Source organism: Carcharodon carcharias, chromosome 1 (assembly GCF_017639515.1).
Source record: "Carcharodon carcharias isolate sCarCar2 chromosome 1, sCarCar2.pri, whole genome shotgun sequence".
Classification (NCBI taxonomy): Eukaryota; Metazoa; Chordata; class Chondrichthyes; order Lamniformes; family Lamnidae; genus Carcharodon; species Carcharodon carcharias.
Window position 1 is genome coordinate 183,255,867 of NC_054467.1, and position 72,089 is coordinate 183,327,955.

The window sequence follows — 72,089 nt, forward strand, 5'->3', positions numbered from 1 at the left end:
AAGAATCAGCTAAATGAAGTCAAAGAGGCTTTGAAAACAAAAATCAGAGAGCTTTCCAAGATAATGAAGTTTTGAGAGAGTCAGCTACTGCACTAAGACAATTTGAGATTTTACCTGAGAGAAATCTGGCTGACACTGAAGTCAAACTGAAGGACGAGACTAAACTCTATGGTAGAAATAAGAAGACAAAAAGAACCAAGGTTCTGAAAAGACAATAAAATAGTGGCTAATAGCGCCTATAAACACTTGAAGGAGGCAATAAACACATTATCAAACTGTGCCTACTTTATTATTCCAGTCCCTCACAATGGTTTGCTGGATGATGATGCTGTAGATAGAATCAAAGAGGTATAAATTACTTCCAAGGCCTTATCTGGAAAGAATTCGAGATACTGTGGACAAATATGAAGAAGTTAACAGGTGATTTGTTGGCGGCCAAGTTTGCACGCTTTCTTTTCCACTACAGGACGATCCCCCACAGGATGACAGGAGCAACACCTGCAGAATTGTTGATGAGACACTGTCATAGGACAAGGCTAAGCCTAATGTTTCCAAATTTGGAGGGAAGTTGGAGAAGTGTCAAGGAAACCAAAAAGCTAGACATGGCTTGCATAGTCGTGAGAGACAATTTACTGTTGGAGAAGCAGTATATGTAAAGACTTTTGGTGGGAGACCAAAGTGGTTATTGGGTAAATTCAGTGACTGGACCATTGTCGTACCCCATGGAAGTGGAAAGCTGGATCACCCATAAGCATGTGAACCATTTAAGAAAAAGAGACATACCACAACAAGATATGGTTTCACCTGTAACCATTACTGAACCAGCGTTTCCTGTTGAAGATGCTCAATCAAGTATTGACATGTCTGATGTCTCTATCAGAGTGGAAGACACTGATCTGCAAGTGCCCACCGAGGAATCTGCAGTTCCAGAGAATGTGGTTCCTGGAAAAGAATCGGAAGTCATGGAGCTGCGACATTCCACAGGAATCAGAAAACCACCTAAAAGACTGAACTTGTAAATTTCATGACCTGTGTAAATACTATAATGTCATGAGATAAATACACTTGTAAATACAATACGTACAGCAAAGATAAAGGGGCAGGAATGTAGTAATTATGGTTTTATTAAATGTTGGACTGTACCTTTAGGGATAGTCCTGTGATGTAAGCTCACATGATCTGTGTAAACCAATGTGTTAGCAGCATGGGCTACCTTCAGAGGCAGTGTAGAGATAGGAATGGAGTTGAAAGCACATGTGTATTTGCTGCTGGCTGTATTATAAATAAACCTAATGTTTCCACTTAGAAAGTTGTTTCCAGATCAATTCTATTACAAATAGACCACAAGACCACACTACAACAATCAGGTTGCAATGTTGCTGCAGGTAGAGTGGACAAATCCATGCTCCTCTGTCCTTTCAAGAGAAGATGACTCATAACAACATTGAAAGGAAGTGGACAGCCCACCAAACCTTCTAATCCAATCCAGCTTCGAGCAGGACATCTTAGAGCTGGAGAGGCGCTATGCACCTGGGTCAGTTGGTCATGGAAAGGATGGGGTGTCAGATGAAGGTAAGAGTGCAGTGCACAGAGGTGAGAGTTTCAGATGGTGCAAACATTCCTGTGTAGCTTCATCATTGATGAGAGCCTCAAAACTGGAGTCCCCATTGATCATTGAAAGATAATGGCACCATAATGCAGATCTCCAATGTCTCACCAGGGTTCCTGGCATACACATTGACAGTGTGATGACTTAAACTAATGACATGTTGTTGTTCTCCCTTAGATTCACCAGCACACACTCAATTGCAGGACCCTGAAGAGCCACCCTGATATCAGAGGACTGCCAGGCTTCAGATGCACCTGAGTCACACCTGCTCTCCGAATCGGGCACTAGTGCAGGTACCAGCACCTCGGTGGGCGGTTCCGGTTAGAATGTTGGAGCACGGCAGTGAGGGCACTTCACATGCGCTTAAGGAGCAGTTGGAGGCAGAGAGTGCCCAAGGCGCCGGCATTCGGAGGACTGCTGGAAACCAGGACTACGTTCAGTCGAAGGCAGATGATGAGCTTCAGGAGCCACCCATTAGGTGGCAAATGCTGGATGTCCAGTGGGGTTTGCGGGAGAATTTGGCGGAGATCCATGCCATTGTCTCTATTGTCAAGGCGCCCATGAGGAGCATGAGCACTGCTTTGACCCTCATGGCCGAGCACACTGCCTCCTTTATTGAGGGAATTGTGACTCTCTTGGAGAGGCAGCTCTCGGAACAGAATCAGAGGTTCCTGTGGTTGCACTCGGACCTGCAAGCTCTCATGCAAGCAATGACCTCAGGCGGTCAATGCCAGTGTGGGAAATGGATGAGGCACCCAGTATCCCAGCTAGGTGTCCGTCCATTAATGGCGAGCAGGGAGGTCCTGAGTGACTTCGTGTTGGTGCACGAGCTGATTGTCATCTCTTGGGCTACTCTCAAGATGCTCTGGATGATGGCCACAGCTCTTCCCCCCCTCCGCCAGTGACCGTGGCATCTGATGAGGCTGCGATAACTGGGGAGATGCCAGCCATGGCACTGGCTGCTCCCTTCCAGCACAGGCTCCACTGACCAGAGGACAACGGCAATGGTCATCAAGGCCAACAAGACAGCACAGTCAGCAGGCTGTCTCCATTGCCGGTGCCAGTGATGGAGGGGGGGGGGGTGGTGGATTCGGAGGGTGATGTCGGTGGGGGCACCAAGATGTAGCACTTGTAAACATAAGTTTAAGGCACCATGAGTAGAAGAGTCATGGGTGTTTTGTTTATGTTTTCTGGTCTTGGAATTAAGACCAGAGAAGGTGATGTTAATTTTTTTGGATTGTCAAAATGAGATAAATTTTGCTTTTGTCCTGATGCCTGAGTAAGCTTCACCTTTGTATTTTTTGGTGCAGGGTACGCCAGTATGCAATGCTGGACGTGAGTGGCTCTAAACTTTATTGCACAGGCATTGAGTGGACTTTGGGTTCAAATGAAAGAGTCATTTCAGACTTCTGGGATGGAGGTGGCAGCCCTGGCATGAGATGGAAGCTCATCTTTGGCAGCCTAGCTGAAGGAGCGTTGGGTCAAGGCATCACTGGTGTCCCTGCCTCCCTGAAGGATACAGAGGTCTACCTCCACACCCTCAGCATTCTCCTCACCGTGTTTCTCTCCTGAATCACTACTGGAGTCATCATCTGTTGCCTGTGGAGCTGTGTTAACATCCTCTTCCTCCAGTGGGTCCCCCTTGCCAGTGCCAGATTGTGGAGAGCGCAGCATGCAACCACTATCAGTGGCACCCACTCTGAGGGGTATTGTTGTGCTGCCCCTGACCGGTCCAGGGATCATAGTAGGCCATTCAGCCCTTCGAGCCTGCTCCGCCATTCATTATGATCATGGCTGGTCATCCAACTCAATAGTCTGCTCCCGCTTTCTCCACATACCCTTTGATCCCTTTCGCCCCAAGAGCTATATCTAACTCCTTCTTGAAAGCATACAATGTTTTGGTCTCAACTACTTTCTGCGGTGACAAATTCCACAGGCTCACCACTCTCTGGGTGATGAAATTTCTCCTCATCTCAGCCCTAAATGGTCTACCCCATATCCTCAGACTGTGACCCCTGGTTCTGGACTCCCCCACCAACAGGAACATCCTTCCTGCATCTACCCTGTCTAGTCCTGTTAGAATTTTATAGGCTTCTATGAGATCTCCCCTCATTCTTCTGAACTCCAGCGAATATAATCCTAATCGACTCAATCTCTCCTCATATGTCAATCCCGCCATCCCAGGAATCAGTCAGGTAAACTTTCGCTGTACTCCCTCTATCATAAGTACATCCTTCCTCAGATAAGGAGACCGAAACTGCACACAATATTCCAGGTGTGGTCTCACAAAGGCCCTGTACAATTGCAGCAAGACATCCCTGTTCCTGTACTCAAATCCTCTGGCTATGAAGTCCAACATACCATTTGCCTTCTTTACCGCCTGCTGTATCTACATGCTTAGCTTCAGCGACTGGTGTACAAGGACACCCAGGTCTCGTTGCACATTCCCCTCTCTCAATTTATAGCGTATCTTCAGAAGACCTATGATCCTCCCTATCACCGCCCTTGTGGAGGCATGACTCCTATTATAACACTGTTCTGTCTCTTTTCTTGGGTGGTGGAGAGGCATCATAAGCCATCTTTTCAATGGATAGCCCTTGTCGCCCAGCAGCCATCCATCCAGTCAGGCTAGAGCACTGAAGAGTGTCTGAGGATGTAGGCATCATGGGAGCTGCCTGGTACCTTGCACAGACTTGTAGAATCTGCATCCTGTGATCACACACTATCTGCATGTTCATGGAGTGGAAGCCCTTCCTGTTGTTGAAGGCACCGGGCTCACCTGCTGGCAACTTGATGGCCACATGTGTACAGTCCATTGCACCCTGGAAGCAGGGGAAGCCAGCAATGGCCACGAAGCCTCTGGCTCGCTGTGTCTGCTTGGCCTCATCCATACGGAAATGAATAAATGTCATTATCCGCCTGAATAGAGCATCCGTCACCAGCTTGACACAACTGTGGACAGCTTATTGGTGTCTCCACACAGATCCCCCATTGATCCAAGGAAAGAGCTGGAGGCATCAGAGTTGAGGCCACTGTGCCTTTCAGACCCACTGGCATGGGGTTTTCACCTGCACAATTGGAGCAGATCTCAGGCCCAATCATCTGACAAATGGAGGTCACGGTATCCCTTAAGAGACACAGCCTCCTTCAGCATTGCATCTCGGACATATTGAGGTAGCTGCATCAACGCCTGTAAACCCTGGCAGCAGGATAGTGGCGCCTTCTGCAGCCCCTTCTGTCTTAGAGTACCTGCTGGCCCTGCGCCCCTTGTGCCTGCGCATCTCCTCTCACATGTCCATCCCTGGCCTCCTCTCCCTTCTGCCCGTCTCTTCCTCCTTAGAGGAGATGCCACCAGCGGAGACCACAATCCCCATTACCAGGGTTATGGAAGGCTGTCTGATCCCTGGGAGGGTCCACATGGTCTGAATCCTCCGGGGGCCTTGAGACACCAATGAGTCCTGAAATGAAGCCTGGAAAATGCTAAGAATGAAATTCAGAATGGGGATGAAGATGTTAAGTTCAAATAAGCAACCAGCAGCAAGCTACCTCCTAAACTCTTCACTGGCAATAATGCTGAACATTTTAATCTCGCCCTTGGTTTTGCAAAATGTGGGCTGTCCGCCTACCCATTTTGCCCATGCGACATGAGCGAAATCACACAGTCAACATAAAATCGGGGTTCAGTTGGGTTTTTAATGGCCTTAAGTGGCCTCTTAATTGATGGTGGGTGGGTTTCCAAGTCCCGTGCACACCCACCGACCTGAAGATTGCACATGTGTGGAATGACACCGGGATGCTTGCCCAACGTCTTCTTGCACTATTTTATGCCCAATCTGGTCAGGTATGCGCCCGCTTCTGAGGTGTAAAATTCTGCCCATGGAGTCAATGGTCAACCCAACTGGGTGATATATTTAAGAATGATAAAATGAATGAATAATTGTGAACCCTCTGCATATACAGGTTTCTGTGTTTCTTTTTTACTGATTACAAGTGATTTCTGTTTCTGGGTGGTATTTTTGGTTTTATTACACACTGCAAGTTCCAATGAAACTTCAAGATATGTAACATGTAGTGCAGTTTTAATTACTAACCTTTTTGACGTATAAAATGTAACACAAACTTTTCAGTACATATATAATGTCACTGGGGCTGCGTTTCATCCCATTTGTACCCTGCTTACACCAAAAAGTAGGTGATAACAGTTGGCATACTCAGTGAGCATTTGCCCTCAACCGCATAGTGCTAGTATCTGGGCTTCCCAATATTTGGGGGCAGCAGGATTTATGATGCACAGAGCTCTGTCTGAAACAGTGCAAATGCAAAAGGAGTCAGAGAAGGGGTGCGTGGGGCACACCATTTCCTGGCCTAAGGACATTCTGAACATTGAGTCCCTGGCACATCCATGAAAAGCTGCAGACTTGAGACCATTTAAAAGACCTATCATTTTTTTTATTTATTAGACAATCTGGAAGCATTTCTATTTATCTACAGCTTTTGACTTAGTGCTGGTACAAATTTTCCATAAACCTTTATGCTGGTTGTCAACATTTGGTTGTCTTTGTTTTCAGCTTTGTTTATTGGAGCTGGTGGGTTCTCCAATGGGAATCCTCCATGATGATATGGTCTGAGGGTTGCCAAGTAGCTGAGTCTGCCCTTCTGCCAGCATCCAAGCTGCATCTACAGGGAGAGGTGAAATATTCTTGCTTTGGCAGGTATTTCCTTCAAATACAGGTGATTAAGGGACAAAATAATTAATATGTTCAAGATGAGTGAAGAGAGAGAAAGAGAAAGAATTAAAGAGAGAGAGAATGAAAGAGGGAGAGAAATAAAGAAAGAGAGGGAAAGAGAAAAACAGATAGAGAGAAAGATAGAAAGAGAGAGAAAGAGAGAGAGAGAAAGAGACAGAGAGAGAGAAAGAGACAGGGAGAGAGAAAAAAAGAAAGCAAGAAAGAAAGAAAGACTTCTGGTGGCACGATTTTCAGATGTGAGTACCTGACTAACTGGTATGCTGGAAGGTTTTTCAAAAGCATCCGAATCAAATCATGTCATAGTTGACAAGGCACTGCATGAAAGCACATCTTTACTGGATAATAATGCACCATTTCTGCAGGTCCTAAGAAACCTTTCTCAAAATGATCATGGGAACATATATTCACAGTGTCTCAGTGCAGCTGTAAAGACCTCCATGGCAAACATAACATGGGAATTAAAACAAAAAACTGCGGATGCTGGAAATCCAAAACAAAAACAGAATTACCTGGAAAAACTCAGCAGGTCTGGCAGCATCAGCGGAGAAGAAAAGAGTTGACGTTTCGAGTCCTCATGACCCTTCAGCAGAACTGGATGAATCCAAGGAGAGGGGTGAAATATAAGTTGGTTTAAGGTTGGGAGGAGCGGGGGTGTTGGGTGAGAGAAGTGGAGGGGAGTGGTGTGGTTGTAGGGACAAGCAAGCAGTGATAGGAGCAGATAATCAAAAGATGTCACAGACAACAGAACAAAAGAACACAGAGATGTTGAAGTTGGTGATATTATCTAAACGAATGTGCTAATTAAAAATGGATGGTAGGGCACTCAAGGTATAGCTCTAGTGGGGGTGGGGGGGGCATAAAAGACTTAAAGATAATGGAAATAGGTGAGAAAAGAAAAAATTATATAAATTATTGGAAAAAACAAAAGGAAGGGGGAAGAAACAGAAAGGAGGTGGGGATGGAGGAGGGTGTTCAAGACCTAAAGTTGTTGAATTCAATATTCAGTCTGGAAGGCTGTAAAGTGCCTAGTCAGAGGATGAGGTGCTGTTCCTCCAGTTTGCGTTGGGCTTCACTGGAACAATGCAGCAAGCCAAGGACAGACATGTGGGCAAGAGAGCAGGGTGGAGTGTTAAAATGGCAAGCGACAGGGAGGTTTGGGTCATTCTTGCGGACAGATCGCAGGTGTTCCGCAAAGCAGTCGCCCAGTTTATGTTTGGTCTCTCCAATGTAGAGGAGACCGCATTGGGAGCAATGAATGCAGTAGACTAAGTTGGGGGAAATGCAAGTGAAATGCTGCTTCACTTGAAAGGAGTGTTTGGGCCCTTGGACGGTGAGGAGAGAGGAAGTGAAGGGGCAGGTGTTGCATCTTTTGCGTGGGCATGGGGAGGTGCCATAGGTGGGGGTTGAGGAGTAGGGGGTGAGGGAGGAGTGGACCAAGGTGTCCCAGAGGGAACGATCCCTATGGAATTCCGTCGGGGCGGGGGGTGAAGGGAAGATGTGTTTGGTGGTGGCATCATGCTGGAGTTGGCGGAAATGGCGGAGGATGATCCTTTGAATGCGGAGGCTGGTGGGGTGATAAGTGAGGACAAGGAGGACCCTATCATGTTTCTGGGAGGGAGGAGAAGGCGTGAGGGCGGATGCGCGGGAGATGGGCCGGACACGGTTGAGGGCCCTGTCAATGACCGTGGGTGGAAAACCTCGGTTAAGGAAGAAGGAGGACATGTCAGAGGAATTGTTTTTGAATGTAGCATCATCGGAACAGATGTGACAGAGGCGAAGGAACTGAGAGAATGGGATGGAGTCCTTACAGGAAGCGGGGTGTGAGGAGCTGTAGTCGAGGTAGCTGTGGGAGTTAGTAGGCTTGTAATGGATATTGGTGGACAGTCTATCACCAGAGATTGAGACAGAGAGGTCAAGGAAGGGAAGGGAAGTGTCAGAGATGGACCATGTGAAAATGATGGAGGGATGGAGATTGGAAGCAAAATTAATAAATTTTTCCAAGTCCCGACGAGAGCATGAAGCAGCACCGAAGTAATCATCAATGTACTGGAGAAAGAGTTGTGGAAGGGGGCTGGAGTAGGACTGGAACAAGGAATGTTCCACATACCCCATAAAGAGACAGGCATAGCTGGGGCCCATGTGGGTACCCATAGCCACACCTTTTATTTGGAGGAAGTGAGAGGAGTTGAAGGAGAAATTGTTCAGTGTGAGAACAAGTTCAGCCAGACGGAGGAGAGTAGTGGTGGATGGGGATTGTTCGGGCCTCTGTTCGAGGAGGAAGCTAAGGGCCCTCAGACCATCCTGGTGGGGGATGGAGGTGTAGAGGGATTGGACGTCCATGGTGAAGAGGAAGCGGTTGGGGCCAGGGAACTGGAAATTGTTGATGTGACGTATGGTGTCAGAGGAATCACGGATGTAGGTGGGAAGGGACTGGACAAGGGGAGAGAGAAGGGAGTCAAGATAATGAGAAATTAGTTCCATGGGGCAGGAGCAAGCTGACACGATCGGTCTACCGGGACAGTTCTGTTTCTGGATTTTGGGTAGGAGGTAAAAGCAGGCAACTAACAGGTTGGAAACTGTGGGAGGAAGATCTCCAGAGGAGAAAAGGTCAGTGACAGTCCTGGAAACAATGGCTTAATGTTCAGTGGTGGGGTCATGGTCCAGGATGAGTTAGGAGGAAGTGTCTGCGAGTTGACATGGGAATATTACACGCAAGGGTGATGAATGATCAGCAGGGGCCTAAAACTTAGCTGAGCACCTTGCAGGCATTTAACAACACTGGCCTTTGGAATGTAACATGGGGTGGCAGAGAGGGCCACCCTTATTATGAAAAGCTCATTAAGTACTATCCCCAAATCAGAAACCAGCAAAATTAGCAGATTGGAGATTGGAGAGAGAGCTTCCCTGGTATCCGAAGATTCTACACCGAGGATTCCCCTTTCCTTCATCTTAGTCTGTATTTTGTTAATCCCCTGCGTCATCAACCTTGACAAAAGCTGAGATAGTTTGAGATGCCTTTTAGGACTCTTCAGAAATGTTTTGAATATGTGTCCCCTTAACAGCTAATGTGACTGTTGCACTTAATTATCTCCAGCTCTTTAAACTTGATTTACGCAGTTTGCTTTTCTTACTGCTAAGGTCATTCCTAGATCTAGCTGATTTGGCATCTGGGGTTGCAAATATTTATGTAACTGAGTTTAGACCAGAGAATTGCACTTGAGATTCGGGGGCTATTGAGGAAAGGGATTTAGTTGCCTCTCCTATTTATCAAAACTTGTCTTTTTAAACAAGCTTACAGTTTCTCTTATCATTGCCCAGTGTATGTTCTTATACTCTACCTTTTGTTGTCATCTATTTAGCAGCTCTATATAAATGCAGGCTATTGCTGTGTAGTTCCTGGATTTCCTTTTCATGTTTGTAAGTTCCAACATTTGTAGAATTTCTTTTTATCTATGCATTACAGCTTATATTGTTATGGTGATTATAAAGAGAAAGGCAAATAAAACAGAAATGAATAAGTTGCTAGTTTTAAATTTGCATGTGGCCTTGGCCTTTGTCCTTTATTAACAAGCTGGTCTAAGTTACATGTACTCCACCAAAAATGCAGAACTTTTTCAGTATTAGAAACCAACAATCCTGAAAGTTATGGAATATCAGTTAATAGGTTAGCCAAGTGAAACTTGCAAATTGAGCAAAGGTTTTCAATCTTTTGGAGGAATACGAAATGTAAACTCAGGGGCTGGTTAAAGGACAAGGAGAGGGAGGAATTCCTGAAATTTGTGCAGGAGAACTTCTTGACCAGCGTGATTCCCACAAGGAAGGGAACAGTGTTAAATCCAGTTCTGGGGAGTGAAACCAGGCAATTCGAATATGTTTCATTAGGAGAGCATTTGGGAAATGGTGATTACAATATTAGGTTTAGTATAGGTAAGGAAAAGAGGAAGAACAATCAACGATGAAGGCACTCAACTGGAAGAGGGCTATTTTCAGAGAGTTGTAAAAGGAGCCCAGGTAGAATGAAAATAAAGGTTATCTGGTAAAGCAGTAAATACATCTTCAAGGGAGCGATAGTTCTGATACAGATGTTCCCATAAGGGGGAAAGGAAGGACGTTCAATCTTAGAGTTCCCTAGATAAAGAAATTGTGATTAAAATGCAACAGAAGAGCACATCTTTTGCTAAAAGTCAGGTTCATAATACAGTGGAGAATCAAACAGGATACAGAAAATAAAAAAAATCTCTTAGAAAAAGGAAAAAAGGAGTAAGGAGGATGCATGAGAAAAGATTAATAGCATAATTAAAGGCAACAGTAAAGTATATCAAAAACACAAAGAGCAAAAGGTTGGTCAGAACAAGGATTGTGTTAGGTATTAGGGATCAAAATTGAAATCTGCTTGCTGAGGCAGAGGCTATGGCTGAAGCATTAGATGAATACATTGCATCTGTCTTCACTGAGGAGGAGGATATTGCCAATGTCACAGTAAAGGAGGATGCAGAGGTGGAAGAATTGAATATGATAGAAATAGATAAAGAGGAGGTACTTGTGATATTGTTTTGTAATGCACGTAGTTGAACATACTGATTAACATGCTGCTGAATATGTTAATATTTTGGTAAACATCATCACAGAAAGTGATGCAAAACAACGTGACAGTTGCTGGAACAGTATTGATCAGCAACTAACACTCTTAGAATCCTGTTATTCTTCAATAAGGAATCCTTATTTTAGATTAATAATTATTGTCATAGTGTTTGGTACATTTATGCTAATAACACAACATGATGGCAGTGATACTTGACATAGTGGCAGCGATGCGCACTTAGTGGCAGTGATCACAAAGCAGTGACATTGTTGGACAGCAGAAGAAGCTATAAAGCCTGGAATAAAACTGGCAAACAGATGAAAGAAGTAGCAGCAACAAATTTGGGACTGGGTATTGGAATGGTAGTGGTCTTGTGGAATCAGGCTGGAAAAATCAATCCACACTGGGGCTGCAAGACTGCAGAGCCTTTGCGCATTATGAGTTATTCTCAACAAAAAGAACTTTGTGCGTGGAGTCTCCCCATGCAGAGACTGAAACACTGTGCTGCAGACACAGAACCTAGGGTGTGGCATAGGTTCAGTGCTGCAAGTGCAGTAGGCTTTATTTTTCCATCAAGGAAAAGTCATTAAGGGGAAAGTCTTGGGCAAGAGAATTCTTGAGAAGCAAAGAATTTTGATGCCATGATAATGAAATATCCAGAAGCAGACCAGAAAGATCCATCTAAACTCTGGACAATGCTGAGGGATCAGTTAAGAGTGAAGATCATCTTCAAAATCCATTGACTTAAGCTGATGGCCTGTGGACAACAGCCCAAAGAAACTATTGACCATGTTGTTAGTAGGTGCCATGACAAAACAAAGAGATTGTAATTTTTCAGATGAAGAACTCTCTGAGGGAATAGTGGTGCTGGCAAACATATTGACTCCAATAGAGGCGTCCCAAAAGGATCTGGTTGATAAAAAATAGGGACACAACATCAGGAGCCTACTTAAAGATGGCAGAAAGTATGAGGCTATCGCTGCTGGGCAGGCAATGTCTGCTAGCACTTGGAGTAGCAGCAACAATAGGTGAAGCAGCCAAAGCACCTAGACAGAGCAAGGTGTGTGGCAAGTGTGTTCTAATGCATTAGCCACCTAACTACAAACATCGGAGTTAAGAGCAGGAGTAGGTCACTTGGCCCCACAAGCCTGCTCTGCCACTCAATAAGATCATGACTGATCTGAATGTGACCTCAACCCCACATTCCTGCCTATCCCTGATAGCCTTTCACCTCCTTGTTAATCTAGAATCTATCTAGTTCTGCCTTAAAAATATTCAAAGACTCTGGTTTTTGAGGGGGAGAGTCCCAAAGACTCAAAACCTCCTGAGAGAAAAAATTCTCCTCTCACGTTTGGTATTTAAATTGTCCTTCACATGGATATTGCACTTCCATGATGGATCTATGGAAGGAATGGCAAATTCAGGTGAAGAATGGTGTCTCCTATAGAAATGCCCATGGTGTCATCCTATCTGGGTATTTCTGTTGCAGATCTTGAATAGAGTCACAATTGCCTCGACAATCAAGCATTGGTGCTTTACTGATCTCATGAATCATCACAGTCTAGAGTTCACTGCATGCTGGCAGCCCTGCTACTACTGTTCCATTGGTGACAACAATGTAGATGATTTGTGGAGCATAGAAGTGCAATGTCCATATGAAGGACAAGTTAAATACTAAAAGTGACATGATGAAATGACAAGGGATTATTTGCCATGTTCAGCAACACACAGAGTGGCATAGCTCTATAACTGTTGTGGTTAAGTAAGATGGCACAATTAGAATATGCTTGGATCCCAGAATATTAAATCGAACATCCAAGCGGTGACCTCACAAGGTGCCTACTCTACAGACAAGTGCTTTTCAAAGTTGGATGCAAAGCATGATATTGGTCAGTGCACCTGTCTGAGGATTCACTGGAATTAACAACATTCAGAACACTGTTTGGGAGGTATTGCTTTCTATGGTTATCATTTAATCTGTCAGTGAGTCAGGACCTGTTTCAACAACATATGGTTCACATTATTGCGAATGTTCCTGGCTGTGTTGGCATTGCAGATGATAAAGCGGTCATGGGGATTACTAAGGAAGAGTGTGACAACAATCTTTACATTCTAAAGAAGATGGCTAGAAGAGAAGGTCTCATGATTCTGGAATACAAACAGATCCTAGTAAGGTCGAGGATGTACACTCAATGCCTAATCCACAAGATAAAGGAGACTTACAGAGGTGTTTGGGCTTGTTTAACTTCTTAGCACTGTATATTTTGATTTTTTTCTGAGAAAGCATCATCAAAACACAAACTTCTTAAGAAGGATACACCATTCTTGTGGCACGAAGATCATCAACACGCATTTGATCATTAAAGCAGGCACTTTCTGCCAAAGCATGCTGTCACACCTCACACCCCCTCACCCTCCACCAATTCCTCATTGGTGCCTCATACCCCCATGCCACCTCCATGCCAACTCATGCCCCCACACACCAACGAGCCCCTAAGATCCCTCATAACCCAAGCCATTTCCGTAGCCAACTCATGCAGCCCACCCACCCCCATATCCCTTCATACCCCCATGCCACGTCCATAGTCATCTACCTAATATCCACCATGGGCAGACCTCGGGAGCACTGTGAAGATGGAAAAATTAAACTTCTAATAAACTAATATAGCTGTCACTCAAACACACTTGATATTGAAATAATATTCCCATTCATAACACTCATTCAAAGTTTTAAAATCTTCTGAAGTGGTTAATCCCTGATAAAACCAAACAACCTTCTATTCACACCCCAATCAATGACAGCTGATCCTTTAATAGCCCCTTTAAACTATCCATCAAACTGAAGTTAGAACACCCTGCTGAGATAATTGTCGCTTTTTAAACTCAGCCAATCGCTGGTAATGACATTATAATAGCATTTGGAAAATGTCAACAAAGGCCTCTATTGAAACTATACAAACAGATGGTAATTATTTTCCAACCTACACCAAATAGCTTGTCAATCAAATAAGTCCAGCAAAGTGTTTTTTTTTAACTCTCACTGACAGCTTTTGTGTTTAAAGATCAGGAGTTTGAATAAAAAACTTCAGGCCATGACACTTAAACAGACCTTATCCACCTTTCAAGAGTGTTTACGTCTATTCCATCACTTTATGGCACGCACAGTGTGGCTAAGGCCCTTGCAACAGCCAATATGTGGTCTTCTTGAACTCAGCACTAAGTTCAAATGCCTTGCTGAGTTTAGGTTTCCCATCTACGTGAATCATGTCCCACCCCATTCCTTCTGCTGGCAAAAACTGGATCAATCAAAATGGGTGTGGGACTCCTGCATCCAGGTCCCGCCTGACATTTTAAAGGAATGTCAGGAAGACTCTGCAAAAATCCAGCTCACAGAGTACAAAAGCAATGAAGTTGTGGTAACCCTTTATTAATCACTGCTTAGGCCTCAGTAGAATATTGTATCCAATTCTGGATATCGCGCCCTCAGAAAGATATCAAGGACTTGAAGAGGGTGCAGGGCAGATTTACCAGAATGGTACCAAGAATGAGGCACTTTACTTACGTAGGGAGATCAGCATAGTCACAATGGGCTGAATGGCCTCTTTCTGTAGTTTATGATTTATAAATTTATTGTATAGATCTTTATGATTACCTTTAGTTTGTATAGCAATAGTGAACAGTAGCATGGTAACGTCATAGTCATAGAAAGTTATAAAAATAGAAATCTGTGAAGAGTAATGAAGCATTCTTCGACCCTATCCTTCTCTTGTTAGTGCTTAATTTTTTATTGCAGTGGTTAGTGGAGGAACAACATGACCCTCTTTAATGCTAATTTATCACTGCAAAGTTATAAATTCAAAACTCTAATGATCCTTTAGTGCTTAGATCAATACAAGAACAGTATCTGTGTTTTATCTAGTCAATATTTAATGTGATGCACACCGGAGCTGACGGGAATATAACCCCCAAGCACTTTAATGTTTAAAGAAGTTATTAAGTTCTTAGACTGTTTCAATGGAAGCCTCTTAATGGGAACAGTACCACAGTGAGCAAAGCATTCCCAAATCCAATTGTCCCTTTTTAGGAAACATTAAAAGCATGCCCATTTATCATCATTTGTGACAATATCATGTAAATGCTGGAAAACAAAAAAAGACCTATCTCTAAAATGAGACTGCAAGGTTTGTATTAAATAAAGAAAAAGGTATAAAACAACACACTGAACTAATAAAACAAAACCTTGTGAATCCATTTAAGCGATCTCACCAAGAGGGTGTGTAGGGATTATCAAATTGAAGTGAAATGCCTATCTTTGCTAACTTTAGCAGAAGAATCAGAAATAAGCTGCCAAAAGCAAAAGATTTTGTAGCATTGGTAACTATAATGTGGTGGAAATATCAGAAATGTGGCTTGCTTCAGAGGAGGGACATGGATACACCATTCAAGGATACAGTGTGTTTGGAAAATACAGGATGGACAAAAATATATATGTCAGTGTCACCTGGGAGGTAAAAGAAGTTAATCCAGCAGGAGTTAGAAAGTTACATAATAAACTGTTCTCGACTGACATCACAAGTGAAGAAAAATCCAAGGTAAGCGCTAGGGGCATGCTATACACTGACAGATCAGCGTTACAAAATTTGCTCTATGAAGTGATTCGAAGGGTATGTGAAAACAGGAAAGTTATTTCCATGGGAAACTTAAAATGAACCTAATATAAACTCGGTAAAAACAAGTGGCTTAGAGAAGCATTGGTTAAACAAATGAAAAATTGCTTCTTAAACCAGTTTGCCAAGGAACTCCTGAGAGGTAGTGTTCATGTTGATTTACTATCCATAACTGCTCCAGAACATGTGCCTAACATGAAAGTCAAAGCATTAATGAGGGATGATTTGACAGATCTAGAAATCAGAAATAACTAAGAGCAGGAGCCATGTGTATAAATTTAAAAGGGCTAAATTCAATGAAATGATGAAACAACAAGAAAATAAACTGGTAAAGTTATTTAACAGCTTCAGTTTGAAGGCAAATGGAGCACTTTAAAAGTATCTGGAGATACCAGAGGAATCTGGATGTCCTTGTATGTGAAATATAAAAAAATAGCATGCAGGTACAGCAAGAGGGGTGGAGTATAAAAGTAGGGAAGTCTGAATATAAATGTACAAGGTGTTGATGAGACCACACCTCAGGTACTGCGTGGAGTTTTGGGACAGAATCTTTGGCCCCGCTCGCCAACGCGTAAAATGACGAGTGGTGATGTTGGGCATGCATCCTGACATCACTGCGTGTCATTCAGATATTCAGTTTGGCGGGCACGCACTGGAGGCAGCTGTGCGCCCGCCGAACTGTCAAAGACCTATTAAGGTCATGTAGATGTCAATTAAAACACTTAACTGAGCTGCCCATCCAACCTTAAGGTTGACGGGCAGGTGAAGAGCCCAGGCGGCATTCGCATTGATCATGAAACCAAATCCACGGATGAGGTTTCATGAAGGTTTTTTTAAAGTTTAATAAAATTTTTAAATAAAATTCATTAACATGTCCCAGCTCATGTGACACTTCACTTGAGGGGACATGTCTCAATTTTTTTTGTCTTTATTAAATTTTTTTAAAAATCAAACTGATCTCCCTGAGGCAGCTCTTTGCCTCAGGGAGATCTCTGCGCTCTTTTGCGAGTATGCAGAAAGAGTGAAGCCCCGACTCAGCTTACTCCCCCCGCCTGCACAGGGTGAATTCAGCGCTTCCGGGTGCGCGTCACGCTGGGCGGGACTTAGTTGGCCCTCCCGCGTAAAATGGCGGCATGCAGCTAATTGCAGGCGACGATCGGCTGCACGCCCACTCCCACACAAGTCCCCAACAGGGAGAAAATTCTCCCCTTGGTCTCCTATTTAAGTCAAAATGTGCTTACATTTGACGCAGTTCAGAGAACGTTCACTTGCTTGATTCTTGGGATGGAGGGATTGTCTTATTAGAAAAGGATGTTTTCCCCATTGAGGGAATCTAGAACTAGGGTGCATAGTTTCATCAAGGGATCACCCATTTAAGACAGAGATGAGGAGGAATTTCTTCTTTCAGAGGGTTGTGAATCTTTGGAATTCTCTACTCCAGAGATCTAGTCATTGTAGAGTCATTGAATATATTCAAGGCTGCAATGGACAGACTTGACCTGAGAATCAAGGGCTATGGGGAAGAGGCAGACAAGTGGAGTTGAGGGCAAGACCAGATCAGCCATGATCTTGTTGAATGGCAGAGCGGTCTTAAGGGCTCAAACGGCTTACTCCTGTTCCTATTCCTTATTTTCTTATATATAATGACTAACATTCTTACTTCAATGGAAATAAACATCATGAGAGATATAAATCAGACTGCTGATTCACCATCACTCATTGTATAGTATTGCGCAAAGTCAAAATTATCGCACTAATTATGTAGGCACACCAAGTATGTTAAATTTAATGCAAACAAGTGGAAAATGCTAAACAAAAAAAGGAGAAGCGGACAATATTATTGCACCAAGATGGTGTTCAAATACCTAAGTGGCTAAATGTCGTTGAAAGAGATAATAAATTTTGCAGACATGATACTAAACATAGCCAACCAATGCAAAGCATCAGGCAACAATATTAATAACATACAGAACTACATAGCCAATAGAACAAAATCTCGAATGGACTTTTCTTTGCTATCCTGTTGAAAATTGGGTGAGATAGCTTCATGAAAGGGGAAAAACAAATAGCAAGGCCTACCATCCTGTACCAACAACAAGATTTGGATTTTCCTCCACTGGGGGAGGAACACAGCCCCTTTTCTCCATATTGTGTGCAGAGCAAAATGAGAATGCAAACTGTGAGCAGGATACAAAGCGTCTGCAAAGAAATATATATATAGGCTAACTGAATGGGCAACAAGGTGGCTGATGGAGTATAATATGGGGAAGCATGAGGTTATTCACTTTGGTCGTAAGAATAGAAAAGCAAAATATTTTTTAGAAGGTGTGAAACTTTTAAATGTTGATATTCAAAGGGACTTGGGGCATTCATTCAAGGAACACGGAGGGCAGAATTTTCTGGATGGCGGGGGGGGGGTGGGTGGCGGAGTGGGAGCGGGCTTAAACAGGCGTGGACCCGATCGCTGCTCACAATAAGGTCTGCGTTGCCATTTTACACGGGTGGGCCAATGTACTTCACGATTCCTGTGCACAGCAGGAGTGGGCGGGCGGCGGCTGGTATGCTCAGATCACCGGGTCCAATGGCGACCCAGCGGTCTGCATAAAGGAAGGCCTGGCAGCATTGGAAAGGCTGCTCACAATGGCTGGGCAAAGGGCTCTGCAAGGGGGCCATGGAGATAATGTAAGTCTGGAGGGTAGGCCATCGGGGCAGGCCAGGCCGGAGGGTAGGGTGGGGGGCCAGTGTGCCCCTCATTTTTCTGATGATTACCTTGCTGCCCTCCTCAAGGAGGTGGTAGCACGATGGGAGGTGTTGGTTCCCCAAGGTGGGAGGAGGAGGCCCCCCACACGACCAAACACACCTGGGAGGAGGTGGCGGAGGTGGTGAGCTCCCGCGATGTGGTGCGGCACATCTGGATCCAGTGTCACAAGCGCATCAATGACCTATTGCGCTTGGGAAGGGTGAGGACAATGTTGGCATTGGTCACTTAACCCAGCAGGTCGGCTTAACCCCCCCTGCTGCCCTCTTACCCCCCCAAGTCTGAGTGTGTTGACTGCATGTGTCCTTTGCTAGGCGGGCCAGCAGATACTGCCCATGCTGAGGTCAGCCTGAGAGGGTGGTGAGGAGATGGGTTCTGGGCCTGCAGCATTTGGTACACTGAGACCCACATGACTGTTTTGGGGGCAACCTGGAGGAGGTGGCACTTAGGGTGCTGTGCTTGAATTGCAGGACATGTCCAAGTCAGAGTGATGACATGCTGGGAGTGGGGGGGGGCTTCAAGGTGCCATGGCAACGAACCATCTGCTGCACTCTGCGCTCCACATGCTTGTGCCTCATTGCTATGGAAGGTTAGACCGTGTGGTGCCTAATGTGATGTAGGCAGCATGTGGCAAAGGGGGCTTTGGGAACAGGCCTAGCACCTTTGTGTGAGTGTTCAGCAGCAGCGGGGTGAGGAGGCTCTGGAGCCCTGATATGTCCCACTCTGGTTGGTGTGGGCCATGCGCGAAGAGAGTCCATGTACAATTTGCACAAATCAATGCTCTTCTCTCATTTTCAGGTGAAGAATGTTCATAATGCAGCAGAGCGTGCAAGGACTGGTGGCGACCTGGTGCAGATCGCCATTCTCAGCCAGTTTGAGCAGGAGGCCCTGGATCAGGAGAAGCGCCATGCATCCACTGGTGTCGGTGAGGCCAGGGTGCCAAGGCAAGGTATTTTTGCCCAGCAGTGAGGTCAGCATTGTCCTTCCAACAGCCATTGTACTGCTGAAAGTTAAATGATTTAATTGTGCAACCTGACTTGACCATTGCTTATGGAAGGATGAATGCATAATGACCTGGGGGACAGGGATACACTTTGTCATTGTCTCCACATTAACCGATCCAATGTCCTTGTTCTTCCTTTCATCATCATTGCAGCAGGGCCAGGAGGAGGAGCAGCTGAGGCCCCCTCTCACACCAGGGGGCCCTGAAGTTTCACCAGCGTCACACCATCTCTGCCAGGCAGGCATCAGCGCAGATACTAGCACCTCAGTGGGAATTTGAGCATCGGCTTGTGTCCCGGGGAAAAGCGATGAGGGCACTTCACAGTCGCTGGAGGAGCTGGCAGAGACAGAGAGTGCCCATGGCGCCAGCAGTCAGAGCAATGCAGGGGAACAGACACGTACTCAGTCGGTGCCAGATGATGTGCCTTTGGAGTCATCCGCGACATAGCAGGGGCATGAAATGCTGCTAGGTGTGCGAGAGCATCTGGGGGAGATACATGAGGCTATGCTTGGCTTGGTCTCTGTTGTGGAGGAGTCTACACAGATGATCCCCGAAGCAATGAGCCACATGTTCAAGTGCCATGTACCCTCCATGGAGAGAGTGGTGACTTGTGGAGAGACTCCTCCAGGAGACCCATCCAGTGCTTCCTGGGGGTGCACTCGGACCAGCAAGCCTTCACATCGGCGTTGACCTCAGCTGGTCAATGCCAGTGTGGGAGGTGGCTTGAGCACCAAGTTTCCCAGCTCGGTCCTCATTCATCCACAGTGAACAGGGAGGTCCATGGGCGAGATGAGGTTTCCAACAGCAAATAAAAATAAAATAAAATGCTTTACATTTCATTTACAACATCTCCCTGCTCATTTGACAGAGTCACATGAGCAGGGACATGTTTTATAACATTTAAAAAATCTTTATTACTATTTTTTGAAAACTGCTCATCTCCCCGAGGCAGCTCTATGCCTCATGGAGATTCTCAAGCATGCACTCGCGCACATGCGCAAAATTCATGCTCGACCTCCTCCCCTGCCTACACAGGCAGCACTGAGTGGGCTTTAATTGGCCTGTCAGCATGAAATCACCATCCAGCCCCAATCGCAGGTGGCGGGCAGCTTCCTGACCACCTCTGCCCACCCCCACCGTGCCCGCCCGACAAGGACAAAATTCTGCCCATGACCTGTAGCTGCCAATAGGAGAGTAGCTTGGCCGACCTCAACAGTCAGTGTGGATATAGAGTAAGAGTTGAAAGCACATGTGTAGTTGCTGCTGAGTATATTGTAAATGAACTTAATGGGCTGAATCGTACCTATGTCAGGCAGGCTGGGGCACGGGCACGGAGCTGCGTCAGGGAGATTAAGTTGGTAATAAAACTTTTTAATAAAGGAAGTAAAAAATTATTTAAACATGTCCCATCATGTGACAGTGTCACATGAGCTGGAACATGTTTGTGAATTCTGCAAAATGTAATTAATTATTTCATACAAGCTTCAGGAAACTTCATCCCTCCTGTGGACGAGGTTTACCGACAAACAAGAAGGCCGCTTGGGCTCTTTGCCTGCCTGCCAGCCTTAAGGTTGGACGGGAAGCATGGTTAACAACTTTAATTGTTTTTTTAATGGCCTTAATAAGCCGTTGACCATTTGGCGGGCGTGCAGCCGCCTCCAGCGCTCGCCTGCTGAACGAAATATCGAAATGAAGCGCTATGACGTCGGGACACACGCAACTGTTGAAGGGTCATGAGGACTCGAAACGTCAACTCTTTTCTCCGCCGATGCTGCCAGACCTGCTGAGTTTTTCCAGGTAATTCTGTTTTTGCTTTGGATTTCCAGCATTCGCAGTTTTTTTGTTTTTAACTAAGAAAGGGGTGCTGCTTAGGGATTATTAGTAGCCAGGGGCTAAATTGAAAAAAGCAGAATTGATTGGAGCTACAAGCAAATTGACATGGGGTAAATAAGATTAGAGAGATGAATGTGTAGCTCAAAGACTCGTCTGGGAAAAATGGGTTTTGATTCATGCGGCACTGGCACCAGTACTGGGGAAAGTGGGAATAGAGCAGGGTAGTGATTTGGGTAATGATAACCAGAGTGTGCCAGGAAGCAACAGAGCATACAAACTTAAGAGTGCACTGGCTGATTAGGTCAGAGATTGCAAAAATGGTAAAAAGGCAGAGTTAAAGGTTCCGTATCTGAATGCTGATTGAATTCATAACAGGATGGATGAATTGTTAGCACACGTAGGAAAAAATATGTAAGACCTAATAGGCATTACAGAGACATTGTTGAAGGGACAAGGCTGGGACCTGAATATTAAAGGGTATTTGACATTTTGAAAAGACACGGAGCTTGGAAAAGTTGGTAACATGAGCTCTGTTAATTAAAGATAGTGTCATTACAGTAGTCAGAGATGAATTTGGCTTGAAAGAGCAAGATGTAGAATCAGTTTGGGTATAGATAATAGGAAAGGTAAGAGGTCACTTGCGGGAGTAGTTTATAGGCCCCTAACAGTAGTTACACTGTAGAACAGAGTACACAGGAAGAAATAAATGGGGTGTGTAAGAAAGGTACTTCAAAAATCATGGGTGGCTTTAACCTACATGTAGATTGGAAGAATCAGATTGGCAAAGGTAGCCTGGAAATGAGTTCATAGATTATTCAGTTAAATATCTTAGAGCAGTACATTCTTGAGCCAACCATAGAGCAGGCTATTCTAGACCTGATAATGTTCAATGAGACAGGATTAATCAATAACCTCACAGTAAAGGAGCCTCTAAGCAACAGTGATCATAACATGCTAAAATTTTACATTCAGTTTGAAGGTGAGAATTGTGGGTTTAAGATTACTGTTTTAAGCCTACCTAAAGTGGACTGGGCAACTAAGTTAAAATATTGGGCCGTAGAGATGCAGAGCAGACTTTTAAGAAGATATATTAAAATTCTCAGCGAAGATTTATTCCAGTGAAAAAGAAAGATTCCAGGAGAAGGATGGAGTATGTGGGAAAATGTGAAAATGTTCACTTTGGCAGGAAGAATAGCAAATCAATATCATATTGAAATAGAGAGAGTTTGAAGAACTTGGTGGTATGGAGGAATTTGGGTGTCCTGGTACATGAATCACAAAAAGTATGCTAGTGCAGATACAGCAGGTGATTAAGAAGGCAAATGGAATGTTGGCATTTTTTCCAAGAGGAATGGAATATAAAAGTTGGGAAGTTTTATTACAGCTGTACAGGGCCTTGCTGAGGCCACATCTGGAGTACTGTGTACAGTTTTGGTCTCCTCATTTGAAAAAGGATGTAATTGCATTAGAAGCAGTTCAGAGAAGGTTCTCTTGACTCATTCCTGGGATGAAGGTCTTATCCTATGAAGAAAGTTGAATATGGTGGGCCTTTACCTGTTGGAGTTTAGAAGAGAGAGAAAGGATCATACATGTTTCAATAAGATCATGAGGGGACTTGATAGGGTGGATACTGGGATGAAGCTTCCTCTTATGGGAGACTATAACTAGGGAACATAGCTTAATACTAAGATATCTCTCTTTCTAAGACAGAAATGAGGATTTTGTTTCTCTCAGAGTATTGCTAGTCTGTATAATTGTCTTCCACAGAAAGCAGTGGATGCAGGTTTTTTAACTTATTCAAGGGCTGAGTTAAATAGATTTTTGATAGACAGGGCAGCCAACGGTTATGGGAGGCAGAGAGGAAAGTGGAGCTGAGGCCACAGCCAGATCAGCTATCATCTTATTGAATGGCAGAGCAGGCTGAAAGGGCCAAATGGCTTACTCCTGCTCCTAAATTCCTAAGTTCCTATGTTCCACTTCTCTTCATCCACCCCTATCAACATAACTTCCCTTTCCTTTCTCCCTCATGTGTTTATCTAGCTTTGCTTCAAATGTACACTTGCGGATAGTGTAGTGAATGCAAAAAAGCTTGGAATCATTTTTTTTTTAATTGGATGCTAGAATAAGAGCATATTAAAATCTCCTCGATGCATGAATTAGGATGGACCAAATGATTTTCCTCATTTGTAATTATTGCATGATCTTGTTATTGGGTGGAAGCATCACCTTCTTACTGGTTACAAGGGTTGTAATTATAATGTCTGGGTGGATCCAAACTAGCTCCCATGGAGCATGGATCAGTTGAATGAAACTAATTTCAATTCGTGCTAAATTAGCAAAGAAGCCATAACAACAGTTGGTGTGAAAAAAGGAAACATACAATAGAATGAAGAAAAAATCTGACAAACTAGTAGCAAATATAAATGATCTTTTCCTTTACGTACTTAAGTTGTATGATCCAATAATAAATCAATTGCAAGATGAAGAATCATTAATTTTTAAACAACAAGCCTAATATGAACAAATAGGTTTTCCATTGAAATGTATGGAGAATAAATCGTTGCACAAAGAAATACCCACTTTATACTTCAACTGTTATGTATTGTGTAGGAATGTTAGAACCTCTGAGCTTAGCTCCCATCCAGCTATCAATGAAAATAAAAGAAATACTAACTGAAATTATTTGATTTAAAATTTATAATTAAACTGTCTTTCATAACAAGATTTAATTTCATTTCCTACCTTGATTTGCAATTTGTGGGCCATACCAATAACATTACTGAATAAGAGCTGTTGGTTTGTGTTTCTTGGATAAAATTACTTCGCAAAACAAAACAGCAATTAAATGAGTACAATGCTGGGAAACTTGCAGTGAGCCACATAGCACATTGCTAAGGCCTTTTGCTTCTTCTTCAGATAAAAGTTAGGCAATCAATTGTAACTGCCTAATAGTCTACAGCTCCTAAAATAGATATTTTACATGTATCAATGCCTAATTACCAATTTTTAAGACTGATCCTCTCTACTCATTTATCGAACAAATTTAAATCAGATTTAGCAGGTTAGCAATGAACACAAACTTTTATCAAGGTACAATAAAATGCAATATTTTTGAATGTATACACACAGACATTATTTTGGCTTTCCTTTCCGTCATTTGTGCCTGTCAATTGCAATCACTTTAACTTTTGCTTAGTCAATTTTTTTTCATATCATTTACCTTGGGAATTTTGCTTTAGAAGAAAAGGTCTACTTAGTCCATTAGCTGATCCACTTTTATGATGATAAATCCCTTGGTGTGCACTCATGACAGGAATTACTTCGCTCTAATGAGTAATAAACGTGGATAAGTCATATGTCTCCAAGGATTACATTGCCAGAAATTACATTTAGTAGTTGGCTAATTACCTAAAATTTATCCAAATTCAATACAAATTTCATTGTGTTAATTGCTTTTCCATGTTTCACTGCATTAAAGATATTTAAATGCATTTGTCATAGCACTCCAGTGTATATGTAATGCTTGATAGTAACAGTCATTGCCATCTTATATAAGTGCCTGAACTATTATAAAAACAACACAAACATTAAATCATATTGACTTCATACAATATACTTGACATGAAATGGTGTTTTACAAATTACAGTGGCACACATACGGTTTGTTTTCTTGTAAAACAAATTTTTATATTTCCATTTTTAACAGCATCAATCACAAAGTATCACCTTGAGGACGCAGGGTAAAATTGGTACATGCAAGCAATGCAAAACAGGTTCATAGTAAATCAGCAGCCAACTTTTCACTGCTCTCAACGTTCTTTCCATGGAAATACACAGAATGATATTGCAAACTCTTTTTGGACACTCATGCCCCAGTCTCTCTGATGCTGTTAGTTGGTTTGAAATTAAAAGTCTTGGCAATATTTTCCAAGTCAATAAAAAATGAAAACTAACCCCATACACAACAGGCTGCCAAATCACTACAAGTCTGTTTCACTCTGCAGGTATAGACCAATTTCACTCCCAAGTTTGATATTGACCATTTTTTGTAACTGAAGTTTTCACTAAATGCAGACCCACAAAGTGTGCAAGTTGATTTTAACAGCCCCTTAAACTTGCAAATTAATGAAGTAGTCAATGAAATTATTTTTGTTTTCAAATAGGCATTTCGTAGTACAAAACTTGAGTATTGTTGAAAAAGATAGCATCTGCCTTGAGAGATAAGTGGCTTGCTAGTCCATTTAAGAGTCAACCACATTGCTGTGGGCCTGGAGCCACATGTTGGTCAGACCAGGTAAGTTGGCAGATTTCCTTCCCTGAAGGACATTAGAAAATGAGATGGGTTTTTACAACAATGGTCATCAATAGACTTCTAATTCCAGAATTTTTATTGAATTCAAATTTCATCATCTGCCATGGTGGGATTTGAACTCAGTTCCACAGAGCATTACCCTAGGTCTCTGGATTACCAGTCCAGTACAACACCACCTCCCCACTAACATATGTAGCTTCCAGTACATACAAATGCGCCACACTACAAGCCCGACTGACAATCTTAAATTAGTTGCCCGCATAATTCTTAGCACACTGAAGATTATTTAGTAAATGTTATCCAATTGCAGAATCACATCTAATGTCGGACACTGTGTTTTGAATTTCACAAGCGCCGGCTGGTTGTGTAAGCTTTTATGTCAGCTGCCAGTCTCTTTTCATGCTCTCTCCTAGCTTTTCTTATTAGCTTTTTCACTTTCCTTCTGGTCCTTCTATATTCAGCCTGATTCTCCACTGTATTTTCTACCTGACATCTGTCATATGTGCACTTCTACCTTTCCATCTTCATCTCTATCTCTCGTCATCCAGGGCACTCTGGATTTATTTCTCCTACAGTTCCCCTTCATGGGATTATACCTTGATACTGCCTGCAATACCTTTTCTTTGAAGGTAGCCCATTACTCAGCCACTGTCTTTTCTTCCCACATTTGATTCCAACTCACGCATCTCAGATGGATTTTCATGCCATCGAAGTTGGCTTTCTGCCAATTAATTATCTTTGCTCTGGAGTGTCCCTTGGCCTTTTCCATGACCAACCTAAATCTTATGATACAATGGTCCCTGTGCCCTAAATGGTCTCTCACTGATATTTGATCCACTTGAGCTAACTCATTCCCCAGAATCGGGTCTAACATTGCCTTCTCTCTCATTGGATCAGAAACATACTGCTACAGAAAATTATCCAGAATGCATTCCAGGAACTCTCGCCCACCTTGTCCCTTTGCATTATTCTTATTCCAGTCTATATTTGGATAATTGAAGTCCCCCATTATAATTACTCTCTAATTCTTATGCCTCTCTGTAACAAGGGTCACTACTCCTAAGTATGTTAAGGAATGACTCTTGGAGCAATTTTTAACAAAATTTCTAAAACGCTACCTAATTGCATTGGTTCATGACAGATTTTACCTTCAACAATATTAAAAAGTGTTTTAAAGTGTTTCAGCAGAAACATGAGAAGAACCTGTAAGGAATAAGAGCAAAATACTGTGGATGCTTGAAATCTGAAACAAAAACAGAAAATGTTGGAAAAACTGAGCGGGTCTAACAGCATCTGTGGAGAGAAAAAAAACAGAGTTAACGTTTCGAGTCCTTATGACTCTTTTTCAGGGCTTTTTTGTAGGAGATGGAGACAGTCACTGAAGAAGGAAATATGGCTGCGAAAGCGAGTTTTGGTAAACACCTTGTCAAACACCAGGGGCACGAATTTGCCGTCGGGGAATGGGGGCTGATGCGTAAAATGATGCAGGGTGATGTTAGGCGGAGCTCCCGATGTCATCCCGCCCCATTTAAAGTATCAGGAAGGTGGGGCGCAGCAAAATCAGCTGTGCGCCTGCCGACCTATCAATGGCCAATTGAGGCCATTGACAGATAAATTATAGCAATTAGCGGACCTGTCCGTCTAACCTTAAGGCTGGCGGGCAGGCCAGGAGCCCAAGTGGAAGGTAGAAAAAACATGACACCTCATCCACAGGCGGGATGAGGCTCCTTGTAGGGTTTTAAAAATTTTAATAAAGTTTTTTTGGAAATTATGAACATGTCCCAACTCTTGTGACATTGTCACATGAGGGGACATGTAAGGGAATTTTTTTATTTTTTATTTTTAATATTTTTGCACGGAGAGCCATTCTCCCTGAGGCTGCACTTTGCCTCAGTGAGATGAGTGTGCTCTTTTGTACGCATGTGCAAAAGAGCGCACTTTCGGTTTTTGGCATTCCCCCCTCACTTTCACAGGGAACGCATAGCGCTTCCCTGTGGACATCACGCTGGGCGGGCCTTAATTGGCCCTGCCACGTAAAATAGCGCCGCGCCTCTGATTGGGGGTGCCGATCGGAAGCGTGCTCGCACGCACCCACCCATCAACTTCCCCCCCAATGTGGGAAAATTCAGCCCCAGGAGGGAAATGGAAAGCAATGAAGGTAAACAGGGCAAAAGAGACAAAGCTCTGAAGAAGAGTCATAAGGACTCGAAATGTTAGCTCCTTTTTCGCTTCTCCACAGATGCTATTAGACCCACTGAGTTTTTCCAGTATTTTCTGTTTTTGTTACCTCTAAGGAATGGTTTGGTGATGATCAGATGGTACATTGGTTTCTTCACGCGTTCACCAAATTCTCATGATAACTTTAGCAGAAACCACCCTGAGAAATGGTATATCTGAGGTTTCCACCAGTCTTCCACCATAGTTGCAGTCGGAGATTCAAAGTACTTCTACATAAATGCCAGATGTGAATGTATAACTAGATCATTGACATCAACAGTTAAAAAGACCATGCATAACTGGCCCCACTGGGAAGCCAATGCATCGCCAGCAAAATGCAGGAACAATTATTTTTAGTCTCCCATATAAGGGTGCCTCAAAATGAATGCACTGTCTAATTCTCCTTGCAGACTCAGCAGCGGCCACCTCTCTTGGTGGTGCTGCCGAGACTACAGAGCCACTGTCCCTCTGATTGGACCGACAGTGTGGAGAGCAAGTATGGTAATCTTCCTGGAGGTAGCCAGTTATCTTCCTTGATTGGGTGGTGGGTCTGGCAACAGCAGCCTCTTAATTGGCTGCCTTCAGGAAGATTACCTCCACAGACCCACTGGTCACTTACATGGGCTCGGGACCTGCACCTTATCCCAGCATTGGGACTCACTCCATGCCTGGAAAATCCTGGTCACAGGTGATGCATAGCTGTACCTCAGCAACAAAATAATACATTGTATACATTGCACTTTATATGCTAGAATGTTCCTGTACTTATAAATTAGCGTATCACCTGACCATGACTAACACCACAAGAAACACTATTGTATAGTCAATATTAATTTAAACTCCAGTAAAACATTTATGCTTAAAATCATGCTGCAGAAATACTTTTAGATTGTGTTTATTACCATGTAACTCCAATTATAGTAGAAAAGATTAAAGCATAAGAATTGCAATTCCTTATAACTGTTTGAATAAAGCGTCTGGATTGTTACGGTGCGGAAGGAGGCCAGTTGACCTATCATTGTCTCTCTGAATGAGTGACTCACCTCGTTCCATTCTCCCACCTTCTCCCCAAGACCCTGCGCATTTCTTCTTTTCAAATAGTAGTATAATTTCCTTTTGAATGCTTCAGTTGAACCTGCCTCCACCACACTCCCAGATAGAGTATTCTAAACTGGAACCATTCACTGCATGAAAAAGTTTTTCCTCATATCATTATTGCTTCTTTTACTAATTACTTTAAATCTACGCACTTTCATTCTCAACCCTTTCATGAGTAGAAACAGTTTCTCCCTATCTACTGTGCCCAGATCCCTCATGATTTTGAATACCTTTATCAAGTCTCCTCTCAGCCTCTTTTTCTCTAAGGAAAACAGGCATAACTTCTCCAATCTACCTTAATAACTGAAGTTCCTCATCCCTGGAACCATTCTCATGAATCTTTTCTACACTCTCTCCAGTGCTTTCCTAAAATGTGACACCCAGAAGTGGACACAATACTCCAGTTAAGGCGGAACTAGTGACTTATACAAGTTGAACATAACCTTCTTGGTCTTGTACTCTATGCCCCTATTAATAAAGCCCAGGATACTGTAAGCTTTATTGCATTTATTAATCTGTCCTGCTAGCTTCAATTATTTATGTACATATACACCCACATGCCTCTGCTCCTGCACACCTGTTAAAGCTGTACCCCCTATTTTATACTGTTTCTCCATGTTCTTTCTACCAAAATGAATCGCTTCACATTTCTCAGCATTGAACTCCATCTGCCACATGTCTGCCCATTCCACCAACTTGTCTATGCCCCTTTGGAGTTCTACACTATCTCCCTCACAGTTCACAATGCTTCTGAGTTTTGTATCATCTGCAATTTTTGAAATTGTGCTCTGCACACCAAGGTCTAGGTCATTAATATAGGTCAGGAAAAGGAAGGTCCTGTAGTAATTATGGTTGTATTTAGTGTGTAACGTACCTTTAAGAATAATACTTGTTAGGCAAGATTACATGATCTGTAATAATCAATAGCAGTCAATGTAGAGATGGAGTTGGTGTTGAAAGCACACGTGTAGTTGCTGCTGAGTATGTTGTAAATAAACTTAAAGTTTCCACCCAGGAGTTGTCTGCAGATCAACTCCATCATTAATAGCACAACTCGGTCACCCTACAACAAAATGGCAACAAGGATAAAATAGAATTGAACAGAACAAATCAAATTAAAAAGAAATTGACACAGTACCATGCTCAGTGATTGTAAGTAGCAAGCTCCGTTAGAATTGAATAAGTTATCCCCTCTCAAATTGCCACAATTTTGGAGAATTGATACTTTTAAACCTGCCACTGATGATTGGTCTCAGTACATAGCGTGCTTCACGTTCCTTTTTCAAGCGAATGAGATTATGGGGGAAGAGAGGAGGTGAATGATCCTGTTGAGTACTTGTGGGAGCAAAACCTACAGTTTGATTCGAAGTTTGATGGCACCCAGTGTCCCAGATTCAAAAAATTTTGATGAATTGGTGGATCTTGTGAAGGGTCGCTTCAACCAAAGCTCTCAGTCACAATGCAGAAGTTCAGGTTTAATTAGCAAAATGAAGACCCGGGTGAGACAATTGCATGCTTCATGGCAAATTTGAAGCAGCTAATGAAATATTGTGAGTTTTGTACGACAATTAACAACATGCTCAGAGATTGTTTAATGTGTGGGGTGAAATGGGACACTATTCAGAAAAGATTATTGTCTGAAGTGAATCTGGATTTCAAGAAGGCATTAGAGATAGTGCTGGCCGTGGAAAGCGCCTTAAGAGATTCAAAAGCAATACATGCTGCACAAAATGGCACTGTCCTATACATCAGAGGGGAAACATCAGCCGAAAGAGGTGTGAAAAGATGAGACTCTGCCGAGAAGTGGGAAGCAACACCAGCTAGCTGAAAAATAGAGAAAAATAACTTAGCAGCGAAATTGAAGAATAATCGTAATAGAGGTGGAAACAATCTGTCTTTTAGCAATTGGCAGTTCAAAAAAATCGAATGCTATTATTGTCACAGAAATGGAATATGATGAGGCAGTGCAAGGAAAGATTGAAGCAGGCTTGTAAACAAAAGACGAAACCCAATTAAATCTACAATGTAGAACATCCTGAAACAACAAATTCTGACATTTACTCATTGTTTAATCTGAAAGTTGGAAAGATTGAACCAATATTTGTCACAGTGACAGTAAATGGCAAACCTGTTAGAATGGAAGTGGACATGGGAACTTCCAATACAATAATTGGGGGACATGCCTTCAGACATTTGAATGATGGTGAACATCAATTAAGTTTAGAAGAAACAGCTGCCAAGCTAAAAACATGTGCAGATGCAAACAGAGCAGAGTTACTGTCCATTATGGAAGCCAATTGGCAAAGCTCATTTTGATGCTGGTAGCAGGTGAAGGGCCAAGCCTTTTGGGCTGAAATTGGTTAAAGGAGATTAGGTTAGTAAGGGCTAAAATTTCCAGTTGAGAGCAAGCGGGCTACCAGAGCTATTTAGAAAGCACCTCACTGTCTTTAAGGACGAATTGGGGAAAATCCAGGACCTGCAGGCCAAAGTTTGTGTGGATCCGGAAGCAACCCCTCACTTCATGAAGTTGAGACTGGTGCCATATGCCCTGAGAGAAAAAGTCAACATTGAACTGAACAGACTAGAGAAAATGGGTGTTATACAATCTGTTCATTTCTCAGAATGGGCAGCACCATAGGCCGCGTCCTTAAACATTAAGTGTCCAAAGTTGTGGAGACTACAAACTGATTGTTAATAAAGTAGCTAAGCTAGACAGTCACCCCATTTCAAAAATCGAAGATCTATATGCCAAGCTGGCAGGAGGGACAATGTACACAAAGCTTGACATGAGTCATGCTTATTAATAATTAGAGTTGGATAATGCCTCCCGAGAATTTGTCACAATTAGTACCCACAAAGGGTAGTACCAATATACACAATTGCCTTTCGGTGTCTCCTCTGCTTGTGCCATCTTTGAGAGAACAATGGAAAGCTTACTGCAGAGACTGTCCCAGGTTGTATTCTATTTAGACAATGTATTGGTGACAGGATGCACTGAAAAAGAGCATTTGGCAAACTTAGAAGAAGTCTTAAAATGTTTCTTGTGAGCTGGAGTGCATTTAAAAAAAGAAAAGTGCACACTCCATGTGAGCGAGATAATCTATCTGGGTCACTGGGTAGATTCACAGGGCCTCCACCCAGTTGAGGAGAAAGTGAGAGCCATAAGAGAGGCACCTGCACCAAATGAATGATCAACTAATATGGGTGGTTCTTAACCAATTTGTTTACAGTGCTGGCCCCCTTGCATTCTCTCTTTGAAGAGAACCAATGTTGGTCTTGGGAGGCGCCCCAGAAAGAAGCTACCATAAAGGTGAAAAAATTGTTGCACCTGCCCAATCTATTAGTGCATTATGACCAGACGAAAGAATTGGTACTGACATGTGATGCATCTCCCTACGGAGTCGGAGCAATGCTCTCTCATCGGATGGATGATGGCATGGAATGGCCAATAGGTATCGTATCATGAACGCTCACCATAGTGGAAAAGGAATACTGGCAGATAAAAAAAGACCTGTCCATCATCTTTGGTGCCAAGAAATTTCACCAGTACGTAAATGGCCATTATTTTACCATCGTTTTGGGCCACAAACCATTGCTAGGATTGTTTAATGAGGACAAGACTATACTACCCATAGCCTCGGCTAGAATACAATGATGGGTTTTAATTCTGGCAGGATACAAATACACTTTCATACATAGCCCTGGCAGTCAAATTGCAAACGCCGATGCCTTTAGTCATTTGCCTTTACAAGAAAATGATGAGCACATCCCAATTCCACAGGAACTTGTTTTATTGTTAAATTTCTTAGATTCCTTGCCAATATGTGCTCAACAGATCAGAGACTGGACAAGTTGAGACATGACCCTATCTCTCGTATGAGAACAAGTGCTACATGGTTGGTCATAGCAGCCCAAGTCTGATGAAATGAAACCGTACTTCAACAGAAGACATGAAATAACCAGCCTGGATGGCATTTTATTGTGGGGAGCATGAGTGATAGTTCCTCCAAAGGGAAGGAGTCACTTTTAATTGAACGACATGGTGCCCATCCAGGAATTTCCCGAATGAAGACCATAGCACGCAGCTATCTATGGTCGCTCGGGATGTATGGTGAAATGAAGAGTTTAGTAAAGCATCGTGTACAATGTCAGCAACTGCGAAAGTTGCAAACGACAGCTCCATTACACCCATGCGAGTGGCCAGGTAGACCCTGGGTGCGGTTACACATTGACCACATTGGACCTTTCCTGGGAACAACGTTTCTGCCCGTTGTCCATGCCCATTCAAAATGGTTGGACGTATATGAAGTGAAGTCACCAACGCCGACCACTATAATTGAGAAACTATGTCAGAGTTTTGCCATTCATGGACTACCAAAAGTAGTCGGTTCCAATAATGGCACTGCATTTACGAGTGCTGAGTTTCAACAGTTTATCAGCCTCAACGGTATCACTCATGTAGAAACTGCACTGTACCACCCTTCCTCAAATGGACTGGCCGAACGGGGGTTCAAACGTTCAAGGCAGGCATGGAAAAGCTAACTGCCAATTCCTTGGCAACCAAGCTAGCATACCTTCTTTCTCATTACAAGACTACACCTTGCACAACAACAGGTGCCACACCTGCCAAAATATTGTTGAAATGTCTTCTCAGGGCGAGATTGAGCTTAATAACACTGAATTTAGAGGGGAAGGTGGAGAGGAGTCAGGGAAGCCAGAAAACTAGACACAACTGGCATAGTCACAAGAGGATATTTACGGTGGTATAAATGAAAAACTTTTGGGAAGGACCAAAGTGCTTACCGGGTGAAATAAGTGCGGTGACCGGACCTCTATCTTACCATGTGGAGGTGGAAGGCTGGATCATCCGTAAATATGTGGACCATGTAAGGAAGAGAGAAACAAATCACCAAGATTTGGTTCTGCCAGAGACCATGAGCGGGTCTGTGTATCTTGTTGAGAATACTTAACCCAGGACTGACATGTCTGATGTTCCTTTAAGGGTTGAGGATACAGAACTGTAAGTGCCCACTGAAGAACGTGAAGTCCAGGCAACTCCAGGAAAGGAAATTCCTGATAAAGAACCTGAAGCTGGGGAGCTGCAATGTTCCACACATACCAGGAAACTAGCTGAAAGACTGAACTTTTAAATTCCTTACCCAGCATAAATCTTATGTTGTCTTGAAAAATATGTACTTGTAAGTATATGTATAGCTGAGTTGAAAGGGGAGGAATGCAGTATTTATGGTTTTATTTAGTGTGTCATGTACGTTTAAGAATAATACTTGTTAGGCAAGGTCACATGATCTGTAGTAACCAATAGCAGTCAGTGTAGAGGTAGAGTCGGAGTTGAAAGCACACATGTAGTTGCTGCTGAGTATATTGTAAATAAGCTTAAAGTTTCCACCCAAGAAAAGTCTTCAGATTAATGAAGCATTACATTCCATTTTCTGTCACTCAGCCAATTACATATCCATGTTGCCACTGTCCCTTTTATTCCATGAGCTATAGCTTTGCTCACAAGTTTGTTCTATGGCAATGTATTGAATGCCTTTTGGAAATCCATGTACACTGCATCAATGGCATTGCCCTCATCAATCTCTCTGTTATCTCTTCAAAAAACTCCAGCAATTTGGTTAAACATGATCTTTCCTTAAGAAACCCATGCTGGCTTTCCTTAATTAATTTGCATTTGTCCATGTGACTATTAACTTTGTCCTGAATTATTCTTTCTAGAAACTCCCCCACCAACCAAAATTAAACTGACTGGCCTGTAGTTGGTTGGGTTGTCTTTACAATTTATTTTTTAAAAAGGGTGTAATATTTACAATCCTCCAGTCCTCTGGGACCACTCCTGAGTCTAGAAAATGGAAGACTGGAAAATTTTGGCCAGTGCCTCCATAGTTTCCACTCTCACTTCTTGCAGTATCCTTGGGTACACCTCACCCAGTCCCGGTGCCTTATCAACTTTAAGTACAGAGAACCTATCCAATGCCTTCTCCTTTTCAATTTTAAACCCTTCTATGCCTGAATAGCTGCCTCTCTGACCATGGCTTGAGTGGCATCTTCTTCCTTGATAAAGACAAATGCAAAGTATTCATTTAATACTTCAGCTATGCCCTCGGCCTCCATGTGTAAATTCCCTTTTTAGTCCCTCATCATCCCTACTCCTCCTTTTATCACCTTTTCACTAATTATATGCCTAAAGAAGACTTTGGAATTCCATTTTATGTTAGCTGCAGTCTCTTTCATATTCCCTCTTTGCTTCTCTTATTTGCTTCTTCACCTCCATTCTGAATCTTTTATATTCAGCCTGGTTCTCATTTGTAGTTTCTACCTGGCATCTGTCATAAGCATACTTTTTCTTCTTTACCTTAATTCCTATCTCCATTGTCATCCAGAGAGCTCTGGATTTACTTGCCCTACCTTTCCCTTTTGAGGGAATATGGTGACTGTGCCCGTATTATCTTTCCTTTGGAAGTAACCCATTGTTCAGCCACCGTTTTTCCTGCCAACCTTAACTTCAATTTATTCAGCCCAGATCTGTTCTTATTTCATATTGCTCTGGATTGTTGTTTGTCCTTTTCCATACTCAGCCTAAACCTTTTGATACAATGATCACTGACCTCTAAATATTCTCCTACTGACAGTTGATCCACTGTCCACATCACTTCCAAGAACAAGGTCTAGCATTGCCTCTTTCCTCATTGGACTGGAAACAAACAACTGAAAAACATTTTCCTGAATACACATTATGAACTCTTGGCCCTCTATGCCCTTAACATTACTACTATCCCAATCTATATTTGGATAATTAAATGTCCCCATTATATGTATTCTATAAGTTTTGAATCTCTTTGTAATTTGAGTTTCATGATTATGTTTGTGTATAGGAAATATTTTGCACTACTATACAATTAACAGTGGGAAATACAAGATATCATAGATTGGTAGGAAGTGGTAAATATACATCCAACTGTAATCCTTATCTCAGTGTCAGCTTTGTTGGTGGTGATTTCATCATTGAGCAAGTGATTGCAAGTTCAAGTCCCACTCCACAAAGTCAGCACATACATAATCGAGGCTAACATTTTGGTGAATAGCTGCAATGTCAGAAGGGCTTTCTTTGATGAGACATTAAACCAAGTGTTTCAAAGTATAAAGGAGATACTGTACATATAAATAAAGATTTTCTGACCTCTATCTGAGTTGAGAAACTGCTTCCAGTTTTAGCGGTTTTAGTAGTCAAATTTTGAATAAGTTGACTATATAATCTTTAACTTGTAGCTGCAGCGCAACAACCTCCCCATGTTCTTGCCACAGGCTGTACTCCGTGACATGCACCCTTCTCGCTTTGAGTGACTGCCAGAGGGAGAGATTTGACTAGTGTGCCCTACAATGACAAATTGCAGCATATGTTGCATTACAAGTACAGGAATATCACAGATGTGGCAGACAACGTATTATTTTTCTTAGCACTGTAGCTTAGTGCTTTATTGTAGTGCACAGGACCTGTTGCCTTCTCCTTTTTATCAAATTTTCAGTCAGTAGCAGGGCAGGCTGCCAGCTCCTGAAACTCCTTAAATGGCTTTTGGAGCTGCATTCAACAGCCTGCATATCTATGGGGGGATGGGAAACTTTAATTGTCACCAGTAAAATTAACACAATCACCAGCAAAAGCTGTTGCTCTGCAGTTTTCAGAAACAAATAGATATTTCAAGAATCAGTGATTGAAGAAGAAGCATTAGAAGAAATGAAGTAACCCATTTTACTTCATGGTAGAAACATTAAAAAACAAATAAAATCATGTTTTCATGTTGCAGTGATGTCATAAGAAGCCTAGACTTGGTTAATGAAACCGATTGTGGAACCTATGATATTTAAAATGTATTACTGTATATTTATGATATATTTTAATCTTTCAGTGTTATGATATGTTGAAGTTATACAAATATAAAATGAACAATTCAACTGAGATAGCTCATTTATCCTCCCAACAAGCTGAGTTCTGGTTATGAAAGACTTACTTTTTCCTGTTACTGAATGCATCTACAGTATGGATTCTTCCAAAGAGTTGATTAGCCGCCAGGGATAGTAAATACAGCCCATATCTATTTTCGCTGTTCCATTGTATTTGAAAACATTAATTTTCAGCAGTGAGATGGAAAAGAATCATTGAATGATCAGACATGGTTACATCACACAAATGTCAGGCAAAATTAATGTAATCAGTAACAATACTGTAATATGAGTCTAGCTTTAGAACATATGTCTTCATATTGAACTGTTGAAAGATCTTTTTTGAAGGGTTTTCTGAAAGCAAAAAAAAATTCTAGCTTTGTCCTGCTAAAGAAAATTCTGGTCCCCACCCCGCTAATGTTAATGCAAAAGCCATTTGAAATAATACTGTTCAGCTAGTAGTGAAACTTTGACCCTTATGCCCAGATAAAAAGGACCATACCTAATACTATGATGCATGCTGAAGGTCAATGTTGCTTACCTAGTTATTTATACTTCACTCATGATGTGGGTGTACAACTGAGATTGCCGTCATCACACCCTGCATCTAGCTCTGTCTTCTGTGATAGTACTAACTAGTTTCCATCTGCTTTTGACATTCAGCAGCCACTGATCAAGTTCATTTTGTCTATTTTTGTCTCAGTGACTTTGTCCTCAAGGATAATTTGGTTGCTATTGTAGCTATATTTTTTTCCGTTAGGCCCCCTTCATCCATTACACATGGCCTGTTCATCTCAGCCACAGTTTTGTCCAATTTGTTGATATTTTGACTATGATGCAAAATTACATCTTTAAAATGTCTTTATTTTAAGCACACATTTCATAATTTCAGAACATCAATAGCAAAGGTAGTATTTCACCCATGTGAAATTACACTTATGTGTGGTCAGCAGGAGTAGGAGGCACTACAGACTTAAGATTAAAGATATAACTGAAAGGTTGTGCTTATATATGTATATATGAAAAATGATCTCAAGAGTTAATCTATGGTTATATGTTCCAGGTATTTTCCATTGTGATGAAAGATTGTTGTGATTGGCAATTGCGAATTGTGCATGTTTTAAAGTGGGTATTCATGTTGCTTGAATAACATCAATGCATCCTGAACTATTCTCTCTCCCAAACATTAATTTACTGCATTACATATTAAACCTACACCAGTGTAAAAGGGCTGGAAGCTTACATGCACCCAAAAAGCTGCTAGGTCAGTTGGGGGACATTTTTAGAAAAAAAAAATCCACTGTGATTCCTAAATAACTGGTGATTTCATGTTTTTACTAGGGAGCTTATAAGAGTAAGCAGTGTATCTACTGATACACTTTAATACTGGTCACTTAGTGGCACTAGATATTCTAAAAACTTTTTCAGCAGGAAGCATTTGTTAGTTAAAGCCATTCATTGAATAGGCCTTCAAGCATTTGTGCTTCCATAGAGCAGCATATAGAGATAGAAATTTACATGCACTGTGCCTGTTTTTCAGGTATAAAACCAGCACAAATCATACAAAGTTAGCAGTGTGACAGCCTGTAATCAATTTCTACAAGCTTTGCTGCAACTGCTAAATTCATGGTGTTCTTTAATAAAAGCCTCAGGACTTAACTGAACCAGCCAAATAAATACTGTGACTACAAGAGCAGGTCAGAGGCTGGAAATTCTGTGGTGGGTAACTCATCTCCTGACTCCCCAAAGCCTGTCCCACCATCCACAAGGCATAAGTCAGGAGTGTGATGGAATGTTCCCCACTTACTTGGATGGGTGCAACTCTGACAACATTCATTAAGCTCAACAACATCCAAGATGAAACAATCCACTTGATTGGTACACTATGCACCACCTTCAACATTTACTCCCTCCATCAGCAATGCACTGTGGCAGCAGTGTGTACCATCTACAAGATGCACTTCAGCAACTTACCAAGGCTCTTTCAAAAGCACCCTTCAAACCTGCAACCTCTACCATCTAGATGGACAAAGCGAGCAGAAATATAGAAACACCACCATCCACAAGTTCCCCTCCAAGCCATACACCATCCTGAAATAGAAACATAGAGACATAGAAACATAGAAACTAGGATCAGGAATAGGCCATTCGGCCCTTCAAGCCTGCTCTGCCATTCAATATGATCATGGCTGATCCTTTATCTCAATGCCACATTCCTGCTTTCTTTCCATACCCCTCAATGCCCTTAATATCCAAAACAAAATCAATTCCTTTCTTGAACATACTCAGTGACCCGGCCTCCACAGCCTTCTGTGGTAGAGAATTCCACAGGTCGACCACCGTTTGAGTGAAGAAATGTTTCCTCATCTCAGTACTAAATGGCCTGCCCCATATCCTGACACTGTGACCCCTGCGACCTCCCCAACCAGAGGAAACATCCTCCCTGCATCCAGTCTGTCTAGCCCTGTTAGAATTTTATACATTTCAGTCAGATCCCCTCTCATTCTCCTAATCTCTATTGAATACAGGCCCAGTTCTACAAGTTTCTCCTCATATGACAGTCCTGCCAACCCCAGTATCAGCCTAGTGAACCTTCGCTCCATTCTAGCTATGGCAAGTATATCATTTCCTAGGTAGTGAGACAAAACTGACTGGAATACTCCAGCTGTGTTCTCGCCAAGGCCCTGTAAAACTGCAGTAAGACATCCCTACTCCTGAACTCAAATCCTCTTGCAATGAAGGTCAACATACCCTTTGCCTTCCTAATTGCTTGCTGCACCTGACCGTTTACTTTCTTTGACTGGTGCACAAGGACACCCAGATCTCTTAATACATCCACATTTCCCAATATACTATCATTTAAATAATACTCTGCCTTTCTGCTTTTCACACCGAAGCATATAACTTCACATTTATCCACGTTATACTGCATCTGCCATGTGTTTGCCCACACTCACAACTTGTCTAAATCACCTTGAAACCTCCTTGCATCCTCCTCACAACTCACAACCCTGCCCACCGTTCCATATCATCGTTCCATCACTGCTGCTGGATCAAAGTCCTGGAACTCCCTTCCTAACTGCACTGTGGGTGCAAGAGGTTGCTCACCACCACCTTCTCAAGAGCAATTAGGAATGGGCAGTAAATGTTTGCCTTGCCAGCAATTCCCACATTCCATGAACAAATGAAAAAAGACATCCAAAAGAGGCATTGATAATCTGAAATGCTCGCTGTGGGTGGTGGCGTAGTAATTATGATACATGAGTTCATATCCCACCAGAGCAGCTGGTGGGAATTTACATTCAGTTAATTAAATAAATCTGAATCTAAAATTAATGTAAATGAGGGGTCTAACTTCTTTGGAAGGACTGAATCCAGAAATTAGTCAGTGATGCTGATGCTTTTGAAAGAGCCTTGATGAGCCAATGATGAGTGGTGAGTGTTACATTTCTTACAGTCAGTTGGTGAAGGAGGAGACCAAAAGTCAATCTTTACTCAGTTTTAGACTTATTCACAAAATGAGACATTACTAATGTATAGCTCTTAACCTAACAACAACCAGTGTCAATAAGAGTCTCTTTATACTCATTTTGAGTAAATTGATTTGTATTTTGAGTAAATATGGGTGGAGCTGATGTACTCCTTCGTTGCCCACCAGTCTTAGATGGCCTCAAGTGTTCCGATTGACACTACATGCCCCCTCTCCAAGGACTCCTGGTATGGATGTAACCTCAAAGGTGAGGCAGTCAGGTCAGCTCCCTCAACCGCCCATTGCCTGGACCTGTTAATGGCCACCTTGGCCAGGCCCTGGAGCAAGCGAACAAGGAAGTCCTCCCACTTCTGCACTGGGTGACAAAAGATCAGGAGCGTGGGGCTGAAGCGCAAACAAAACCTGAAGGATAGCCCCCTTAAAAAGGGGAACAGGGGCTGCAACCTCAATCAACCGATGGAGACATGGAACACGGACTCCTCGAGGTCGCAGAGAGAGACAAGAAGCCCAGGAGTCCATGAGCTACTCTAACCTTTTAATACACGGGATGAATGCTTGCAACACCATTCACGTCAAATCCCCGATGGTAAAGGGGAGGACTCCCGTATAGAGAGCCCTCCAGCAGGGGCCCTCGCCACCTCTGGATGGCAAGACAGAATGCCACGGCATGCCCAGATGTTTGACGAGCCAAGAAAGCTGGCACAGGAAATCTCTCCATGCAGGTGTAATGGAGGGAATTTTCACGAGATGGTTCAAATTGTGGGAAGTGCCTCTTTATACTCGTCTGAGTAAATCAGTTCAAATTAACTAATGGACCATCCCTTAAAGGGAGTGTCCCTTTATACTTTTTTGAGTAAAATCAAATAAGCAAATAAACTAATTAATCAATTAACCATCCCTTAAATGGAGGGGTGCCTCTTCATAAGTGCATAAGTAATTATCCAATGATTGCCCCCTACCTTTAGACATTTAGGGTGAAATTTTCTGTGCCCACTGGCATCGGACATCATGGCAGGCGTGAACGGACAATATGGCGGGAGAGCCATAAATTGGTTTCATGACATCCACTTCACCCATCAAGGGCAGGCCACGTTTCCCGCCACAGCATGTCGGGAACTTCATTGCTATACATCTGCATATCATTATAAGCCCAGCTCACTGGAATCATCTGCCCTCTCTGGATCATCTGGGCATGTCGGCATGATTGCTCACCGACATGATTCACAACTGAACATAAGTGACACGCATCTGGCAAGCTGCACTTAGCTTGGGATTTTGAGGTTTGTTTGCCTACCTTGCTTCGGGCAGCATTTGCAGTCATCAGCGCCAGGCTTCGCAGGTAGCACCACATCATTTTTAGGAAGGCTCACAGGCAGGGCTCTACATACGAGACCAGCCCTAAGTGGGGGAGTGGCTTTTCAATGGCTGCAGGGCTAGGGCTTGCTTAAGGAAGGGGGTGAAGTGGCCTCAGGCAAGGGAAGAGGCTGCAGGTCTAAGGCATTACTGCAGAAGGGTCGGGGGTTGGGGGGGTGGGGGCTGGTGGGCAGTATCCCAAGGTATATGTTGACCTATGCACCACTGTTGCCAGCACCTCCCAAGCCAGACTGGTGACATTGATGGGCCTCCTGCGGTCAGAGCAGGGGTAGAGGACATTGTGGTGGGCTCCAAATGTGTCCAGAAGGCATTCCAGGGATGTGTCACTGAATCGACAGGGCTGCAGTCATCTTGCCTTTCAGGGCCAAGTCTTCTTTGCAGCTGTCCTGAGCTGGAAGCAGTGAGAAATGTGCATGTGGCTGCACTTTAAATATGGTGCCTGGTGTGAGGAAGCTGCGAGGTGACTGTGTGGCTGGTAAATCGGAGGCTGCCTGCCAGTAAAATGGCATGTTTCCCGTGAATGCATGATTAAAGAGGCAGAATTCAAATGATATGGGGTGAAAACTACCATTGCAACCAATGGGTAAAAAGTCGCTTTTCCCTGCCCGCTACCCTGCTTAGTGCAAATCTGGGGCAACTCCAATCTTAATTTATAGAACTAACAGGGGCAGTGCCTATCCTAACCCACCCAGGATTTTTCTATGGTCACCGTGGCCACCGACAAAAGTTATATTGATTTTTATTGGAACCAAGAAGAGGAAGATTTTCTTATGAGGCCTAAGAACAAATTTCCATTGAGTTCTCAGGGATGCAGGATCAAAATGAGCCCAGACTAAAACTCATCCTATATTATGATAGTGAAAAAGAACACAGTCAAAGAACTTTGTTCTACTTCATGCGATACTATGAGATCTGATCTCCAGAGTGGGAAATAAATTAACTGCTCAGCAATCTTGATTCTTATCTTCTAGCCCTAAAGGAAGTGGCACAGGGACAAAGTCCTTTAGTGCCTTAGACTTTGCTTTACTTAGTTGACCTTGTTCGTTATTGATGAAGGAAGGAAAGTATGGGGAAGTGCCCTGCATGGATATGATATGAGTCTTGAAGCAAGTTATGCTGCTGTTACGGTTTGGACCCGCTGACAGCCTCACAGAGAGAGAGTTACATGCAGGTTTCCTCAGTTTGCTCATTTACCTGACAATTGGCATAAAATCCAGGTAAGATGGGTGCAGTCAATTGAAGCACATGGAAACTATTATGCAACCTTTACAAAGACAGTTTGAACTATTCAGCAGCAGGCTGGAGGCCAATAAGATAGAGTGGGATAGTACTTGTCTCTTTCATTTCACATTCTAATAACTTCATTTGATGCACTAGTAACAAATTTTTTCTTCTTCTTCTTAGGCAGTCCTTCAGGATCGAGGATGACTTGCTCACACTCCGGTTCGATGGGTTCTGAAATAGCTGGAGTATAATGTGGAAAAATGTGAAGTTGATGACTTCAAGAGGAATACAAAGGTAGAGCATTATTTGGAGAATAATTGCAGAATTTCAAGATGCAGAGGGATCTAGGTGCTCTCGTGTATGTGTCACAAAAAGTTAGGTATGCAGGTATAGCATGAAATCAAGAGGGCTAATGGAATTGCTATTCTTTATTATGAGAGGAATTGAACATAAAAGTAAGGATCTTATGCTTCAGTTATACAGGGCATTGATGAAACTGCATCTCAAATACTGTGTGCAGTTTTAGTTTCCTTATTTAAAGAAAGATGTAAATGCATTGGAGGTGGTTCAGAGGAGGTTCACTTGATTGATACCTGGAATGAGCAGGTTTTCTTATGAGGATAGGTTGGACAGACTGGGCTTGTTTCCACTGGAGTTTAGAAGAGTGAGGGGTGACTTGATTAAAGTATTCAAGATCCTGAATGGTCTTGACAAGATGGATGTGGAAAGATGTTTCCTCTCCTAGGTGAGTCCAGAACTCGGGGGCACTGTTTTAAAATTAGGGGTTGCTTTTTAGGACAGAGATGAGGAGAATTTTTTTCTCTCAGATCAATGTACGACTTTGGAACTCTCTGCCTCAGAAGGTGGTGGAGGCGGGGTCACTGAATATTCTTAAGGTGGAGATAGATAGATTCTTGTTAGGCAAGGAAATCAAAGGTTCTTGGGGTAGATGGGAAAATGGAACTCAAAACACAAACGGATTGATCAGCCATGATCTCATTGAATGGTGGAGCAGACTCGATGGGCCAAATGGCCTACTCCTGCTACTATGCCTTATCGTCTTATGGTCTAGCAATGATCTTATTGAATGGTGGAGCAGACTCGAGGGGCCAGCCAATTCTGCTTCTATTTCATATGTCCAATGTGTGATCTGCAGACTCAGCCACATGGGAGGGCTGGTAGTGCTTGAAGGGTTGAACAGATGAGTTCACCATCATCTCTACAACTTGGCCTATGAAACATTTAGAGCTGAAAGCTGTGCTTATGAGACCTCAAGCCACCTTTTGGTTTATCAGAGCTAAGTGATTGCATAACCAATGGATCAGATCTAAGCTATGTAGTCCTGTCACATCCAGTTGTGAATGATGGTGGACAATTAAACAACTAACCAGGTGAGAAGGCTCCACAAATACCCTAACCCAATCCTCATTAATAGGGGAGCCCAGCACATCAGTGCAGGGCCCGGGAGAGGGGGTTGCAGAGGATGCCAAACAGGGCTGCTGGACCAGGGTGCCCTGGGCTAAGGTTGGACATGGCATCCAGACTGAGAAGCAGGCCTGAAGGACCGGCTTTAAAAAATAGCAATCGGAGCCATCAACCTGGCAGTTCTCATTCAAGACAGTTTCTAGGAAAAGGGGAAGCAATCCAATTCTTGCATTAAGGCCATCCTGAATTTATGTACCATGTATCATTCTTATTTGAGAAGTTCACAACAATAATTCAATGTACATTTTTCCTGATCTGCTGGTAGATGCTTGATTGACAGATCACGCAGATAGTGTTGTTAGCATAAAAGGAGATGTCATTTATGGGATATTGCAGGTTGGTTCTACAAAAGTCAGAATGGTAAGGTTGTATTAGCTATAGAGAAGTTTTTTTTTGTAAATGCAGTGACTTCTTTTTAGCCACTTTCTAAACAACTGTTTATTGTTCTGTGATTAATTATCCTTAGAGAATTAGCATTGTGCCTCCAATTTCACCATTCCTGCAGTCACCCTGCCTAATATATGCAGGTGTACTAACAGCCATTTGGTGGTACAGAACTTGAATTTTACTGAAAGTAGATATGATTTTTTTGTCAAAGATTTTGAACATTCATCAGGACAATTTGCAAGGAAATACCAATGTCAGGAGAAACAATATATTTATACTGTATGAGACAAAAGTGCTGATTCATTGGCAAGTGGACTCTCATTGCTAGAGGCATTGCCATGGAGAACGCGCCAGCTGATGGTGACTTATTTGAACTTGGAACCAGGCAGCTTGACTGATTGGTCAAGACATTGTCCTGGGGAATGAACCAGTGAATGGCTGTCACTTATTTTGTTTAGCTGAAACAGGCACAGTGTGTGTATATGTTCTTTCTGTCTGCAAACTAACAGGGTCCTGTGTAGTAATATATGAAGCTTGTCACTGAAGGCTAACATATAGGTGCAGCAAGCTATTAGGAAGGCTAATGTAATGTTAGCCTTTATAATAAGGAGATTTGAGTACAGGAGTAGTGAAGTCTTGCTTCAATTGTACAGAAGCTTGGTCCGACCGCACCTGGTGTACTGTGTGCAGTTTTGGTCCCCTTACCTCAGAATAAATATTATTGCCATAGAGGGAGTGCAACGAAGGTTCAACAGACTTGTTCCGGGGATGGGGGGGCTGTCTTATGAAGAGAGGTTGGGTAAACTGGGCCTGTATTCTCTGGAGTTTCAAAGAAAGTGAGCTGATCTCATTGAAACCTACAAGATACTTAAAGGAATAGACAGGGTAGATGCAGGTAAGATATTTCCCCTGGTTGGGGAGTCTAGAACCAGGGGACATAATTTCAAACTAAGGAGGAAGCCACTTAGGACCAAAATGATTTCTTAACTCAGAGGGTTGTGAATCTTTGGTATTCATTACCGTAGAGGGCTGTGGAAGCTCAGTCATTGAGTATGTTTAAGGTAGAGATTGATAGATTTCTGATTAGCAATAACATAAAGGTTTATGGGGATAGTGTGGGTAATAAGCATTGAAGTGTTCAATTAGCCATGATCATATTGTATGGCGGAGGAGGCTTGATGGGCTGAATGGCCCTCTCCTGTTCCTATGTTCCTTGCAGCGCACATAAATGTGTCACACTGCGAGCCCGACTAACAATCTTAAATTAGTTGTCAGCATAATTCTTGGCACATTGAGGATTATTTAGCAAATGTTCTCCAATTGCAGAATCACATCTAATGTTGGACATTGTGTATTGAGTTTTGCAAGCACGGGCAAGTACTGTCCATACCTTGCCCATTCTAAACAATGGAAGAGACGTGCTGTTTGATATGATCCACCAGTCTTTGGGCCTACATACCTAGCATCACACTGGCACTGAAACTCAGATACCACGTTACTCATTTGTGTGATAGGCAGAATGTCTTTTTAGCTTGACAGCAGCATCCAGTTAGTGGCAAATACCACTCAAATTGCCACTGCATAGTGGCAACATGAAACAGCGAACTTTACTTTGTTGCTCAAATTTTTGACATATCTTGCCCTTCCAAGGTAACCTGAGGTAGACTGGGCACTTTTCAGGGCCGAAAGTGATGGCCTTAGTCCCATTCATGTGTTTGCTTGATATACAGCATGAAATGATCTGATCAAGGTACCATTATCCTGCAGGATGTTTTTGCTGCATCCTATTTCAGCGTCAAGCTTGAATGGTGAACAAAGGGCTCGGATGCTATTTATGAGGTTGCCGAAAAGCCCAATCTTACAGCATGTGGAACTATAAGAGTCCCAATGCGTGTATTGACCTGTGAAGCTAGGCATGCGGTAGGCCATAGTAGAGAGTCTGCTTGCCAACCAATCAGCACTTTCTTCTCATACAGCATGAATATGTTGTTTCCCTTGACATTGGGATTCTCTTGCAAATTGCCCTGCTGAGTGCAAGAGGAAAAGCTTCGATAAAAATGTCTCCTTTTTCAGCAATACATGTCGGTGTAATGAAAGAAAGACAAAACATACATTTATACAGCACCTTTCACAATATCCCAAATTGCTTTACAGCTACTTAGGTACTTTTGAGTTGTAGTCACTAGAATAATGTAGGCAATGTTAACAAACGCTTGAGCAGGCTCGAGTGGCAGAATGCATTACTCCTACTCCTAATATGTATGTTTATAGGTTTGCATATCATTTGGATGGATGAGATGAGCTGGGCTAATGGCCTTTGTCATCCATAATTATCTTGTTACCAGAGGGGGGAATCATGACTAGAGTTCTGTTTATTTTGTTGCTAATGAAGGTTTACTGTGAGCAGGCTTTGTGGGGTGAAATCCTCAGGACAGGAGTGCGTAATGGACCTAGAGTGAAACAGTAACTTGTCTTACACTGCACGGGATTCTCAAGAGTCTTTTCCAATGACTTTGATTTTGTCCTTTTTGTCTGCTTACCTACTATCCTGCTCTATCTTGGTGTTTATGAGATTTTACTGTATTGAAATATCGTGATAAATTTGTGTTACACAGTAGATATTGAAAATAAATTGTTGTGAGAAGCAGCAATCAGCATAGTCTTCAGACTTGTTGATCAAGAAAACAGAAATACAACTGTGAACCGTTCAGTCTTTGTCCTCTGGCTGCTTAAAAGTTGTGTTGCATAGAGACATCTCAGGGCTCCAACGCTTCGCACCGACAGTGAAGATTTATATTGCTTAATCATTCCATTTTGTTGCTCAGGAGTCATTTGATCTTTCTACCCTGTGAGATTACTGATAAAATAGAGCCCAATTACACCCTTTGTATGAAATAATTATATTGAGTAATATCATGCACCCAGGCAGGAAAAAGTCTTCTAATTCTTCTACAGAATGAAAAAGATCTGTGCAGTTTATCTGGGTTGCAAGCATTGAACATTTCCTCCGAATATGAATTTACTGTCACCAGCCCTTATGGTGTAATTTGCATAACATATTAATGAGGGCTGAAGCAGTCATAGAAATCAGTGTTATCATTTGCACAGTGTTATAAATAACTGATGGGATATTTTCCTGTCAAATTAACAATATTGCACAATGCTGCTAAAGTAAATTTTGTACTCTCTTGTTTTTTTAAGTCATGATGGGATCACCAATAGGGCACACACAAACTAACACTGCATTATATTCAAAACAAGAACAGAATTACCTGGAAAAACTCAGCAGGTTTGGCAGCATCGGCGGAGAAGAAAAGAGTTGACGTTTCGAGTCCTCATGACCCTTCGACAGAACTTGAGTTCGAGTCCAGGAAAGAGCTGAAGTATAAGCTGGTTTAAGGTGTGTGTGTGAGGGGGGCGGAGAGATAGAGAGACAGAGAGGTGGAGGTGGGGGGGGGGTTGTGGTTGTAGGGACAAACAAGCAGTGATAGAAGCAGATCATCAAAAGATGTCAACGACAATAGTACAATAGAACACATAGGTGTTAAAGTTGAAGTTGGTGATATTATCTAAACGAATGTGCTAATTAAGAATGGATGGTAGGGCACTCAAGGTATAGCTCTAGTGGGGTTTTTTTTATAATGGAAATAGGTGGGAAAAGGAAAATCTTTATAATTTATTGGGAAAAAAAAAGGAAGGGGGAAACAGAAAGGGGGTGGGGATGGGGGAGGGAGCTCACGACCTAAAGTTGTTGAATTCAATATTCAGTCCGGAAGGCTGTAAAGTCCCTAGTCGGAAGATGAGGTGTTGTTCCTCCAGTTTGCGTTGGGCTTCACTGGAACAATGCAGCAAGCCAAGGACAGACATGTGGGCAAGAGAGCAGGGTGGAGTGTTAAAATGGCAAGCGACAGGGAGGTTTGGGTCATTCTTGCGGACAGACCACAGGTGTTCTGCAAAGCGGTCGCCCAGTTTACGTTTGGTCTCTCCAATGTAGAGGAGACCACATTGGGAGCAACGAATGCAGTAGACTAAGTTGGGGGAAATGCAAGTGAAATGCTGCTTCACTTGAAAGGAGTGTTTGGGTCCTTGGACGGTGAGGAGAGAGGAAGTGAAGGGGCAGGTGTTGCATCTTTTGCGTGGGCATGGGGTTGTGCCATAGGATCATCCTCCGCCATTTCCGCCAACTCCAGCATGATGCCACCACCAAACACATCTTCCCTTCACCCCCCTTATCGGCATTCCGTAGGGATCGCTCCCTCCGGGACACCCTGGTCCACTCCTCCATCACCCCCTACTCCTCAACCCCCTCCTATGGCACAACCCCATGCCCACGCAAAAGATGCAACACCTGCCCCTTCACTTCCTCTCTCCTCACCGTCCAAGGACCCAAACACTCCTTTCAAGTGAAGCAGCATTTCACTTGCATTTCCCCCAACTTAGTCTACTGCATTCGTTGCTCCCAATGTGGTCTCCTCTACATTGGAGAGACCAAACGTAAACTGGGCGACCGCTTTGCAGAACACCTGCGGTCTGTTCGCAAGAATGACCCAAACCTCCCTGTCGCTTGCCATTTTAACACTCCACCCTGCTCTCTTGCCCACATGTCTGTCCTTGGCTTGCTGCATTGTTCCAGTGAAGCCCAACGCAAACTGGAGGAACAACACCTCATCTTCCGACTAGGGACTTTACAGCCTTCCGGACTGAATATTGAATTCAACAACTTTAGGTCGTGAGCTCCCTCCCCCATCCCCACCCCCTTTCTGTTTCCCCCATCCTTTTTTTTTCCCAATAAATTATAAAGATTTTCCTTTTCCCACCTATTTCCATTATAAAAAAAACCCCACTAGAGCTATACCTTGAGTGCCCTACCATCCATTCTTAATAAGCACATTCGTTTAGATAATATCACCAACTTTAACTTTAACACCTATGTGTTCTATTGTACTATTGTCGTTGACATCTTTTGATGATCTGCTTCTATCACTGCTTGTTTGTCCCTACAACCACACCCCCCCCTCCACCTCTCTGTCTCTCTATCTCTCCGCCCCCCACACACACACCTTAAACCAGCTTATATTTCAGCTCTTTCCTGGACTCGAACTCAAGTTCTGTCGAAGGGTCATGAGGACTCGAAACGTCAACTCTTTTCTTCTCTGCCGATGCTGCCAAACCTGCTGAGTTTTTCCAGGTAATTCTGTTTTTGTTTTGGATTTCTAGCATCTGCAGTTTTTTTGTTTTTATCACTGCATTATATTGTTGCTGCTCTTAATATTAATGATCCATGCTGCATTTATAATCAGGTGATATTTGTAACTACATGCCAACAAATACACAGATCTTTCTGTGATTGTTTGGTGAATTGATTGGAGAATCTTGAAAGGGAATAAAGTATCATGTTTGACTGAAGGGTTGGGTTAAAGGGGTTGGGGGGGGGGATTGGGGTTCCATGAATAAGGGGCCCGGACACAGGAGAAGCAACAGATCCCATGATTTCATTTCCTGGCCCTGCATCACTGTAACAGATAAGACTGAAGTTTTTGCAACCATCTTCAGCCAGAAGTGCCAAGTGGATGATCCATCTCAGCTTCATTCTGAGGTCCCCAATATCAGAGCACTCCTGCGCTCTTCGCCTGCCCGCCAACATTAAAGTTGGACAGGCCGCTCAGTTAATTAGTTTAATTGCTGTTTAAATGGCCTTAATAGGCCTTTGACAGTTCAGCGGGATGTGCAGCTGATTCCAGTGCACGCCTGCCGAACTCAAGATCTGAATGGCACACGGTGACACCAGGACACACGTCCGACGTCACTGCAAACCATTTTACATGTTGGCAAGCAGGCCCCGCCCCTGCTTGATTCTGGCCTAGATGTAGAATAAGCCTGGGTGGAGCTAAGAAGCAACAAGCGGTGGAAAACATTACTGGAAGTTGTATATAGGCCACCAAACAGTAGTGGTAAGGTAGAGGACAGTATTAAACAGGAAATTTGGAGATGCATGTAACAAGGATGCTACAGTAATTATGGGTTACTTTAATCTATATATGGACCGGGCTAACCAAATTAGCAATAATACCGTGGTGGATGAATTCCTAGAGTGTGTACACGATGGTCTTTTAGACCAGTACATTGAGGAACCAACTAGGGAACAGGCTATCCTAGGTTTGGTTTTAATGAGAAGGGGTTAATTAATAATCTTGTTGTGTGGGGTCCTTTAAGGGACCGTGACCATAACATGGTAGAATTCTTCCTTAGGTTGGGAAGTGAAGTAGTCCAATGCGAAACTAGGGTTTTAAATCTAAACAAAGGAAAGTACGAAGATATGAGGCATGAATTGGCTAAGATCGGTTGGGAAACTTAATTAAAAAGCGTGATGGTAGATAGGTAATCATTAATATTTAAGGAATGAATGTTTGCTCTGCAACAGTTATATATTCCTTTCTGGCACAAAAACACAACAGGAAAAGTGGCCCAACCATGGTTAATAAAATAAATTAAGGATAGTATTAGATCCAAAGATGAGTCATATAAAGTTGCTAGAAAATGTAGCAAGCTTGAAGATTGGGAGCAATTTAGGATTGAGCAAAGGAGGGACCAAGAGATTGATTCAGAGTGAAGAAATAGAGTATGAAAGCAAATTTGCAAGGAACATAAAAGAGGATTGTAAAAGCTTCTTTAAGTATTTAAAAAAATAAAGATTCATGAATACAAATGTAGCTCCCTTATGGTCAGAAACAGGAGAAGTTATAGTAGAGAACAAGGGTATGGCAGAGCAATTCAACAACTATCTTGGTTCTGTCTTCACAAAGGAAGAAACAAATAACTTCCCAAAAGTACTAGGGAACAAAAGGTCTAGTGAGAATGAGGAATTAAAGGAAATTAGTATTACCTAAAAAAACAGTGCTCGAGAAAGTAATGGGACTAAAAGCCGACAAATCCCTGGGCCTGATAATCTACATCACAGGGTACTGAAAGGAAACAGTGGTCAACATCATTCCAAAATTCTGTAGATGTACCAGATTAGTGGGTGGAAAATGTAACCCCACTATTTATAAGAGGAAGGAGGGTAAAAACAGGGAATTACATAACAGTTAGCCTAAGGTCAGTGGTAGGGAAAATGCTGGAGTCTATTATAAAGGATGAGATAACAGGACACTTAGAAAATATCAACAGAATTAAGACAAAATCAATATGGATTTATGAAAGGGAAATCATGTTTGACAAACCCAGTAGAATTTTTTGTAGATGTGACTAGCAGGATACATAAGGGAGAACTATGTGGTATGTTTGGATTTTTGGAACACTTTTGATAAAGTCCCACCTAAGAGGTTAGCGTGCAAAATTAAAGCACATGCAATTGGGGGTAATATATCGGCATGGATTGAGAATTGGTGAGCAGGCAGGAAACAGAGTAGGAAAAAATGGGTCTTTTTTGGAGTGGCAGGTGGTGATTAGTGGAGTATGGCAGGAATCAGTGCTTAGGCCCAAGCTATTCACAATATGTATCAATGATTTGGATGAGGAACCAAATGTAACATTTTTAAGATTGCTGGTGACACAAAACCAGGTGGGAATGTAAGTGATGAGGAGGATATTAAAAGGCTTTAAGGCAATTTAGACAAGTTGAGTGAGTGGACAAATACATGGCAGATGCACTATAATGTGGTTAAGTGTGAAGTTCACCACTTTGGTAGGAAAAACAGAATGGCAGAATACTATTTAAATGGTAATAGATTGGGAAATGTTGATGTACAAAGGGGCCTGGGTGTCCTTTTACACGAGTCATAGAGTCAAAGAGTCATAGAGGTCAACAGGAATGAAAACGGTCCTTTGGCCCATCAAGTCTGCACCGGTCAAACAAGTACCTAACTATTCTAATCCCATTTTCCAGCACTAGGCCCATAGCCTTGTATGCCATGGCATCACAAGTGCACATCCAAATGCTTCTTAAATGTTGTGAGGGTTTCTGCCTCTGTCACCCTTTCAGGCAGTGAGTTCCAGATTCCCACCACCCTCTGGGTGAAATAATCCTTCCTCACATCCCCTCTAAACCTCTTGCCCCTTACCTTAAATCTATATCCCCTGGTTATTGATCCCTCCACCAAAGGGAAAAGTTCCTTCCTGTCTACCCTGTCTATGCCCCTCATAATTTTATACACCTCAGTCATGTCCCCTTCAATCTCCTCTGCTCCAGGGAAAATAACCTCAGTCTATCCAATCTCTCCTCGTAACTAAAACTCCCCAGCCCAGGCAACATCCTGGTAAATCTCCTCTGTGCTCTCTCTAGTGCAATCACATCCTTCCTATAATGCAGATTCCAGAACTGCACGCAATACTCTAGCTGTGGCCTAACTAGCGTTTTATACTGTTCTAGCAAAACCTCCCTGCTCTTATATTCTATGCCTCGGCTAATAAAGGCAAGTATCCCATATGCCTTCTTAACCACCTTATCTACCTGTCCTGCTGCCTTAAGGAACCAGTGGACATGCACACCAAGGTCCCTCTGATCCCCAGGGTCCTACCATTAATCTTGTATTCTTGTGCCTTGTTTGTCCTGCCCAGGTGCATCACCTCACACTTATCCGGATTAAATTCTATTTGCCACTGATCAACTCATCTGACCAGCCTGTCTATATCCTCCTCTAATCTAAGGCTATCCTCACTATTTACCACCCCACCAATTTTCGTGTCATCCGCGTACTTATTGATCAGCCCTCTTAAATTCAAGTCTAACTCATTAATATATACCACAGACAGTGAGGGGTCCAACACCGATCCCTGTGGAACCCCACTGGACACAGGCATCCAGTCATAAAAACACCCCTCGACCACTCCCTTCTGCTTCCTGCCACTCAGCCAATTCTGGATCCAATTTGCCAAATTGCCTTGGATTCCATTGGCTCTTATCTTCGTTATCAATCTCTTTATCAAAAGCCTTGCTGAAATCCAAGCAACTACGTCAAATGCATTGCCCTCATCTACACACCTGGTTAACTCTTCGAAAAATTCAACCAAATTGGTCAGACATGACCTCCCCTTAACAAAACCATGCTGACTGCCCTTGATTAATCCCTGCCTCTCCAAGTATAGATTAATACTGTCCCTCAGAATTGCTTCCAATATTTTCCCCACCACTGAGGTTAGACTGACTGGCCTGTAGCTCCCTGGTGTATCCCTTCATTTCTCCTTGAATAACGATACCACATTGACTGACCTCAAGTCCTCTGGCACCTCTCCTGTGGCCAGAGAGGTATTGAAAATTATTGCCAGTGCCCCTGCTATCTCCTCCCTTGCCTCACTCAACAGCCTGGGATGCATTTCATCCGGGCCTGGAGATGTATCTACTTTCAAGCCTGCCAGACCACTTAGAAACTTCTCCCTTTCCATGCTAATTTCTTTAATCATATCACAGTCCTTCTGCCTGATTTCCATACCCACGTCGTCCCTCTCACTTGTGAAAACCAACACAAAGCATTCATTTAGAACCCTACCTACGTCTTCCGGCTCTACACACCAATTACCACTATGGTCCTTAATGGGCCTTACACTTTCTCTAGTTATCCTCTTACTCTTAATGTACTTGCAAAATAACTTTGGATTTTCCTTTATTTTACCTGCTGATGTATTTTCATGCCCCCCTTTTGTTCTCCTAATTTCCTTTTTAAGGTCCCCCATACATATTCTATACGCCTCTGGGGCTTCTGCTGTTTTGAGTCCTCGGTATCTGCCATAAGCCTCCCTTTTTCTCTTTATCAAATCCTGTATATCCCTCAACATCCAGGGTTCCCTGGATTTGTTGGTCCCATCCTTCATCTTTACTGGAATACGTTGGCCCTGTATTCTCGCTATTTCCTTCTTGAATGAGTCCCACTGCTCTGGCGCAGATTTACCTAAAAGTAGCTGCTTGTCCACTTTGGCCAAATCATATCTGATCTTATTAAAATCGGCCTTCCCCCAATTTAGAACTCTGATTCCTGGCCCATCCTTGTTCTTTTCCACAACAACCTTGAATCTAAGGGAGCTATGATCACTATCTGCAAAATGCTCCCCCATTGATACCTCTACCACTTGCCTGGCTTCATTCCCTAAAATTAAGTGCAGGACCATCCCGGCTCTTGTAGGACCTTCTACGTTCTGGCTTAAAAAGCTCTCCTGGATGCATTTTAAGAATTCCGCTCCCTCTAAACCTATCACATTATGACTAACCCAGTTAATGTTGGGGAAGTTGAAATCCCCCACTATTACCACTCTATTATTTTTACACTTCTCTGAAATTTGAACACATATCTGCTCTTCTATTTCTCTCTGACTATTTGGGGGCCTATAGTACATTTCCAGCAATGTGACTGCTCCTTTTTTGTTTTTCAGTTCTACCCATATGGCTTCATTTGTGAAGCCTTCTAAGATGTCATCCCTCCTTACTGCTGTAATTGATTCCTTGATCAATATTGCAATACCCCCTCCTCTTTTACCTCCTTCCCTGTCTCGCTTGTAGACCCTATATCCTGGAATATTGAGCTGCCAATCCTGCCCCTCTCTCAACCATGTCTCTGTGACAGCAATGACAACATCCATGTGCTAATTTGTGCCCTCAACTCATCTGCCTTATTTGTCAGACTCCTTGCATTAAAATAAATACCATCCAACTTTGCCAAACCCCCTTGTGCCTTGACTGGCCTATAATTTCTATGCCTTCCAGACTCACTTGCTCTCTCTTTTAATTTTGGCTGTGCATCTCCCACTGCTGAACCTCCTCTCAGGATCTCATCCCCCCCCCCCCCACCTCTGTCAAGTTAGTTTAAACCTCCCCAGCAGCACTAGCAAACCTCTCCGCAAGGATGTTGGTCCCATTCCGGTTCAGGTGCAACCCGTCCGCCTTGTACAGGTCCCACCGCCCCCAGAAACGGTCCCAATGTCCCAGAAATCTAAAGCCCTCCTTCCTGCACCATCTATCCAGCCACGCATTCATCAGGACTAACTTTCTATTTCTATATTCTCGAGCATGTTGCACCAGAAGTAATCCAGAGATTACTACCTTTGATTCCTGTTTTTTAATCTGCTTCCCAGCTCCCTAAATTCTGCTTGCAGGACTTCATCCCTCTTTCTACCTATGCTGTTGGTACGAATATGTACCACGATCTGCCCTCCCCCTTTAGAATACCCTGCAGCCATTCAGTGACACCCTTGACCCTGGCACCAGGGAGGCAACATACCATCCTGGAGTCATGTCTATGGCCGCAGAAACGTCTGTCTGTTCCCCTTACTATTGAGTCTCCTACTGCTATTGCTCTTCCCCTCTTTTTCCTACCCCCCACCACCACCGCCCCCCGTACAGCTGAGTCACTCACAGTGTCATGAACGTGGCTGCACTCCCCAGAGGAACAGTCACTCTCATCATTTTCCAACAAACTGTTCTCAAGCGAGATGTACCATGGGGATTTCCTGATTTCCTGCCTGACACATTTCTTCTGACTGATGTTCACCCGTTCCCTCTCTGTCTGCACTTCAGTAAGCTGTGGGGCAACCACATCTAAAAACGTGCTATCCACGGAACTCTCAGCCTCATGGATGCACGTCAGTGCCTTCAGCTATCGCTCAAATTCCAAAACTCGGAGCTCAAGTAGCTGCAGCGGTAGCACTTCCTGTACATGTGGTTGGTCAGAGAGCAAGGAGTACCTAGGACTTCCCACATGTTGCAGACAGTACATAACACGGGACTAAGCTGCCCTGCCATGCCTCTGGTTGAAAAGAACTCTTACTTTAAGTTAAATACAGTAAAAAAATGTTAAATTATTTGTGTACTTTAAATAAAAACTAGAACTCTTACCAACTTTCTTCAGCTTAATCTCGTTTAAACTGGAGAAAAACACTTACCCACTATTCACCAATCAGCTCTCACCTTTGTACTGATGTCACTTTTTGAAGTTTCCCCACACTCGTGCTGGTTCTGATCTCTCCGCTGCTCTCTCGTGCTGTCTTGTGACGTCACTCCTGTTATTTTCAACAAGAACTGACTGCAGGACACTCTCCCCAGTCACTGAAAGCAAGCAAGCAGTTAAGAAGGCAAATGGTATGTTTGCCTTCATTGCGAGAGTACAGGAACAAGGATGTCTTACTGTAGCTATGCAGGGCCTTGGTGAGACCACACCTGGGGTATTGCGTGCAGTTTTGGTCCCCTTACCTAAGAAAGGACATACTTGCCATAGAGTGAGTGCAGCAAATGTTCACCGCACTGATTCCTGGGATGGCAGAATTGTCGTATGAGCAGACAGTGGACTGACTAGGCCTGTATTCACTGGCATTCAGAAGGTTGAGAGGGGATCTCATTGAAACATATACAATTCTGACAGGGCTGGTTAGACTGGCTGCAGGGATGATAGATTTCTAGACTCTAAAGGCATCAAGGTGTATGTGGAGAGAGCGGGAGTATGGCGTTGGGATAGAGGATCATCCAAGATCTTATTGAATGGTGGAGCAGGCTCGAAGGGCCAAATGACCTACTCCTGCTTCTATTTTTCTTTGTTTCTATGATATCAAGAAACAGCTGAAGGCATTGGGTACAACAAAGGCTATGGGCCCTGACAACTCCCTGACAGTAGCAGTGAGAACATGTGTTTCAGAACTAGTCATGCTCCTAACTAAACTGTTTCAGTACAGTTAAAATACTGGCATCTATCTAACAATGTGGAAAATTGCCCACGAAATCAGGACAAACCCAACCTGTCCAATTACTGCATCATCGGCTCCTGACCTAATTACAGCATTGGTTTCAATAAGGACAAAAGTGCTGAACTCAAGAGATGAAGTGAAAGTGACTGCTGTTGACATCAAGGCAGCATTTGACCGAGTGTGGCATCAAGGAGCCCAAGAAAAAATGAAGTCATGGGAATCCAAGGGAAAACTCTCCACTGGTTGGAGTGATACCTAGCACAAAGGAAGATGGTTGTGGTTGTTGAAGGCTAATCATTACAGTCCCAGAACGTTGCTGCAGGAGTTCCTCAGGGTAATGTCCTAGGCCCAACCATCTTCAGCTGCATCATCGATGACCTTCCCACCTTCATAAGGTCAAAAGTGGCGATATTCTCTGATGATTGCATGGTGCTCAGTCCCATTCCTAACTGCTCAGATACTGAAGCAGCCTGTGTCCATATGCAGCAAGAGCTCAACAATGTTCAAACTTGAGCTGATAAGTGGCAAGTAACATTCGCACCATACAAGTGCCAGGCAATGACCATCTCCAAAAGTGAGTATTTAATCATCTCCCTGAACATTTAAGAGCATTACCATTGCTGAATGTCCCACAATCAACATCCTGGGGTTACCACTGACCAGAAACTGAACTGAAACAGCCATATAAATACTGTGGTTACAAGTTTAAGTCAGAGGCTGGGAATTCTGTTGTGAGTAATTCACTTCTTGGCTCCCCAAAGCCTGTCCACCATCTACCAGGTACAAGTCAGGAGTGTAATTGAATGCTTTCCACTTGCCTCTCCACTCCCTCCATCAGTTACGTGCAGTGGCAGCAGTATGTACCATCTACAAGATGCACTGCAGGAATTCACCAAAGCTCCTTCAACAGCACTTTCCAAACCCGCAACCTCATGGGAACACCACTAACTGCGTGCTTCCCTCCAAGCAACATGCTATTCTGACTTGGAAATATATCACTATTCCTTCACTGCCACTGTGTCGAAATCTTGCATTTCCTTCCCTAACAGCACTGTTGGTGTACGGACACCAGATGGACTGCAGTGGTTCTAAAGGCAGCTCACCACCACCTTCTTAAGGGCAGTTAGAGATGGGCAACAAATGTTGAACTTCATAGTGGTGCCCAAATACCATTAAAGAATAGAAAAAAACTAACCAATAACTAAGCTAATTATCATAGAGGCCAGGCCAGAACTCTAGCATTCACCATGTCAAATGTGAAACCAATCACAAAGATAATCCTTCAAATATGAAATGATGAATGGGCAAGATTTATGTTTGAGTATTTATAAAATCTAATCCAAGCAAAAATAAAATGAAAATTGGGAGAGGTATTTATTGGATGGTCTTGCTGTTACATCACGTTTTACAGAATGGTCTAAAGTTAAAATTACTCACATGAAGTGCAGTCCAAAATTGTAAGGGGCTAAATTGAAAAGCCCTGAAAACAGATACGAGGATTATGAGATGTGATTACCCAATGTCTGTTTATTGAAATGCAGGCAGCACACCATCTTGGTGCTGCCTGCTCATTATAATAGTTTCTGCACACAAGCAGTTCTGTCCACACTGTTCATTGGCAGCACATATCAGCATGGGACCCAAAAATGTAACTTTCCAGGATTTTGTAGAGCTAGCCACCACAGCTTAAAGCTAGCATGCACCTCTTAAGGGGGAGTTGCATCATGGCAGGAGCAGGTTCTGGCTGATATTCAGGAGCTGAATCTATCTTGGGAAACAGTGAAGACTGGAACAATGTGCGGGTGAGATGAGTCACCAAGATTTTTGGCTGCTCCATTCCTGCTTCTCTATTCTACCTACCAAAAGTGGATAATTTCACACTTTCCCACATAATATTCCACCTGTTACCTTCTTACCCAACCACTTAACTACCTATTTTTCTTTGCAGCCTCTTTGCACATCCTAAGGGAAAGTAAGTCACATGAAGCTGGAAATGGAGGCTGAGTGCAGCGAGAATGATTAATTAAATCCAGAAATTTGGCAGGTGATGGAATTTTAAGGATTGATCTCTTTCTAAAATCTAGTCAAGTTTGCATTTAGAATTTAACTTAACTGTGACAGTAAAATGTAGATTTCTTCACTTAAACAAGCTCATTGCTAGAGGCAGCTGCAGTCAGTTAATTAGATAACTAGTTTGAACTGGTCCCCTAGTCAGCAGTAGCTGATTTAGCTCACTGGAATCTGATTCATATAAGTACAGAATGTTTACCAGAATCACCAAGTAAGGCAAATGAAGGTGGTAGCTTGGGACTGAATGCTGCAAGACCGAGTGCTTAAATCCAGGAATTTTGTAAGTGAAGGGACTCAGTGTGGTGGGAAGGAGGTGCTGTAGTCTTCACAAAAAGGAATGGCAACTGACATGGCACCATGGTGCAGGGGGCCATTCAAGTGGGGGGGGGAGCAAAAAGAAATATAGTTCTCATTGGGGATTGTTTAGTTAGGGAGATAGAAACTGTATGCTGCAGCTGAGAACTTGAGAGGCTGAGCTACCTGCCTGGTGTCAGGGCATATCCCCAGGGCTGGAGAGAAACTTGAAGGGGAAAGATCCAGTTGTGCTCCATGAGTACTAACGAGATAGGCTGGACTAAGAATGAGGTTCTATTAAGGAATTATGAGCAGCTAGGGACTAAATTAAAAAGCAGGACCACAAAAGTAATAATCTTTGGATTACTACCTGAGCCGCAAGTCAATTTGCATAGAGTAAATAACTTCAGAAAGTTGAATGCATGGCTCAAAGACTGGTGTAGAAGAAATGGGATTTGATTCATGGGGCACTGGCACCAGTACTGAGGAAAGAGCAATCTGTACCTTTGAAATGGCCTTCCCCTGATCCATGCTGGGAGCAGTGCAGGACTGTATAACTACGACTGTAGAGAGGGCTTTAAACAAAATAGTGGGGGATGGTGGCATGGTTCACATCAGGGAGATTTAGAAAGTTAGAGAAAGGATGAGGCAGTAGTGCAGGCTGGCAATGTGGGTAATGATAACTTTTGTGTGACAGGAAGGGACAGAGCAGATAAACAAGAGTGTGCCAGCAAATAAGGTCAGAGTAGGGAAAAATGGTAAAAAGATAAAATTAAAGGCTCTTTGACTGATTCAGGCCCAAAGATGAGTGTCTCTGTAGTTGCTGATGGTGTGGGGATATGATGTAACAGTGCAGGCTCTGGGACATCTCTCCCCATTGAAGAGGCTGGCAATGGCTGAAGTGGGACGCTTTTGCGGACACTGTTGGAGACACAAGAAGGTGGTGATGAGAATTCAGGCTACTCAGCAGTTATCTCAGCACAACCAACCCAATCCAATAGATGACAGTGTTTGTATAACCACAACACTATTGTCTCTTGCATGCCCTTCACCTGAAGATAGATCAAACAAATAACCCTGCTCTTCACAGTCTCTCATCTCGCAGTCGGCCACGACCTGCCACAATGGCATCCTCATTCTATGCCCAGCACTGCCTCCTTCATTAAATCTAGGTTGATCATGATGGTTACCCACCACCAATTTGAGAGCTCTCACAGCTGTTGTGAGCTCTCTTTTCCTGCAGGATGAGACAAGCATATATATGAGTAACCTGGTCTCCCTCACCTATTCCAGCATGGCATTGAAATGAGCTACTGCACTCCTCACTGATGCCCCTATCTCAATTACACCCCATATGTCAAGGTGGCTGACATCTCAGTGATTTAACTGGCCAATTCCTCTGTCAATGTTTCAGAGAATTATGGGCACTTAGCCTGCTCAGCTCATGTGCATGCTGTTGCATTCAGAGTTGTGACCTGTCAACCAGGTATTGCTTGCCACTCACCTTCTCAGATCTTAACAGGTCCTTGAACACTTTTGTGATACTGGACCCATCTCCTCATGGTCACTCCTCTAGCGCTGACCTCTGCTGTCACTTCCACTCAGGGCCTTTGTGTGTCTCTGGGTGCATTTCTCCTAACAGGCACCAGGAACAATATCTCTCACCTGTCAGCAACTGTCTCAGTTGATACCGCAAGGCATCAGAGAACATTTGGACCGCCTGTGAACGCCTCCGCATGCTAGCACTGGCCCTCTGTGAACCCTCCTGCACTATCTCCTCAGTGAACGGCAAGCTGCCGCCTGCCACTCTTATGTCCAATCTCCAGGCCACTCCCAGCATCACTAAACTTGACCCCAGGCCAATTAAGCCCTTTGCATTTCAAAATCATGCCACACCACTGAAACGATGCATGGGTCGTGACCCGAAAATATTATGGGTGTTGTGCTCCTGATTCCACGTTGAAAATCAGCTGCTGATGTCAGACTAACTGGCCTAGAATTTCTTGTTTGCTCGCCCTCCTCTTGAACAGTTAGGTTACATTTACTACCTTCTAAACCACGAGAGCTGTTCTAAAATTTAGGAATTCTGTAAGATCAGAACCCATGTATTCACTATATCTGCAGCCACCTTTTTTAAAACCCTAGGTTGTAGGTCAAGAGGTCCAGGGTATCCATCAGTTTTTAGTTCCATTTTTTTTCTCCAGTTTTTGTCTTTACTAATATTAATTGCTTTCTTCACTCTCATCAGACTCTTGGTTCCCACAATTTATGGTAGTTCCTTGTGCCATCTACTGTGAAGACAGACATAAAATATTTGTTCAATGTCCTTTTCCTTATTCCTTATTATACTATCTCCTCTTTCTGTCTATAAGGAACTCATATTTATTTTCATTATTCTTCCTTTTTACATAACTGTAAAAGTCCTTGCAAGCTGTTTTTATATTTCTTGCTATGTCATTATCACATTCAATTTTCTCCCCCTTCATCAATACTTTATCATCCTTTGGAGGAGGGAGAGGTAGAGAGAGTTTGGGAGGAAATTCCAGAATTTACAGCATAGGCAGTTGAAGGTATGGCCGCCGATGGTGGAATGATTAAAATCGACAATGCACAACAGGCAAGAAATAGAGGAGTGCTGAGATCTCAGCGAGCTGTAGGGCTGGAGGAGGTTACAAAGATGGGGAGCTGCAAGGGCATGGAGGGATTTGAAAACAATGGCGAGAATTTTCAATTCAAAGTGATGCCTTATTATGGTCCTGGATGAGGATAAACTTTCTCCGTACACCTCGGACCTCTAGTGGGATTTTTAAAGTCTAGCAGCTGGGGATATTGAGTCAGCCTTACTTGTATAAGTGGATTTGTAACAAACGCATTTAAAGCTTAAATATAGAAATCAGTAAAACCCAAATAATTAACTGATAAAATGATTTCCAAACGCCTGGTTAGGAGCTGGGAAATAGCAACTTTATTCCACTAATGAGAAGATGAGTGTGACACTTGGCATTAAGTGAATATATCAATTTTATATTTTGATATCTCAAATGCTTCTGTACTTTTTCCCATTAGACTATTTTATAACTATTGTTTGCTGGATCCAAGGCAAATATAAGTTTACTGTGAATATATCTTTAATTGTTTAGGAATATGCCACATGCTGTAAAACGTAAACGACTTTAACCTTTGAATTGATTCAAGCAATTGGACATTTGTGGATTGTCTTGGTAAATTGAGGCTAGGCTGACGGCCTAAATAAGGAGAGCGCAGGTCAAGTAAATCAATATGCCAGTTTACTCCTGATTTAGCAATCTTATTCACAAATTCCATTATTGCTATTTAGTCAGATTATAAATGTTCTTGTTATGATTTTAATTTCTATTTCTTTCTCACTGATACTTACCAGCTATGCCTTTGAGTCTATTCCATAATGATGCCACACCCCTTGCATAAGTGTCAATATGCAATGGACAATTTAGCTTTAAAGTAATAAAGTAAAGCCCATAGCCAGGCCTGGATAATCTAATGAACGATAATGTGCATATTTTATAATGTCCATCTGGAGGTAAAATTACTGTGCCCTTTGTGCAGCCGTTGTTGGAAATATTGGGTTTTTTGGGGAGTGTGGAAAGACTTGAAAGAGCAGTCTTCCTCTCTACTTACAAAAGGACATTCAATCTACTTTCCCTGATTAATTTATAGTGGAGGAAAAGTATGACTGGAATAATTTTCTCATTAGAATTAGACTCAAGCTGTGTATTTTCAAAACACTCAGGAAAGATATTTTGATGTTTGTATATTTTATGTGAACTTTGATGCAGACTTGGGGTTTAAGCCATTCCTAAACTATTTAACAAGAAGTTACTATGAGTAAAAGGTGAAATTTTCTGTTTTGGCTTCATAGGATTACATGGAATTATGCAACACAGAGACAGGCCATTCTTTCTAACAGGGCTATGCTGATATTTATGCGCCACACGGGCCTCCTCCCACCTTCATTCCTCTCATCCTATCAAAATATCCTTCTATTCCTTCCTCTCCATGTATTTATCCAGATTCTTTTTGAATGAGGCAATGCTATTTGTTTCCGTGGTTGCGAGTTCCATATTCTGAGCAAATATTTCACTGAAAATATTGACCGGAAGGATTTCATGCTGGGACAATTCATTTTCTTCCTTAAACATTTAATCTACTTTTTGAGGGGTTAATACTATCGAGCAAAAATATGAATTATAAAATAACAATTGTCATATGAGTGTTTGCTGCCAACAATAAACCTATAACATGCACTGACAGTGAAATCTAGACTAATGTATGTATAGGATACCACAAGCATTTAATTCTGTGTAGTTTGAGTCACTATACTAAAGCAATCCATCTAAAGAATAGAAGGATTATTGTGAGCAGTGAGCCTGCTGTGATGTCAACTCATCAAAGTATTTACTTGCAACACATAGACTACAGCAAAATTTTATCCCTTGGCAACCAGACTCAATAGAATCTCACCTAGACAAATCAATGTGGTGGTAAATTTTCATCTTTACTGCCTGAGTGTGAATTGTTGTTTTATCGAAACACAGAAATGAAAATCTAGATGGGTGGGGAGGCACACTGCTAACAGAAACCAGCTGATTTTCCTTCCATTGATTTCAATGGAGAGAATTTAAGCAGGATCTGTTATTGTTTGTGATGCAAGCATCACTTTACATCTGAGAAATACAGACAAAAATCTACCACATAGACTCATATGTGGCACTTAAATGCAATAAAGACACAGGAGTATGGGAAACATCTTGGCATATTCCCTGCATGTAAATTACACTGAATGTAAACTCACTTAAGCTCTCTTTCAATCAATCAGCTTTTGATGTAGTGGCTGGACCATAGTAAAACTTTCCCTTAAGGTTTTTCAGAAGTGAAAAAATTACTGACTAAGAAACAGTACTGCAATCCATCAGGTTGTGTGTGTAGCATTCAAGCATTTAAGCATGTTCTGTAACACTTACATGCCATTGGTGACATGTCATATGACAATGACCCACCATTCTGAGTTCATATTGAGAATTTGAGGATGTTATAGATTGTGATTCTTATTATATCATATTTACATTATTATTGTCAGTTTTAGCTATCTCACCACCAACGGATCAGATCGAAGCTCTGTAGTCCTGTTACATCCAGTCATGGATGGTGGTGACAATTAAACAACTAACAGGAGGAGGAGGCTCCACAAATATCCCCATCCTCAATGATGGGGCAGCCCAGCACAGCAGTGCAAAAGACAAGGCTGAAACATTTGCAATCACCTTCAGCCAGAAGTGTGGAGTGGATGGTCCATCTAGGCCTCCTCCTGAGGCCCATAACATCACAATCCCAGTCTTTAGCCTATTCGATTCACTCTACGTGATATCAAGAAGTGGCTGAAGACACTGGATACTGCAAAGACTATGGGCCCTGACAATATTCCGGCAATAATCCTGAAGACTTGCGCTCCAGAAATACCCACGCCCCTAGCCAAGCTCTTCCAGCAGAGTTACAACAATGGCATCTACCCAGAAATGTGGAAAATTGCACAGGTATGTCCTGTCCATAAAAAACAGGACAAATCCAACCTGGCCAATTACCATTCCAACAGTCTACTCTCAATCATCAGCAAAGTGATGTTTGGGGTCAATGACGATGCGATCAAGCAGCAATTACTCAGCAATAACATGCTCACTGACGCTGAGTTTGGGTCCCATCAGGGGCACTCAGCTCCTGACCTCATTACAGCCTTGGCCAATGCATAAACAAAAGAGCTGAACACCAGCGGTGAAGTGAGAATTACTGCCTTTGACATCAAGGCGGCATTTGACTGGGCATGGCATCAAGGAGCCCTAGCAAACCTGAAGTCAATGGTAATCGGGGGAAACACTCCACTAGTGGAAGTCATACCTAGTACAAAGGAAGATGGTTGTGTTGTTGGAGGTCAATCATCTCAGTCCCAAGACCTCACTGCAGGAGTTCCTCAGGGTTGTGTCCTAAGCCCAACCATCTTCAGCTGTTTCATCAATAACCTTCCCTCCATCATAAGGTCAGAAGTGGGGATGTTCCCTGATGATTGCGCAATGTTCAGCACCATTCGCAGTTCCTCAGATACTGAAGCAGCCCTTTTACAGCAAGACCTGGGGCAGACTTCTACATTCGGCGTGGGGGCATGGGCCCGACATGCCGGGATGTAAAATGATGTGCGATGATGTTGGACATGTGTCCCAATGTCACCGTGCACCGTTGCGACATTTCAGTAAGCGGGCACGCTATAAGGTCGGAGATGCACCCACTATTAATTAAAAGGCCCGTTAAGGCCCTTGAGACACCAATTGTCTTTGATTTTACGCAGCTCATGCGATTTTCAGGGCATCACACGGGCACAGTGAGCAGGCGGGTAGGCCACATTTTCAAAAACCTCATCCACGGGCAGGATAAGAGGAGTGATTGGCCTCGCTAATGCAAGTTGTTAGTAGTTTAGATTATAACTTACTGCTGCTTCCTCGTGCGAACAGGACAACTTCATTTCACTTCAGAGCTGCTTTGACAGAAATAACAGGCTTCAGTTCAGGACTCTGGAGGAATCATACTACTTGGGGCCTTCCAGATATCAGGCAGCCTTCCCCTACCCTGGGAATGGGGACTGTGGTCTCCATTGGGAAGGAGGCCAGTTCAGCCTCCAGGGGAATGACCTGTGGGAGGACAAGTGCAGGCACAAGAGGCGTAGGGTCAACAGGAAGTCCAAGGTGGAAGGGGCCGCAGAAGATGCCACTATCCTGCTGCCAGGGTTTACAGGCGGTGATGCAGCTACTTCAATATGTCTGAAGTGCAGTGCCAAAGGAGGCTCTGTCTCTCAAGGGAGAGCGTGACCTCCACCTGTCAGATGTTTGGCCCTGAGATTATCTCCAACTGTGTGGGTGGACACCCCATGCCAGTGGCACTGAAGGTCACAGTGGCCCTCAACTTCTATGCCTCCTGCTCTTTCCAGGGGTCGGTGGGTTACCTTTGTGGAGTTTCCCAGTCAGCTGTCTACAGTTGTGTCAAGCTAGTGACAGATGCTCTGTTCAGGTGTGCATTGGCTTTCATTCACTACTGTGCAGATGAGGCCAGCCAGGCAGAGTGAGCCAGAGGCTTTGACACAACTGCTGGCTTCCCCCACGTCCAGGATGCAATAGACTGTACACAAGTGGCCATTAAGATGCCAATGGGTCAACAGGTAGAGATTCCACTCCATGAATGTTCAGATACTGTGCGATCACAGGATGCTGATTCTACAATTTTGTGCAAGGTACCCAGGCAGCTCCCACGACACCTACATCCTCAGACACTCCCAGGTGCCAGGGCTCTTCAATGTTCCAGCCTGGCTTGATGGATGGCTGCTGGGTGACAAGGGCTATCCTCTCAAAAGGTGGCTCATGACACCTTACTGCCATCCAAGAACAGAGGCTGAGCAGCGGTACAATGGAAGCCACGCCCCTACAAGGGCTGTGGTAGAGGAAACCATTGGTCTTCCCAAGACATATTTCTGATGCCTGGACCATTCAGGGGGTGCACTGCAATACCCCCTGGAATGTGTGTCACTAATAGTGGTTCCATGTTGTGCTTTCCACAATCTGGCGTTGGAAAGGGGGAATGCAGTGGAGGAAGAAGATGTTGATGCAGCTGCTCTGGCAGGAGACACTGAGTCCAATAGTGAGTCTGAGGATGAGCACGCTCGGGAGAATGCTGAGGAGATAGACGCCGACCCAGGCATACTCCAGGGAGGCAGGGACACCCGGGAGGCTTTGATCCAATGTTTCTTCAGCTTGCCTACCAAAGATGAACCACCACATTCCAGGGCTGCAGTCTCCATACACGATACCTGAGAGCAACATTTGCTTGGTGAACAACATGGCCTATTTGTCATTTCAATAAAGTTTGATGAAAAACAAGTCACTAATAACATCCTGGGTTACCCTTCATCTGCAGAACAAATGAAGCACTCAGGCTTGTTGAACACAAACACATTTAATGGTGTGGTGCCTGGCGTACATAAAACAAATTAAATGAAAAGGTGTTCTCCATCACACCTACTCATAACTAACTTAAAAGGAGGGAAAAATATCACCAGTGATAAGCCTGTGTTCTGCTTAAGGTGCTTTAAGTTTGCATTTGTGAGTGCTACGTCTAGCTGCTCCCCCCTTGCTGGCACCGACATTGGAGACAGCCTGCTGACTCTGCTGTCCTGTTGGCCTTGGTGACCTTGGCGGTCGTCCTCTGGCCTGTGGAGCCTGTGCTGGCCCCACATGGGAAGAAGCGGTCAGTGGTACGGCTGGCATCTCCCCAGTTGCCACAGCCTCATCAGATGCCACAGTCACTGGCAGAGGGGCAAAGGAGCGCTGGCGTCATCCGAAGCACCCTGAGAGGAGCCCGCAGAGATGACAGGTAGCTCGTGTGCCAACCTTAGATCGCTTTGGATCTCCCTGCTCACCATTGATAGAGGGACACCTAGCTGGGATACTGGGTGCCCAATCCATCTCCCACACTGACACTGACCACCCGAAGTCATTGCCGATGTGAGGGCTTGCAGGTCTGAGCGCATCCCCAGGAAGCCCTAATTGATCTCTTGGAGCAGCCTCTCATGAGACTCGCCACTCTCTCCATGGAGGAGGCCATGCACTCAGCCAAGAGGGTCATTGTATTGCTTGTGCTCCACATGGACATGTCCACAACGGAGATCATGGTACACATTCCCTCATGTATCTCTGCCAGATCCTCCCACACACCCTGCTGGACTTCCAGCATCTGCTGCCTCAGGGCCGACTCCAGGGGCTCATCACCAGCTATTGGCTGAGCATGTTCCTGGTTCCCAGCAGTCGTCTGAGTGCTGGTACCCTGGGCACTCTCGCCTCTGCCTGCACCTCAAGCGAGTATAATGTGCCCTCACCAATGTGCACCGAGATACTAGCCGATGTTCTTATTCCCACCGAGGTGCTGGTTGGTATCTGTGCTTGTGCCTGCCTGGCTGAGAGGGTGTGACGCAGATGTGTCTCCATTGTAGGTGTCCTCTGGGGTGACCGGCGAGCCTTCAGGCTCCTGATCCTGGTGGACTTCTGGTGAGCCTGAAAGGAAGAACAAGGACATGTGATTAGCTGAAGTAGTTACACTGTTACTGTGCATGCCTGGCACCCGGATCAGGGTGCCCTCATCTTTCCATTATCAATGGGGATTCCATGTTCAAGGCTTACATCAGTATAGAGGCAACAATGGAATGGTTGCTATTACAGACATCCTGACCTCAGTGCACTGCATTCTTACCTCCCTGTGGCACCCTCAACCTTACCGCAGCCGGTTGATCTAGGCGCTTGGTGTCTCTCCAGCTCCAGGGCCTCCTACTCATATCTATTCAGGATTAGAAGGTGGGGTGGTCCTCCGCCAGTCTGCAACCTTTCAGCATTATTGTGGAATGTCTTCTGAAAAGAGAGAGGAGCATTGATTAGTCCACCCTGTACCTGCATTGCCATTGCAGCCTGGCCAACCCCACCTGAGGAAAACCTCGCAGGGCTCAGCCGATTTGTGACCCTGGAGCCACAAGACACTCACTCCAAGCAGCCAGGGCTCGCCTTCTTGCCCTGATGCTGCCTCATCGACTCACACTCTAAGAACTCTGAGGTCCGGTGGTGGGAGCGGGGTGGGGGTGTGGGGGGGGGGGGATGCAGGGGAGGCCCTCCTAACTGTTCTGCTAAGTGACCCATGCCTCTACAGCACTCACCTTTCCCGATCGCAGGAGATCATTGAACCACTTACGGCACTGCACCACTGTGTGCCTCACCACAACATGGGAGCTCGCTCTGGATGCCACCTCCTCCCAGGCATTTTTGGTGAGGTGGGGGGGGCCTCCTCCCGTCTCTGGGGACAAGTATCTCCCATTGTGCTGCCACCTCTCCCAGGAGGGCAGCGAGACACTCGTCAGAAAACCGCAGGCCACCTGCCCCACTGACCTGCCCTCCCGCCTGCCGTATTCAGCACTGATGTTCTCTATAACTATGGTCCTCCAAGTCAATGGCAGCCTTCGCATGGCTGCTGTGGCTGCTTTTGAATCAGCCGCTGGGTCGCCATTGGACCCAGCAGACATTGAGCTCCCACCCGGTCCTTCTCACTGATGCTGGAGTCGCATATTAAGCTGGGTGGGCCTTAATTAGCCTGTCCGCGTAAAACGACAGTGTGGAGCCAATCACGGGCGGCAGGCAGGTCCCCGACCACCCCCTCCAGATCCCATCAAGCCTGCCCGACCAATATAAAATTCTGGTCCTGGACAACATTCAGGCTTGGGCTAATAAATGGCAAGTAACATTTGTGCCACACAAGTGCCAGGCACTCAGCACCTTTGACAGCACATTCCAAATCCACAACCTTTGCCACCTAGACCAAGGGCAGCATTTGTATGGGAGCACTACCTTCTGCAAGTTCCCCACCACGCCATGCAGCATCCTGACAATACCGCTGTTCCTTCACTGTCGCTGAGTGAAAATCCTGAAGCTCCCTCCCTAACAGCACTGCGGGTGTACCTACTACAGCAGTTCAAGAAGGCAGCTCACCACTTTTTCTAGCGCAATTAGTGATCAGTTATAAATGCTAGCCTAGCCAGTGACACACAAATCCCGTGAACAAATAATTTTTTTGAAGTTTTAAAACAAAGAGAACTTGCACTGATTTTAAAAGGCATGACCTGTAGGGATTTGGTGAATGCATGTTCAATCCAGAAAATGTGCAATTAATACAGTGCCATTTTAACACTCCACCCTGCTCTCTTGCCCACATGTCTGTCCTTGGCTTGCTGCATTGTTCCAGTGAAGCCCAACGCAAACCAAAGGAACAGCACCTCATCTTCTGACTAGGCACTTTACAGCCTTCCGGACTGAATACTGAATTCAACACTTTAGATTTTGAACTCCCTCCTCCATCCCCACCCCCTTTCCATTTCTTCCCCCTTTCTTTTGTTTTTTTCCAATAATTTATATAGATTTTTCTTTTCCCACCTATTTCCATTATTTTTAAATCTGTCTTTTATGCCCTGTTAGTCTTTCCACCCCACCCCCACTAGAGCTGTACCTTGAGTGTCTTGCCATCCATTCTTAATTAGCACATTCGTTTAGATATAATCACCACCTTCAACACCTTTTTGTTCTTCTGTCTGTGACATCTTTTGATTATCTGCTCCTATCATTGCTTGCTTGTCCCTATGACCACACCCACCCCTCACTTCTCTCCCCCCACCCCCCCACCTTAAACCAGCTTATATTTCCCTCTTCTAATATTCATTCAGTTCTGTTGAAGGGTCATGAGGACTCGAAACGTCAACTCTTTTCTTCTCCGCCGATGCTGCCAGACCTGCTGAGTTTTTCCAGGTAATTCTGTTTTTGTTGTGCAATTAATACACTTTGCCAATAAGAATATAGACAAAAGTTCACTATAAATGGTAAGATTGGGAATGGGGTGGAAGGCCCAAGAGACTTTAGTGGATATACACGTAGATTATCACAGGTGGGAATGCAAATTCATAAAGTGTCATTTTCTACTTCACAGTCTGGGCAGCTCCCTGTTGGAGGGGATACCTATGTGCACAAGGGAAAAATCAGACAATGTATACAATGGATGGACGATCAGCTTCATCAGATTACTAGTAAAGAGATTGGGTAGAAAGACACTATATTCTCTGGAATTGAAACTTATAAAATTCTTGGAAGACATGACAAGATATTGCTAAAAGGCTGTTTACCCTGGCTGGGGAATCTAGACTAAGGAGTCAGAGTCTTAGCATAAGGGTTCGGCCATTTCAAACTGAGATGAAAAGAACATTCTTCGCTTAGGGGCTGTAAATCTTTCGAATTCTCTACCCAAGAGGGCTATGGATACTCAGTCGTTGAGTGTATTTAAAACTGAAACCCATAGATTTTTGGGCTAGAAAGGATTCAAAAGATGTGGGAACAGGACAGTGAAGAGGACCCAATGTAAAATTCAACCATGATCTTATCAAATGGTAGAGCAGGTTCAATGGCCCAAGCCTAGGACTGCTCTTATTTTTTATGTTCTTAAGGCTGTTTAAAAACTACCTCTATGACCAAGCTTTTGATCATCTGTTCTAATGTCTTTTTATGCGGCAATTGGCATCTATTTTTGTCTGATAGCACTTTTGTGAATCACCTTGGGATGTTTTATTACTTTAAAAACTAAATTCAAGTTGTTGTTGTTATTCTCTTTCTTTTTATCCTGGTAGTTGCTGGATTTAGCAAGCCAGATATGTTACTGTCGTGAA